The sequence below is a fragment of the Oryx dammah genome, unplaced genomic scaffold, assembly GCF_014754425.2.
Source record: "Oryx dammah isolate SB20612 unplaced genomic scaffold, SCBI_Odam_1.1 HiC_scaffold_12, whole genome shotgun sequence".
NCBI classification, from domain to species: Eukaryota; Metazoa; Chordata; class Mammalia; order Artiodactyla; family Bovidae; genus Oryx; species Oryx dammah.
Window position 1 is genome coordinate 13,549,620 of NW_024070196.1, and position 72,089 is coordinate 13,621,708.

The following is a 72,089-nucleotide window of genomic DNA, read 5'->3' on the forward strand; positions in this document are numbered from 1 at the left end:
GGACAGAGGAGCCTGGCGGGCTATAGTCCATGGTGTCACAAAGAGTTGGACAAAACTGAGCGACTAAGCACTTAAGCACAATAGTGCTAATCCCTTGAAAGTCAACACCATCACACACCCCTGCTCCCCCTCCATCCCTTCCCTCCCCCCTCCCCACCAGAAGTGTGCTGCCATCCTCCTCAAGTCAGCCAGGCTGGATTGGGACACAGTGGATTGGAAGGGAAAGTGCAGAGAAGGGAAGGAAGAGGAATACACCTAGCCCAAGCTGGACCACTTCAATTCTCTATCACAGAAATCTGACTCTAGGTTTCAGACACATTGTGTTAGTCTCTGCAGTGGCTGAAAGTGAGATGATGTAAACCAGGAAGTTCAGGGCAACCATCTTTGCAGACTAAGAAGTAGGGACAGGTTGGGGGCTTGGAGGAAAAAATAATATGGATATGAAGAGAGTTGAGAGAGTGAGATAACACTTCTTGGCTTTTGAAAGCTTTCTAGTTACTGGTTTTAGCCCATTAAGAGGCCTTGTTTCCATAAGATATGTCTGACTCATTTCAATACAATTCTCTTACAGATGAAGCTATTTTGTGTTAATGTCTTGACCAAAAAAGGGGGAGAATTCAAGGCCCTGAAACTAACTCGGCAGATCTAAAGGACAGGGGCCAAATCCTTCCTTATATTTCATGTTTTCTTTTGGTTCTTTATTTCTTTAGCATTTTTATAGTCAATTCAGAGCATGCCACTTTTACATTTATCCTCTCTAAGGCTTCCCTGATGGCTCAGGTGGTGAAGAATCTGCCTGCAAAGCAGGAGACCGGGGTTCAATCCCTGGGGTCAGGAAGATCCCTGGAGAAGGGAATGGCTGCCCACTCCAGTATTCTTGCCTGGAGAATTCTATGGACAGAGGACTCTGGCTGACAAGTGTTTTCAAATTATGTTCTGTTTCAGTAGCATTTTCTAGAGCACTGAATGTCTAGCGCATTACTCAAGTTCTTGGAGTGTTTTACAAGTTCATTAACTACCCCCAGGGGCTGAAGTCTACTTGTGTGTTACTCAGAGGTCCTCTGTTGTCTATAGAAAGCTCAGGCTTGTGAATGGTGAAGCAAAGATGAGTTTGGAATCTTGTCCCAAACCTATCTCTTTCTCTAGAAAGACCAGAAGTTAGGGACAGTCCTTGGCAGGACTAAATTCCAAATTTGTCTGTAAATTGAACAATAAAAAGTAATTGATGATTACTTTTCTATAACAATAAGTGAAAATAATCAGATCCTACAGATTGCTATTGAGATGACTTATTGACATTTTTTTCCTCTTAATGATCTGGAGAAGGAAATGGCAACCCATTCCAGTACTCTTGCCTAGAGAATCCTGTGGACAGAGGAGCCTGGTGGGCTGCTGTCCATAGGGTCGTATAGAGTCAGACACAAGTGAAGCAACTTAGCATGCATGCATGCGTTGGAGAAAGAAATGGCAACCCACTCCAGTGTTATTGCCTGGAGAATCCCAGGGAGCCCAGGAGCCTGGTGGGCTGCCGTCTATGGGGTCACACAGACTCGGACACGACTGAAGCGACTTAGCTGTAGCTGTAGCTGATCTGGAAGAAAAATAAATGACTGATGAGATCTCCAAGTTTGCAGATCACACAAAATCTTCCAGAGAAGTGGTATGTTAGAACATCAAAAAATTCAGGTCTATAGTTGTAGCATGGTAATAGATTTGGGAAAAATATCTTTCACAATTTGAAGGCTCTGAGCTCTCAGTTACAGCTCAGAAGAGAGATCTGGAAATGTCTTGTCCCAAATGGAACTCAGCACTCTTCTAAATTAGGGTTCAGATTTTCTCATTTTTTTAATGTTTGTAGCTAATATGCATTTTTAGTCTATGTCAGACAGTATGCTATATGCCTTCAGTACATAATCCCATTTAATTCATGCAACTATCCAGTAAATCAAGTGCAACTATCCCCATTTTATTCATAAAGGCAATTCACTTGTGTGAGTTCCTCATATGTGTTGAGAGACATGAAGAGTTAAGCTAATGGATGAAACTACATTCACTTCTTCATCTTTTAGTACATTTGTGTGCTCCCTAGGTAGCAGAAATAGCCTAGAGGCTTGAAGTACACTGATGGAGAAAACAAAACAGAAAACATCCATGTCCTTATGTAGCTTATATTGTAATGAGAGGAGACAGAAAGCTAACAATACATACAGTAAAATAATAAAATTATCTTTCACTTTAGGAAGTGACAAATTTCAATGGAAAAAGGAGAAAAATAACATAGCAGGTAAAGAGGAACAATACTGTGAGGCTGGTGGGAAACTGAGTAGCGATTAAGTTGTGTAGTCATAGAGTAGGTCTCAACAAAAAAGAACATTTGCTCAAAGATTTACAGAAGTGGGGGTTGCCTACATAGATGTCTGGGGAACAGCATTTCAGGCAGGAGTGAAAATAGTGCCAAGCCTGTAAGGCAAGAATGTGCCTTGTGTGTTCAAGGAAAAGCAGAAATGTCAGTGGGATGGGGCTGGAATGAAGCCAGAGAGGTAGAGTTTGCATAGACGCAGATCATGGTGCTTCCTGAAGGCTGTTGTAAGATTTTTGAGTTACACAAAGCCTGACAACTATGCTTTTCTGCTTCAGCCATTTTTTTTTCTTCTTCTGATATTCTGGTGATGTTAGCAGGGAGGAAAAAAGTATTAGTTGCTTAGTTGTGTCTGACTCTTTGTGACCCCATGGACTGTACTCCACCAGGCTCCTCTGTCCATGGGATTCTCCAGGCAAGAATACTGGAGTGGGTTTACATGTCCTCCAGGGGATCTCCCTGACCCAGAGATCAAACACTGGAATCCTGCATTGCAGGCAGATTCTTTACCGTCTGAGCCACGAGGGACGCTTCAGGTTACAAGAACGACTGTGACACAGCTTTAGAATTTGCCTTCCCACCTTCACCCACCCCTATGCCTCTACCTTGGAAACATTTTTTTTTTCCCTCACAGTTTTCAACAATTAGAAATTTATTTGGGTTTATAAATTGTCTTGATATGCAAATACTCTCTTGTCATTATTGCTGCTGGTGTCTTTTTTTGAGGGGAAATCACTTCACATACATAATAAAGTTGATACCTTTTCAATATCTGAGATATACTCTTAAAAAAAATCTCATCCTTCACCATCAGTGAATCTATTATAGGGATAATATGTCCCTGAAGAACAATATTTTATTTGTTTTCTGGAAATACAGATGCTCACGATTACAAAAACTCTATTCTTATATAATTAATCTTAACAATATATCCACAATCCTCTGTTTTATGATAGCTGTAACTATTGAGGCTGTAATACGTTTCAAAGGGCACTATAAGAGTCTTCATAGTAGGGAAAATGTAGCAACTCAATAAATATTTGACTACTTCTTTCCCTACTGATTGCTTGGTTGGTTTAGTCGCTAAGTTGTGTCCAACTATGGTGACTTGAAAGGCTGTAGCCCGCCAGGGTCCTCTGTCCACGGGACTCTCCAGGCAAGAATACTGGAGTGGGTTGCCATGCCCTCCACAGGGGATCTTCCCGACCCAAGGATGGAACCCGCGCCTCTGACCTCTCCCGTATTGGCAGGCCGGCTCTTTACCACTAGCGCCACCTACAGGCTCACGGCCCTTTTATAAAAGACTGGGATTCTCTTCTCCCGGGTAACACACCTAGTGTATCTGTTAGTGTCGGTTTACTCTGTGGAAACCGGGGCTTGCGTGCACGCTAAGTCGCTTCGGTCCTGTCGGACTCTTTGCGACCCGATGTACTGTAGCCCACCAGGTTCCTCTGTCCGTGGGACTCTCGAGGCTAGAATACTGGAGTGGGTTGCTGTGATCGGGAACTTAAAAAAAATGCTGATATTCCTATGGCTGTAACACCTGTCCTTGTTTCTGATCCAGGAGGGTTATGTCTGTGCTAGCAGCCATGGCAAGATAATTTGTTAGCTTGTAACTTGAGTAGAATCTCAAATCCTTCACTTTTCTTGATATTGATTTTCCATGCAGATTATAACAGCATAAACCTTACTTCATTTCTAATGCATTATGTTATATTACGTGCTTCCTTTATTATATCCTTAAAAGAAGGTCAAAATATCTCCCTATGAGGGTAGGCAGTTTCTTTTCTAGACCAGTTGCTCCCTTGTATCAGATGAATTAGTTGCAACTTTTGGTTTTAAGTGGCAGAAGCGAACTTTTTTTTTCCTCTTTAAAAAAATTATTATTTAATATTGAAGTATAGTTGATTAAAATCTAACTTAAAAATATTTATTTATGTATGTATCTAGGGAAAGTATTGAGATAACTCCTGTAGGAACCAGCAGTTGAAGGATAAGAACTGAATGTTTAGCATGTGTCTCTCCTTTGTTTTACTCTGGTTCTGGTTCTGTGTCTGTGCATTCTCTCTTCATTTCCATGGCAGAAGGAACATTTTCAATGGCAACCTTAGCTTAGCAACTTGAAAAAAAAGAGAATATGTTTGCCCATATTGATTTCTTGGACACATTGTAATGTACATTCCTGTGAAGCTCCACCACTTTGGCCATCTGAAGCCAAGAGCTGACTCATTGGAAAAGACCCTGATACTGGGAAAGATTGAGGGCAGGAGGAGAGGCGGCAACAGAGGATGAGATGGTTGGATGGCATCACCGGCTCAATGGACTTGAGTTTGAGCAAACTCCAGGAGATAGTGGAGGACAGGGAAGCCTGGCATGCTGCAGCCCATGGGGTCGCAAAGAGTCAGACATGACTGAGTGACTCAACAACAACCAAAAATAGCCATTCAACGTGGAGCAGAGGTTCACTGAAGGAGGAGAGGCTGAGCAGATGAAATAATTTATGTCCAATATAAGAGTGAGGAGTTTACACCAGATGAGTTAATGGCAACTGAACTTTGCCTGGAAAGTTTGTCTATATAGAACCTAACAGCCCTATATAGTAGCAATTGCAAGTCACTTAAGGATGATAAAAGATCTCAGGGCACTGGAATGTTGCATATAGCATTCATATAGTCATTTACTGTGCAAAAAGTCTTATTTTAGCTTTCAAAGTATATAGTGTCTAGCTATTTAGCAGCTTCACAAGGGCAGCAGAAGAATATTACTATGTTTATTTTATTTTGGGATCAATTATCTGCATTATGAAGAATTTAGTAACCTAGAAAAATAACACAAATCAGCAAATCAAAGAAAAGCAAAGGATTAGTGTACATAATTTCCTGTTTCTGATGCTGTACTTGTGCAATTAGGCCAGATAGCTTTGGCTTTAGAATGCTGAAACTTAAGAATAGAGTGTCAGACAAGTGTATACCACTTCTTGTTTCCTGGAATGGTAATTTATTAATGTTATTATTAATGATAGTAGTAGTAAATGATGAACATAATAAAAGCAAGAATCCAATTATTTCATATATCATTTTGCATGCAAAAGAGATGACTACAAAATTCTTTCAATTATATGAAAGTGATGATGAATGAACATTTGAATTTTGTGCCTATATTTACAGAATTTTGTTGTTATTATTCTGTGATGCATTTGCATTTATACATGCTAGTAGTGGCTGAAATACTGTAAATTAATCTTCCCATGTGACTTGAAATGCCAGTATGAGAATTGACACTTAAGACAATTCAGATTGCTATGGCATATTTTTAATTTTCAGCTATGCATTTGACTTGGCTTTTTTTGTGATTTGGATTTGTGCAAATATTGAAATCTCAATGATACTTGAGATTTCATACTTCAGAGTTGAGACAAAAAGAAAAAGCTGATTAAGTTACTATGCAATGTATCTTAAAAATATGGGAACATAGAGAAGAATTCTGGTGTTTTGGAGCCAGTGCTTATTGACTCATGAAACCAACCTTAGCATCTCCTCCAGTACTGACTGAATAATGGATTACCAAGAATGTTCATGTCCTAGTCCCTGGAACCTGTCAATATGTTACCTTATGCAGTAATAAGCAAAAGAAATTTTGCAGATGCCATTAAAGTAAAAGATGTTGAGATGGAAAAATTATCTTGGATTATCCAGTGGGTTCAATCTAATCACATGAATTCTTAAAAGTGGAGACTCTTCCCTTGTTGAGCGCCAGAGTGATGATGGAATGAAGGTCAGAGAGATGTAATGTGAAAAAGACTTGACTCTTCACTGCTGGCTTTGAAGGTAGAGGAAGGGTGCCATGGGCCAAAGAAAGTCAGAAGCCTCTAGAAGCTGGAAAGGGCAAAGGAATGGTTTCTCCCCTAGAAATTCCAAAGAATGAAACCCTACCAACACTCTCATTTTAACCTAGTGAGCCATAGGTCAGACTCTCAACCTACAGAACTCTAAGGCAATAAACTTGTGTTGTTTTGAGCCACTAAGCTTGTGCTCATGTTTTAATGGCAGCAATGAAAAACGAATGACAGCAATTCCCAACTCTATATTCAGAGACATCATGCTGGTATCTTGAAATCAGCCCTGGTGGTATTATTTACATTGCTGAATTACTATAAAATAGGAATTAATTTTTTTCTGAGAGCTAGTTCAACATTTTACAGCACACCATTGGAAAGAATCCTTCTTCATTAAGGTTACTCAAGCCAAGTGGATTGACTAAAACAAAATTCTAACTCAATTACTTTAGAAAATCAACCTGCAGTTTGAAGAGGAAATCACTGTTTATTAATACAACAATACACGATAGTGTGATGCTGGCCCCTTGTAGGCTAGGGAAGGGAGGTGGGTAAGGGAGTGGTGATGGGTCAGAAAAGGGATACTAACTAAAAATTCCACTTCATTTTACTCCTGTTAACATAGCTTGAAAATCTGCACTCATTTTCATGAATTTATTAATAACTTGTACAGAACTGGGAGGAAAAATAGTATTGGAAAGGTCAAGATAATATGGGACTGACCAGTAGGCAGATTTCCCTGGAAGATGCTCTGGTCATTTTACACATTGGATGTTTGGGTTTCTTACCACATGGCTTCCTGTCCTTTACTTGAAAACTTTGAGTGTATAGAAATCAAAGTTGTTTTACAGTCATCTTCTTCATCTTTGAACAGCTGTCATTAGTGTGTAGTTTTGTTTATTTGTTGTTCAGTTGCTAAGTTGTGTCTGACTCTTTGCAACCCTCTGAACTGCAGCACTCCAGACTTCCTGTCCCTCACTATCTCCTGGAGTTTACTCAAATTTATGTCCATTGAGTCAGTAATGCCATCCAACCATATCATCCTTGGTCACCCCCTTCTCTTCTTGCCCTCAATCTTTCCCTGGATCAGGGTCTTTTCTGATGAGTCGGCTTTTCACATCAGGTGGCCAAAATATTAGAGCTTTAGCTTTAGCATCAGTCCTTCCGAAGACTATTTAGGGTTGATTTTCTTTAGGATTGACTGGTTTGATCTCCTTGCTGTCCAAGGGGCTCTCAAGAGTCTTTTTCAGCACCACAAGTCAAAAGCATCAATTCTTTGGTGTTCAGCCTTCTTTCAGTCCAACTCTCACATCCATACAAGACTAACGGAAAAACCATAGCTTTGACTATATGGGCCTCTATTGGCAAAGTGATGTCTCTGCTTTTTAATGCACTGTCTAGATTTGTCATAGCTTTCCTTCCAAGGAGCAAGCGTCTTTTAATTTTATGGCTGCAGTTACCATCTGAAGTGATTTTGGAGCCCAAGCAAATACTAAACTATAATCTGAGTCACTTTTACTTCAGCAATATTCCCTAGTCTTGTTCTCTGAAACTATATATATCCAATCTATTGATAAATCCAGTCCACAGATGCAGAATATAGTAGAATGATGTTGTTCAGTACAACATACTACAGTTAAAGAAGATCCAGTTTCAAAGAGTTTTTCTTGGAATGCTCCATTACACTATCAACCTTAACAAGGCAGCTAGAAAAAGTACAAGATAAGGCATCATGGGGAATCAAAGGAATCCGTCACAATTTTATCTAGTCTCCTAAGATAATTTGATAACCAGTATACACTGAGTGTCAACTATAGGGCAAGTACTAATCCCGGCTCTTAAATAGCTTATTCTGATTGGACAGAGACTGACAGTAAGGAGAAAGCCTAATAAATTATGTGCTTTGAAGGTAATAGAGCCCTGGAACAGAAGGAAAATTAAAAGAAGCTAAAGGGTGATTTAGAGTCCTGAGAGAGAGGGTGCTTTGAGTGGCAATCTGAAATAGGGAAGTCCAAGCAGGTTTCACTGAGATGATGACATCTGAGTGATAATATGAAGAAGGTGAAGCACTCAGTCCTGTGGATAGGTGTGAGAAAGTGCTCCAGGGGGAGGGACCATTCAGTGCCCAGGTGCTAAGGTGGGAGTGTTCCTAGTCCATTAAAACTTCTTCTGTTTTGAATATATAGAGCTTGCCAGTGTATCATTACTCTTGGGGCTTCCTAGGTGGTGCAATGGTAAACAATCTGCCTGCCAGTGTAGGAGCTGCAAGAGATGCTGGTTTGATCTCTGGGTTGGGACGATCCCCTGGAGAAGGAAATGGCAACCCACTTCAGTATTCTTTCCTGAAAAATTCCTTGCAAAGAATTGGACACGACTGAGTGAATGAGCACTCACACAAACATCACTATATTTAAAGGCATTTTTAAAAAAATAGATAGCTTACAGTTGGGTCTCATTTTTGTTATCTAATCTGGCAATCTCTGCATTACATTTTAAATGGAGTTTTAAGATTCTTTATATATAATATAGTTTATATATTTTTTATATTTAATATAATTAAAAGTTAAGATTATTTGTAGTTAATATAATTATCAGTATGATTGCATTTAAATCTAAATATCATCCTTTTATTTGCTCCTCCCATCTTTCTTTTTTTTTTCTTTCATTTGCTGAAATCTTTTGGTATTTGAATATTTTAAAGTATACTATTTTATATTTACTAATAACTTATCTTCACTACCTTCTACTTTTATTATAGTTGCTAGTGTTTACCATATGGATTTTATCTTATCACAGTTTCCATTAAAATTATATCATACCACTTCATGTATAATATAAAAACTTTTCAATATTTTACTTCCACATGTGTTATAAACTGTAGAATACATTATTTTTGTTTTAAGCAGTCAATTTTTAAGTAATTTTAAAATGAGGGGAATTGTTTTGCATTTCCCTGTACTTTTATACATTTGGTATTCTTCATTCCTCTGTGCAGATGCAAGTTTCCATCATAACACAGTTTTGCAAAGTAGCAAACAAAAACTATAACATGTATCCTTCCCCTGTATTTGATCATTCTAAATGATTCTCTATATTAAAAATGTATTAGTGACCTTATAATTTAGAGTATTTTAGTAAATGTGCCCCCAAATCTTGTCTTTGCCATTCTGGAAAAATTCAGATAATGGTGCCATAATTATTATTACAAAAACACTATCTCAAAATTAAGGATTATATATATTTTAGGGCTGTATGTGTGTGCTGAGTCACTTCAGTCATGTCCGAATTTTTGCAACCATATTAACTGTAGCCTACCAGGCTCCTTTGTCCATGGGATTCTCTAGACAAGAATACTGGAGTGGGTCACTATCCCCTCCTCCAGGGGATCTTCCTGACCCAGGGATTGAACCTGTATCTCCTGCATCTCCTGTGTTGCAAGCAGATTCTTTACCACTGAATCAGGAAGCCTTTAGGACTATAAACTACTATAAAAAGTGTATTTAGTGGGAGAGTGAAAGCTGGGCTTCCATAAGGCTTTAACCTGAAAAGCAGTTTCTGTCAAAGGTTGACAGTTCAACTCGGTGAAAAAAATTTATCTGTAAAGATCATTTGTCTGCACTAAGTTTTTAAATTCAATTTAAAAAATATTTCAGGAGACCTTGGTAGCCCTATCAGACTAGATCTAGGGAGAGAGAATATTTTTTTAAAAAGATTTTATGGTCAAAACAATGAATGTTTTGCAAAATAACTTTATTTTTGAAAAAATTTAAAGCAGACAGGTCAAAGAATTGTCTAGGTTTTCACAAGCTTCATCTTTAAACTCTGTGGGTAGAAAAGGAAGGCTATATGACCATAATCAAAAAAGGCCACTGGCTGGTTAACTTTAAGGTTTCAGGCACAATAAAACTGAAGTTCTGCTGTCTTCATGCTGCTTTGCAACTTTCTGGTTTGAGTATTGGGTGCCTGTGAACCTCTGACAGGATAACTTTTTTGCTTCCACCTGCTCACATGAAGTGTTTACTCAACTGCCACTTTTCCACAGGAGGATTTTGATATTTTTTTTCCTGTGAGAAATTGTTTCCAAAGTACCTCAAGAAATACTTCCTTATTTAAGAATGTCAACTTTACAACTGTCAGATGAATCTTCTTATGGTGCATGCACATTTCCTTTTAGAAAATAGTGGACTGCTGATGGACATCTAGGTTGCTTCCATGTCCTGGCTATTATAAACAGTGCTGCGATCAACATTGGTGTACACATCTCTCTTTCAATTCTGGTTTCCTTGGTGTGTATGCCCAGCAGTGGGATTGCTGGGTCATCATGCAGTTCTAGTTCCAGTTTTTTAAGGAATCTCCACACTGTTCTCCATAGTGGCTGTACTAGTTTGCATTCCTACCAACAGTGTAAGAACGTTCCCTTTTCTCCACACCCTCTCCAGCATTTATTGCTTGTAGACTTTTGGGTCACAGCCATTCTAACTGGTGTGAAATGGTACCTCATTGTGGTCTTGATTTGCATTTGTCTGATAATGAGTGATGTTGAGCATCTTTTCATGTGTTTGTTAGCCATCTGTATGTCTTCTTTGGAGAAATGTCTGTTTAGTTCTTTGGCCCATTTTTTTTTCTGGAATTGAGCTTCCGGAGTTGCTTGTATATTTTTTAGATTAATTCTTTGTCAGTTGCTTCATTTGCTATTATTTTCTCCCATTCTGAAGGCTGTCTTTTCACCTTGCTAGAGTTTCCTTTGTTGTTCAGAAGCTTTTAATTTTAATTAGATCCCATTTGTTTATTTTTGCTTTTATTTCCGGTATTCTGGGAGGTGGGTCGTACATAGAGGATCCTGCTGTGATTTATGTCAGAGAGTGTTTTGCCTATGTTCTCCTCTAGGAGTTTTATAGTTTCTGGTCTTACATTTAGATCTTTAATCCATTTTGAGTTTATTTTTGTGTATGGTGTTAGAAAGTGTTCTAGTTTCATTCTTTTATAAGTGGTTGACCAGTTTTCCCAGCACCACTTGTTAAAGAGATTGTCTTTAATCCATTGTATATTCTTGCCTCCTTTGTCAAAGATGTCCATAGGTGTGTGGATTTATCTCTGGGCTTTCTATTTTGTTCCATTGATCTATATTTCTGTCTTTGTGCCAGTACCCTACTGTCTTGATGACTGTGGCTTTGTAGTAGAGCCTGAAGTCAGGCAGGTTAATTCCTCCAGTTCCATTCTTCTTTCTAAAGGTTGCTTTGGCTATTTGAGGTTTTGTATATTTCCATACAAATTGTGAAATTATTTGTTCTAGCTCTGTGAAAAATACCTCTGGTAGCTTGATAGGGATTGCATTGAATCTGTAGATTGCTTTGGGTAGTATACTCATTTTCACTATATTGATTCTTCTGATCCATGAACATGGTATATTTCTTCATCTATTAGTGTCCTCTTTGATTTCTTTCACCAGTGTTTTATAGTTTTCTATATAGAAAACCCCATGGATGGAGGAGCCTGATAGGCTGCAGTCCATGGGGTCACTAGAGTCAGACATGACTGAGCGACTTCACTTTCACTTTTCACTTTCATGCATTGGAGAAGGAAATGGCAACCCACTCCAGTGTTCTTGCCTGGAGAATCCCAGGGATGGGGGAGCCTGGTGGGCTGCTGTCTATGGGGTCGCACAGAGTTGGACATGACTGAAGCAACTTAGCAGCATATATAGGTCTTTAATTTCTTTAGGTAGATATATTCCTAAGTATTTTATTCTTTTCATTGCAGTGGTAAATGGAATTGTTTCCTTAATTTCTTTTTCTACTTTTTCATTGTTAGTGTATAGGAATGCAAGGGATTTCTGTGTGTTGATTTTATATACTGCAACTTTACTATATTCATTGATTAGCTCTAGTAATTTTCTGGTGGAGTCTTTAGGGTTTTCTATGTAGAGGATCATGTCATCTGCAAACAGTGAGAGTTTTACTTCCTCTTTTCCAATTTAGATTCCTTTTATTTCTTTTTCTGCTCTGATTGCTCCATTCTGGATAAGAATGCTGTGGTACATTTACACAATGGATTATTAATCAGCCATTAAAAAGAATACATTTGAATCAGTTCTAATGAGGTGAATGAAACTGGAGCCAATTATACAGAGTGAAGTAAGCCAGAAAGAAAAACACCAAAACAGTATACTAACACATAGTATACTAACACATATATATGGAATTTAGAAAGATGATAACGATAACCCTGTATGCAAGACAGCAAAAGAGACACAGATGTATAGAACAGACTTTTGGACTCTGGGAGAGAGAGAGGGTGGGATGATTTGGGAGAATGGCATTGAAACATGTATAATATCATGTAAGAAACGAATCGCCAGTTTAGGTTCGATGCAGGATACAGGATGCTTGGGGCTGGTGCACTGTGATGATCCAGAGATATGGAATGGGGAGGGAAGTGGGAGGGGGGTTCAGGATTGGGAACTCATGTACACCCGTGGCGGATTCATGTTGATGTATGGCAAAAGCAATACAGTATTGTAAAGTAAAATAAAGTAAAATTAAAAAAAAAAAGTAGTAAGCAATCAAAAAAAAAAAAAAAGTGGGCTGAAGAGCTTGGGAGACTCTTAAACAAATGTAGAGTGATTCCAATGGCTCTCTTCCAGTGTGGCCATCTGTTCTCATCTCCCAACATTTGGTTTTCCGGCAAGGACGTTGTTATGGGGAGTGGTGAGAGTTTTCAAATTAAAGAAAAAGATCATTAAGATAAACATAAAGTGGAAAATAGGTAAGTGAGGCCATCTTGGTCTTAGGAGTGGGGACCAGAATTTAGCAACAAATGAAGAACAGAGTACAGATGACCATGAGATAAAGTTTCCTCAAAAGGCACTAGGTATGTATCATCTTGGAACACGTTTTAGGGCCATTCCTTTCAGATGGTAAAGAATCTGCTGCAGTGCAAGAAACCCAGGTTCAATCCCTGGGTCAGAAAGATCCCCTGGAGAAGAGAATAGCAATCCACTCTAGTATCCTTGCCTGGAGAATTCCATGGACAGAGGAGTCTGGTGGGCTAGTCCCTGGGGTTGCAAAGAATGAGACACGCTAAGTGACTAACACATACTTTCCTACCCCAAAGTTCCAGCCTTTGCCAGGACCCTGCCCTCAATTTTCCACTCTCTCCCCTTACCTCTAGAAGGTAGTGGAGAGGTGAGGGGGGATGTACAATTAGCAAGACACAGTGCAAAGGTCGTTGTTTTGAGTGTCCCAACATGGGGATTCTGATACCAGCTAACTCTGGGCTCATTCTGAAATAAAGCTGAAGCCATTTCAGTTCTCTGAGCCTTGTTTTCACCACTTGTCAAATGAGATCTAGATGGCTTCCATGGTTTCTCTTCGTTTAGGAGTTTGTGACGCTGTGTCTTACTTCCTCACTATGCAGTCAGTTCTGGCAACAATTAGGGCTTAGCTCTGTTCTCTTTTCCCTAGATTATTTCCCTCTGCATGTTCTGTCCAGCCTTGGCATCACCAGTGGCTTCTTCCTGTGTAGATGTCACTATATGGCAGAGACACCATCAATGACGGTAGTTATATTCTGGACCAAGAATCATTGGGAGGGACCTCAAAAAGTTCCCCAATGTATTATCAGAGGAAAGGGAAGACAAACTACCAGGTTTCATCTCCTCTTCTCTCTCTTTTTTAAAAAATATTTATTTTCATTTGTTTATTTATTTGGCAGCTTGAGAACTCTTAGTTGCAGCATGTGGAATCTAATTCCCTGACTAGGGATCAAACCCACTTTCACTGCATTGAGAGCACAGATTCTTAGCCACTGGACCACCAGGGAAGTCCCTATCCTCTCTCTTTTCTCTATTAACTTGAAGATTTAGGAAAAGTCTTGACCCATTTCAGTCTTAATTTTCCCATCCATAAAATGGAATAGTCACTCTCCACATCTTCACAGTATGATTTTACATTGCATAATTAAGACTTATGGGCACTAAGGTTTTGATGAGCGAACCATAAAAGTGTAACATATCATTACAAATAATTACAGAGCATCTGGATGTAAAATATACTCAAAATGACAATATCCTTACCTGGAGACAGAGAAAGAGGAGTGTGGAGACTGATAGAAAATGAATAAGGAAGAAGAAATACAGAGAAAAAGAAACAGTGAATAAGTGTTACAGAGTGGAGTAATGCAAAGGAAAACAATTTTTAAAAGTCAAGTAGAGTACTTCCCTGGTGGTCCTGTGGGTAAGAATCTGCCTTCCAATGCAGGGGATGTGGGTTTGATCCCTTGTTGGTGAACCAAGATCTCACATGCTACAGGGCAACTAAGCCCTTCTGCCACAACTACCCAGCCCATGCACTCTGGAGCCTGCACATTACAATTAGAGAGGAGCCTACGTATTGCAATGAAGAGCCCACATACCATAACAAAAGATCCTGCATGCCACAACTAAGAGTCAATGTAGACCAAAAAAAAAAAAAGTCAAGTAGAAGAAAAAAGATGAGCAGAGTATCTTTGGAGAATAACTAAAGGGGCAATTTGTTCAGAATTTAATAGGATTTATTATAGCTACAATGGTTGTTACAAACAAAAATAAGCATAGCAAATTATAACAGTATGTGCATCATGTATAATTCTATGATGTCCCCCCACTGCCATGATCTTTGCCTCCTAGTGTTATTGCTGTGATTATATTATTGTATGTGGCAAAAGGATTTTGGAGATGTAATTAAGGTTACTGATCAGTTGACATTATGATAGTGAGATTTTCTGAGTGGGGCCTAACCTATTCACTGGAGCTCTTTAAGAAAAAAGGATTTTCTCTGACTGGAAGGAAAAGAGAGAGTCCTAGAGATGTTCACTGGCTGGCCAGGAAGAAAACAAAAGTCATGTGAACTGCCTATAGGGACTACATGGAAAGCTTCCGAAAACGGACTGTGGCCAGTAGCCAGTGAGTAAATGGGGATGTCAGTCCTACAACTGCAAGGACTGAATTCTACCAACTTAAAACATGAGCTCAGAAGTGGATTTTTCTTGGAATTTCCAAATTCAGGTGGCTAACTTGATTGCAGCATTGTGATTCCCTGAGCAGAGAACGCCATCACACCATACTGGATTTCTAACTTACAGATCTGTGAACCAGTAAGTGGGCATTGTTTTAAGCTACTAATAGAATACCAGAATAGCATCCATGGTAATATAAAATAGAAAAAACTATATTATAGCATGGCTCTATCAGCTAGGAGTCTTAGGATTGGCTTCCTGGGTCTCAGGTAAGGTTAAAATTTAAGAGTCACAGTAGTAAAATTGTGGGTGTTCTTACATTGATCACAATATTCAAGTAAACATTAAGATAAATGAAATCTTAACATAAACCCAACTGAGATCTTATTTGGTGCAGTTTTAACATATAAAGTGAGAAAAATGTTGCTATACACATGCAGGTAACATTTTTTGATGTGTATTTGTAAATTAAACCATCAGTCAGTCAGTCAGTTCAGTCGCTCAGTCGTGTCTGACTCTTTGTTGACCCTATGAATCGCAGCAAGAGAAGAGCTTTTGGGCCAACTGTTTTGAAAAGAAGAAGTCTTTTTGCTTAGTTGTATGACCTGTGCAAAGTTATTTTTGTGAATTTCAGTTTTTTTAATTACGTTTCTTTATGGAAAATCCCTCATGTAGTCAAAACTTTTGTTGACAAGTAGCAAAATGGGCTTATTTGAATTATACTGTCCCTGTGTGTTTTATTCTATCTCTAATGGAGCAATTGCCAAACAATGAAGGGATTGAAGAGAGAAAGTCAAAGACAGATTGGAAAGGCAGAAGAGTTAATTAGCGTGTTTCTTCTCTTGCACTGATTTTTCCTGTTTTGTTGTCTCATCTTGTGCTAAATATCAAGATTCTGATGAAGAACAGTTGTAAGAAGTAAGTAGCAAACCCTTGCCTTTCCTCCTGCCAGCTAACCAACTCTGTTGTCCATTCTAATGTGAATAATGCCACCATGTATCCAGTTTCTAAGACTTCAAAGCTCTGAGTCATCTTTCACCCTACCCTCTCCCTGATTCCTCATATCCTACAATTTGTTGTCAAACACCTATAAAATTCTTCTCCTTCTTCTTTCTCTCTCCCTCTGTCCCTCTTCCTTTCCTCCTTCATTTTGTCTTCCTCTTTCTTCTTCATTATTCTCCTCCTCCTTTTTCTTCCCCTTCTTTTATCTTTAGCTCCAATGCCATTAACTTGAAATTCAAATCCTTTCTATGATTTCTCAAATTATTGCCATCACCTGTTAGGTCATTCAGTTGTCAGACTTTGTTATCATATTAGATAATTCATTCTACAAATCACAGACAGGATATTGTGTCTAAAATACACTTCTAATCCTGGCTTCTTTTTTTTTAACTCAAAGATTTTCAGTATCTCCTTTCACCCACAGAATAAAATCCAAATTCCTTATTTGGGTATTAAATTCTTCCACTGCTGCTGCTGCTGCCAAGTCGCTTCAGTCGTGTCCGACTCTGCGCGACCCATAGATGGCAGCCCACCAGGCTCCCCCGTCCCTGGGATTCTCCAGGCAAGAACACTGGAGTGGGTTGCCATTTCCTTCTCCAATGCATCAAAGTGAAAAGTGAAAGTGAAGTCGCTCATCGTGTCTGACTCTTAGCGACCCCATGGACTGCAGCCCACCAGACTCCTCCGTCCATGGGATTTTCCAGGCAAGAGTACTGGAGTGGGGTGCCATCGCCTTCTCTGAATTCTTCCACAATACAGATCCAATTACTTTCTATGTTTTTCAGTGCCCTTTATACATGTGCCCCATTCTTTAGCTACATTAGATTCCTGTGTCCCTTGAAATCTGAATTCTGCAATCACATGGATCTGCAGTTAAATCGATTCCACCACCTACCAGCTAGCTATGTGAACTTGGACAGTCTTTAAATCTCTATCAGCTTCAATTTGGCATCTGAAAAGTGGGGTAAGAATATCCCTTACAAAACAGTCATTGTGAGTATTAAATATGATGATGTATGTAAATTTCCAGGCATAGTATCTGGCACATAGTTCCTAAGAAATGATGCTTTTCATTGTTGTTTTTCTTACTCTTCTTCCCTTCATCCTCTTACTGTATCTTCTGTATCTTATTCACATTCATATTCTTATTCTCATACCAAATATTTTCTGACTCTTTGCTGTTGTTTGTGATATTTTCTCTGCAAGGAATGCCAAGTCCTCCATTTCTGCCTGTTTCATTGCATACTATCCTTTGTGATGACTCCCCCAAGTCTTTTCCACTGCAGAGGATGGGCAGTCTAATCCAACCCTGGGAATTTCCTGACCTTTGCAGGGATTGGTTGAGGACACCTTGAACGGCCAATGTGAGGTAAAGGGAATCTGCTGGTAAAGTCTTTATCTTTCCAATGAAGGAGCCCATTTCTCCTCTTCATTTGAGTATAGATGTATCTCAATGTGATGTTTGAATTAGTATCATCCCACTAGAGATGAAAGTGAAGATGAAGGATGAAAGATAGAGGAGGAGACAGAGAAACCCTGGCTGATATCATGAAGTTACTCATGCTGAGCCCAGAGCCCTCTCTACCTCTGGTCTTCTTGTTAAGAGAAACAAAAATCTTTCTTTATTGAAGTCAGTCTGAGTTGTAGCTTTCTTTCTGCAATCAAAAAGATTTTTAAAAAATTGTAACTATACATGGGGACGGATGTTAGCTAGACTTATTGTGGTTATCATTTCACAATTTATTCAAATATCAAGTCATTATATTGTACAACTGAAACAAATATAATGTCTTAAGTCAATTAGACCTCAATTTAAAAAAAATGTCTTTGGTTGTTGGCATGCTCCACTACATCATTCAGGAATGCATTTTGTCATAAACAGCAGAAAATCTGACTGTTGTGACTTAAATGAAGATTTATTTTTTTAAAAAGTGACACCAAAATATTCATGATCCTTCAGGTTAAGTTCCAATGCCACTTCCTTAGTTAAACTCTCCATGTTTCCTCTGGCGGAAGTAAATATGTTCTCTCTCCTCTGTACTCCTATTTGGTACACTACTGTATCTCTCTCCTGCATCTGTCACATGCTGCCACGTCTGCAAGTATCTTTGTCACACTGGCGAGGTGTTTTGTTGAGGTGGTCACTGTATCTTTATCGTGTTTTCTTCTTCCACGGGGTGTTCCATGATGCTTGTATAGGCCATGGTGATTTGCTCCATCACACTTGCTCAAACAGGCTTTTTGTTCCTTGTTGGACCTTTGTATATTGATTTTTATAGTCTGAATATCATCCAGTGATTAAAAGAAAAGACAGTGGTATTGGTACATGGGTGTGTAGATCCCTTCCAAATTGTCTTGTACAAGAGTATTTTTTAGAAGATTTTTTGATGTGGGTCATTTTTAAAAGTCTTTATTGAATTTGTCACAGTATTATTTCTGTTTCATGGTTTTGGTTTTTTGGCTGTGAGGCATGTGGGATCTTAGCCCCCTGACCAGGGATTGAACCTGCACTTCCTGCATTGGAAGGCACAGTTTTGACCACTGGAGTGCCAGAGAAGTCCCTATGAGGTATATTTTTTAATCATTTCTTTAAAGGAGAAACTCAAAATGTTTACTATAACCAGTAGCTCTTTGATAGAAGAGAACCTGAGAGATTAAGAGTTTAGGAAAAAAAGAGAGATGAAATCTGGTACTCTGCTTAACGGCACCTGTTAGCAAGGTCAGTGGACATCACTGGGCAAACCTCTGGAAGGGATCTCCACACCATCTCTTTAGTTTGTTCTCAGTCTCCAAGAACTGATATGTTGACCTTCACATGCAAGGACACAAAATATTTAGATTTTGACTTTACCACCATTTAGCATTAATTTCTTAATATAAGCTTCTGATAAGTTTTAAACTTTTAATGTTATTGAATAGCGCTAATCAAAGACCATGTCCAGGTCTTCCTTGAGATGAGAAATAAATCCTGTCCCTCCCCTACAGTCAATAACTTGAGTTGTTATGAAAGATCATGGAATTTCTGCCGGCGGGGCTTAAAATAATATAAGTGGTAGATTCTTCTCTTCCAAAGTTTGTTTAAATGTGTCTGAGTCTGAAAATGGGAAAGATGTGATTCAAATTACCTCTTCCTGTATTGTTAGCCTCTGATTTTATGATTGAGGTGTGTGTCATGCCAAGGGTTCCAGAGGAGACTAGATGTGATTGGAGTTTGAGAAAACCTTGCAATGGAGCACAGAGAAGCTCTGGAGTGCCTCTGAGAGGGGGTTTGCTTACGTAGACTCTTCTCTGATGTTGTTGTTCAATTGATCCATTGTGTCCAACTCTTTGCAACCAGGCTTCCCTGTCCTTCACCATCTCCCAAAGTTTGTTTAAACTCATGTCCATTGAGTTGGTGATGCCATCCAACCATCTCATCCTCTGTTGCCCACTTCTCCTGCTTGTAATCTTTCCCAGATCAGAGTCTTTCCCAATGATTCAGCTTTTCACATCAGGTGGCCAAAGTATTGGAACTTCAGCTTCAGCATCAGTCCTTCCAATGAATATTCAGTTTGTCCTGAATCTCCTTTACAATGGATTGTTTTGATCTCCTTGCAGTCCAAGGGACTCTCAAGAGTCTTCTCCAACACCACAGTTCGAAAGTACCAATTCTCTGGTGCTCTCTGAAGTAAGGTTGAGCATATAGGATTATGCTCTGAAGGAGCCATGCAGAGTCTCCCATTGCTCTCGTCAGGCTGGGTGGATTCACGTACCTTGACCCAAAGGGAGAGCCCAACAGGCTGGAAGAGAGAGAGAAAGAGAGAGAGAGAGAGAGAGAGAGAGAAGAGTGTGAACTGGAGCTGGGAGGAAGGCACATTTCTATCTGCACATGACTGTTCCTTATGACTGCCTCTCAGCAGTTGCTTTGCTCTTTAGCAACTACTTCTTATTTCCCTGCTGGCAATCATCCCAGAATGTGGGCTTTCTTCCCTCTGTGTCTTCTGGTAGAGCGATGCTGTTGGTGATCCACGTGACCTACTAATGGCTCCCAAATTTAGTGGACAGAGCAAAATGGTAGAAGCTGGAGAGCTCTGAATGTCAGTGTCACTAGGCTTCTCTGCAGTTTTTAAGCTCTTGATCCTCTTGTGTGCCATACTGGTCTCCCCTGATCTAACCCTTCGATAATTAGCTATTTCCTTTTGTTTTGTTAATGAATCATTTTAATTGTTCCAGTAAATGTTTTTCGAGCATCTTTTCCATGCCAGGCACTTTTGTCCACACACTGGGAACACAGTGCCCTGGTGAACTAGAAAACCATGATCTCCACAGTTAGTGAGTTTATGACCCAAAGTAGGAGGCAGAACGTTGAAGAATGCATTAAAGCATAGCTCCAGCCTTTGGGCCATTGCTTGAGGGGCTCCTCCAGGTTGGGATGCTCTCACCTCAGACTTTTACCTGTCAGGCTTCTATATACTTTTCCCATCTCAGCTCCGACATCACCTCCCAAGAGATGCCTTCTTACATTACCCAATCTTAAGTCCTTTTCTCCTCCCAAGCCTCTATCCTTCCCTTCCTCCTCATCCAGTTTCAGATCCAAACACCTCTGAAAGCTAAAAGAATTTCCCTCCTAACTTGAGTGAAAGTTTATTAATGCTATAAACTTTACTCCATTTATTCTGTTATATATTTTATTGTGGTGACATTCATGTGTTTGATTTATGGGAAGCTGACTCAGACCATGTCGGTTTAACAAATAGTATGAGCATTGTATTACCTTACTAAATTAAAAAATCCTGAATTTTGAAGTACTTTTGGTCCCAGTAGTATTGTTATTTGTTATTGATTTTTATGGGAGTATAGTTGCTTTACAATGTTATATTGGTTTCTACTGTACAGCAAAGTAAATTAGCTGTATGTATAATCCTTTTTGGATTTCCTTCCAGTAGTTTTGGATAAAGAATTATGAACGTGTCCTACCTAAATTTCTCCTGTGTACTAATTAGCTGAGTTTCTTATTTTCTTGTTTCCCTGACTAGAATGATTGCAGAGACCTTGTCTCTCTGGTTTACCCTATTCAAAACATAGAGTGGTAACTGGGTACTTAATAAATATTTGTTAAGTGAGTGAGTGATGGCTTTTACAGGTAAAGTACCTAATGTTCTTGTATAGATTTGGCTGGGGAGGGGAAAGGCAATGTCAGAGAAAGCTTGTTGGAAGAACTGATGTCAAATCTAAGACAAATAATTACCTAAGCAAAGTTCAGGATGGGGAGTGGGGAGAGAATGAGTGTGTGCAAAGGAGAGTGGTAAGTTTAAAGGATGGGAAAGAAGTTCAATGTGACTGATACACAGACTTTAAGGGCGGAGTGGCAAAGGATGAGACTGAAGGGCAACCAAAGGGGTTTTAAACCTTATTAAGGGTTTAGACTTTTATTCTTTGGACAAGCAGGGTGATAATAGCATGAAGGTATCCACTCATTTAATCCTGCCAACAGCCTGGAAAGCAAGTACTATTCTTCCATTTCACACATGAGAAGGTTGAGAGTCAGGGAAGTTTATGGGATCTGCATAATTTGTGGCAGAGCTGTGACTAATTCAGGTTGTCTGGTTCTGGCCTCCATGCTTCCTTTTAGAAACATGGTGAAAACTCTGTGAGAAGTGGAAGATCTTGATGATGAGTCACCACCACCAGCACAGAGTAACAACTCCCAAGTGTCCTAGTGGCTGGAACACCAAGCTGACAATTCCAGCACCATAGGCTTGGTCTCCGAGTGTGCTAGTTAGGCTTGATGGGTGCCACAGTGTGCTTCGCAGTGGGTAATGAGCACAGATGCACTGGTGGCAGAAGGGGTGGCTGGGTGAGGCAGAGCAGATAAACGTAGGTCAGGCATCACTGCATTAGTTGCAAATCAGAACCACAATGAGATGTCACCTCACACCTGTCAGAATGGCAATCATCAAAAAGAACACAAATAACAAATGTTGGTGAGGATGTAGGAAAAAGAGAATTCTCGTACACTGTTGGTGGTAATGTGAATTGGTGTAGCCACTGTGGAAAACAGTATAGAGGTTTCTCAAAAATCTACAAATAGAACTGCCATATGACCCAGCAGTTCTACCTCTGGGTATATGTCACAAAAAAGCAAAAACACTAATTCCAAAAGATACATGCATCCCAGTTTTCATAGCAGCACTGTTCACAATAGCCAAGACACAAAAGCAACCTAAGTGTCTATCAACAGGTGAGTGGATAAAGAAGATGTGGTATGTATGTATGTATGTATGTATATGTCTGTATATATATATGTGTGTGCGTATATATATATATATATGTGTGTATATATATATATAAATATAAATATAATGGAATATGACTCAGCCATAAAAAAGAATGAAAGCTTGCCATTTGGAACACATACATGGACCTGGAGAATATTATGCTAAGTGAAATAGGTCAGACAGAGAAAGATGAATACTGTATGGTATTGCTTATATGTGGAATCTAAAAAATACAACAAACTAGCGAATATAACAAAAAAGAAGCAAACTCATAGAGAACACACTAATGGTTACTAGTGGGGAGGGGGCAGAATGGGGAAGATAGGGGCAGGGGATTATGAGGTGCAAGCTCTTTATGTACAGGATAAGCTACAAGGATATATTGTACAACACAGGGAATATAGTCAATACTTTATGATAAATATGAATGGACTATAGCCTTTAAAAGTTCTAGTTACTTCATTGTACACCTGTATTGAAAAGCAGAGACATTACTTTGCCAACAAAGGTCCATCTAGTCAAGGCTATGGTTTTTCCAGTGGTCATGTATGGATGTGAGAGTTGGACTGTGAAGAAAGCTGAGTGCTGAAGAATTGATGCGTTTGAACTGTGGTGTTGGAGAAGACTCTTGAGAGTCCCTTGGACTGCAAGGAGATCCAACCAGTCCATTCTGAAGGAGATCAGCCCTGGGATTTCTTTGGAAGGAATGATGCTGAAGCTGAAACTCCAGTACTTTGGCCACCTCATGTGAAGAGTTGACTCATTGGAAAAAAAAACTCTGATGCTGGGAAGGATTGGGGGCAGGAGGAGAAGGGGATGACAGAGGATGAGATGGCTGGATGGCATCACCGACTTGATGGACGTGAGTTTGAGTGAACTCCAGGAGTTGGTGATGGATAGGGAGGCCTGGCGTGCTGTGATTCATGGGGTCGCAAAGAGTCGGACACGACTGAGTGACTGAACTGAACTGAACTGAATATTGTACAGCAACTATACTTCAAAAAACAGAAAGGATCACTGTCTTAGAAAAAGCAGCACAGAAGCCTGACCTACTGTGTCAGCAGCGCCATTCAAGTTCATAAAGGACAGTGCATGTTAACTACCATGCTCAGGAACAGTAAAAGATTTATGAACTTGGCCACTCCCTGGAGGTAGTGTGAACTGGAAAACTGTTACAAGGGCTTACATATAATATTCGGACCCTTATATTCCTTCTTCTTTATCAGAATCTATTGGCCTTGACTTTGAAACTTTTCAGACTCCATCCTGAAGGACAACATGTTTAAGATCCACACTGTGGAAGCAGGGAAATGTGTTATTTCAAAATGCCACATGGCTAAGGCATGTATATTTATCACAGTTTATTATGTCTATCGTTGCTAGGAACTTAAAATATTCAGATCAGCTTCTACGAGTAGCATAGTCCATGGACCACATTAGCTCTGACAAAGGCCCAAACTTGGACTTTATAGTTGATTGGTTCAGCAGATTTAGCAACCTCCCAAAAGAAGGAAACCTACCCCGCAAACTGGTAATGGCTCATCTCTGTAATGTTTTCTAAGACATCTGATATGCCTTTAGATTTTCTGTTTCTTTTTGCTCTCCCAGGGAGCCTTTCCTTCAGAGCAAAAAAGAAAGGACATATTTTGACATGGGTTAAAGGTCCTTGTAAAGATCTAGAAAAGAAATATCTGCACCCAGAATGTGGTGTAGTAGAAACACTATTGGTTTTGAAGTCAGAAGACCTTTGCCTGATTACCAATCTTAACAGGTTATCTAATTGCTCTGAGCCTCAGTTTTCCCATCTGTGAAATGAGATAATAACATCCACCCAGTAGGGATGTTGTGAGAATTAAATGAGATTAAACATGTAAAATGTGCATTAAAAATGTGCAAATGTCTACTATTCATATTATTAATACTGAAGGGAATAGAAAAACTGAAAGCCCTTTAAATATCAGAGTAAATTCAGATTTGCTTGGATGGTTTTTTTGTGGAAAATGATTAAATGGTTTCTCTGGAATGAGAGAGAAATTTCATTTGTACAGCTTTTATGAAAGTTGTAAGAAATATGGCTGAATTCATTAGGAATTTGCACAAAAGCTAAAGTGTCTTAGAAGAAAACCCCTAGAGCAACGCTATGGTTAACATTCAGCATGTCAAGTAACATGTTTGAAATAGTTTAGTGATGTATTTCAGTGAGTTTTGTAACTGTCAGGCCTGCTGTAATGCAAGAGGTTATGACACTGCTCCCTGCCAGGTCATAGGAATCAGCAGAGGACCTGATTTCAGCACAGAAATCTTACACAGTTAAGGAGGGGCAGAAGCAAGTTCACTTATCCTGGGGATCGATAGTCCCCATTTTTAAAAAAAAATGTAGGTAGAAGGCTAGCAAAACCAAAACAAAACAAAAAGAATGCTAGCAGCTATGGTGCCTTAAACTCTAAAGGATCATCATGAGAGCTTCGATAATAATGTAAATAAAAAGGTTTGTCCATAAGGGAGGCTCCTGGGCAGAACAGCTACTAATACCAGTTTTGGATTCAGTAAAATCTGTACTCATACTTCTGCTATGTTGTGTTCTCATTTGACACCTTCATCAAATGGAGATAAATAGTGTGTGTGCTAAGTCACTTCAGTTGTGTCTGACACTTTGCAACCCCATGGACTGTAGCCCGCCAGGCTCCTCTGTCCATGGGATTCTCTAGGCAAGAGTACTGGAGTGGGTTGCCATTTCCTTCTCCAGGGGACTTTTCTGACCCAGGGATCAAACCTGCATCTGTTATGTATGCTGAGTTGGCAGGGGGAGTTCTTTACCACTAGTGCCACCTGGGGCCCCCAGAGATAAATAGTAATACCCTCATAACATTATTGAATTCATTAACCAAGGCGGTGGATGTGGGACTTCCCTGATGGTCCAATGGCTGGGACCCTCTGCTCCCAGTGCAGGGAGCCCAGGTTTGATCCCTGGTCAGGGAACTAGATTCCACAGGCTGCAACTAAGACCTGGTGCAGCCAGATAAATAAACATAAAAAAGTGTTTAAAAAGGCAGTGAATGTAAGCCAGTAGCCCACTGCCCAAAGTAAGCACTCAATAAAAGATTACTATATTTATGGATTATTTCAGAAACTTAAAAAAATGATCTTTCAATCTATTTCTGCAACATCCTTTCCCCCTAAAATAGAATGAACCAACCAGGAGCAAAATCAAATGCTGTCATTCTGATTCGATGTTCATTTCTTTCCTAATGAAAGAGTCAATAAAAAGAAAGGACTTAGATATGCCATCTCTGAGTTAACTGGGTCCACAGCCTGGTGAGAACGCAGGCAGGTGACGGGGCTTATGTGCCTGAGGTTTTGCAAGTGCTTGTACTCAAAATGAAATTTAACAAAATACCTTGATGTTGTCTGCCATCCAGTAGCACTTGTGGTCGAGTGCTTTTTGGAGAGAGATCCTAGGTGGGGAAAAGAAATATGAAAGCAATGGAGCTTTACCAAACCTATGAGAGTGTAGAGGAAATCCTTTATTTGTTGAAGAAACGATGCTCTTACTTTGGTAGAAATGGGCCAGGGGCCAGAGGGAAAGAAGAAGAAACAAACCAGGTGAGATAAGGCGTGATAATAAGCAGAGCCTGACGCCAGCCGAGCACAGGAAGCTGCTCACCACCTGCAGCGAGAAGCCAAAGCAACCACCGGAACTTTCCGGTCACAATCAACCTACTTAAGGCCTCGAGGGCCCAGCCGGAGGCAACTGCAGTGTTGACTGAGCAGAGAGACGCCTCAGTGGGGCCTGTGAAAGGGAAGAAATCCAGAAGGATTCCGGGATGGGGGATGTTGGCCTTAGAAGGACAGTAAAACGCTTATGTTCAGAGATGGATCGACTCTAGTTCTAGGCTCTGTTCCCTAGGGAGGCCTGGAGGAGAGACCACAGGCTTAGCTGCTGTGGGAAGGCCACCTTCTCTCCCCACCCCCCACTCCCTCACTTGGCTCTGGACATGAGCAAGGTTTATGGGTGGGCAGAAAGAGAACACCCGTTTTGTGCTTTCTGGCTCGGCTCTGCAATGCCCCTGTGGTCCAAAAGAGACACATGCTCCCTCTAGAGATGAATGGGTGTGAAACTGTGAAGGTAAATAGGACTGGCCTTACCCTTTTCTATTTCCAATACTCAATTGAAAAACAATCTTATAAAAAGAGCTTTATTGTATCACAACATGGAAAAAAAAGTCGAGTGCCTCTGGGGATCAAGTATACACAGACATTATTTGGATGGACCTGTGAGCCATGGTGTTATAAAGCATCTAGAGAATAAACAACTTTTCTCTAAGTGTGGTTAATCGAAGGGCTCAAAGCAGCAGTGGCAATGCAGAGGTGGATAAAAATGATATGGCATTTGGATCTTTAGGAACTCTAGGCTGGTTGAAAAGCAATTTTGAAATGGGTGAAAAAGGTGGCGTGATGTTGGGAGTCCGGGTTTTGAAATTATGGGGGCAACGACCATTGGAGCTAGTGTTGAAAAAGCCACCAGCTGCAAGTGGGGTGTCTGGGAAGTTGGGGGATGGGTGGACAAAGGAGCTGGGGGACAGGTGCAGGAGATATGAAGGAGCCGACTCTCTTCCCGTCCACCATCACCCACACTTTAGCTCGTGTCTCCACTTTTAGGCTTTCCTGGTGGCTCAGTGCTAAAGAACCCACCTACCAATGCGGGAGACTCAGGAGACATGGGTTCAATCTCTGGGGCAGGAAGATGCCCTGGAAGAGGAAATGGCAACCCACTCCAGTGTTCTTGTCCAGGAAATCCCATGGACAAAGGAGCCTGGTGGGCTATAGTCCGTGGGGTTACGAAAGACCTGGACACGATTTAGTGACTAAACAACAACAACTTTACCTTTAGATATGCTACATAGTGTTTCCTAGAGACAGAGTGGCGAGGAGTCCAGAGCAGGAGGAAAATGAAGGTCAGATAGAGGAGAGATAAGAGAAGTCATGGAAATCTTTCCAAATGCAGAGGTGTAGCAACATTCAAGGATCCGCTGCGTTGTTCTTCCTCTCCTCACCCACTTCAAGCTCTGGTACTGCCGTCCTCTGTTGCAACTTCAGGTCGTGTGACAGCTTTGAGAGTGAATGATTGACCACATCGGTTCGTACCCAATTACCGCCCACAGCAGTGGCCACCCTAGTGGGTTTCCAGTTAGTCTTCAAGCACCATTTTCTTTCTTTTTTCTCTTCCCTTCATCTTCCTCTTCTTCCCTCTCCTCTCCCTGTCTCTGCCTCTGTCTTTCTTTTGTTGGTGTTGGTTTTCCATTTAAGTTTACTTTTACCCACCACCCAGGGTGGCAGTTATTTATTTTCAAAATTGTTACATAAGAAGGGGGTTGGTGAAGTGGGCACTCTGGCTTCTAGGGGAATGGAGCAGCAACTCAGGGGCAGAGAACTTACCTGATCTAACCCCTGGACTGCTTGTTCCGTAGCCTCGATGAAAGTGAAGGCATCATTTAACACGCAGTTGTGAGAAACATGAGGCCAAATACTAAACTCTTTGGCAAATGCTGTACTCAGGAACAACACCATTTTTCTTCACTTACCGTCATGACAGCTAAAGAAAGGAATACAGGGTGCTTGAATTGCAGGATGCCGGGGAAAGGAAGACAGTTAAGCAAATATTAGTTCATACGTGGTGATCCTCTTCTTTGTGTACACTTTGAACTAAAACAACAGCCTCTTAGCAGAGTGGTTGAAGTTAAAGTGTTCAGACACACATTAAAAAAAGAAGAAGAAGATTTTAAACAGCAGTCCACCTCTGTGCTATACAAAGCCTCTCAGCAGTTCAGTAGGATGAAATTAATGTGCTCTTAAGATGTCTGCTTCTTCCACTGGTACAGAAGTAAGTAGAATATAATTAGTTATTCCGTGACATTGGAATGCTAAAGGTGATAAAAGAAAAGGAAATATTCTGAAGTTAGAGTGCCCTGTTTGACTACTGCCAGGGAGTTAATACATTAACGAGGAAATTCTGGACCTAAATGGACTAAATTCATTATTTTTTCTGCTGCTAAAATTTTGTTTGGATAACTGCAAAAGATGAAGTGGAAAAAGGAGACATTCACGTCTCATATGGAAGGAAAGGCCTGGTTGTGTCTGATATTGGAGAACCAAATTTTTCTAGGACTATTCATTCTAGTGAAAATATTACCTTTGTGTCCCTGCCAATGGTAGCATTTTAATTTGTGATTCAGGATTATTTATCCTGTTGTGGTTGTTTCATTCTCCTTTAAAATTCTTCCCTTTCTCTTTACTACTTGTTTTGCTTTCAAACTCCAGCTAATGTACATGACTGAGTAGTCTTCCAGAAGGTGAGGCTGAAATCTCCGTTGGCTTTCAGCTATGGGATCATTGAAATTATTTCAAAATTACCTACCACCTCCCATTTGGAAAGAGATTTGTGCATCTCTAACTCAGAAATTAGGCAGTGAGTTAATAAGGTCTCTTTCTTGGAGTGGAGTCACCATCCGAAGTCTTTTGTTGTAATCACACTGAGGCATGAAAATGACATCTAGCAATACAGAAATATTTTGCTCCTGACTAATCAGTGGGGCTGCTCCAGAGTCTGAAAGTCAGAGCCTGGACCACTGGATTCTCTGTGTAGTAGCTCTAAATTGCTCAGCTCCATGTCATTTATGGAATCTCTCTGGAGATTCTAGGAAGCACAGCTACACTGGGGCTTTGTTTTGACCTTGGCCTTCTCCTCTTCCAAATGAACATCTACTCCAGGTGTTTTGAAATGCACAGGGGAAAATACAGTTGGTTGTAGTCATTTAGAGAGTCATTCAGAGGTTCTTTACCATCAGAGCCACTGGGGAAGTTGTAATTTAGTTATATGCAATTCTGGAAAGTACTCACCCTGCTCACATGAGTTCCTATATCTTTAGGAATTCTACCCTCTGTGGTGGTTACAAAGCAGAATGAATTTCTGGAAACTTTTCTGGTCCAAAGTTACATTGTCCAGAGATACTCCAATTTCTCAGTGCCTCAGTTCACCCAAGTACTAAAAAAGCTGAGCATTTATTTGGTTCACACCCATCTGGGTCTGGCTTTTGGCTCATATTCAGGGTTCCTGGATATATTCCCATCATTCCACCTGCTCTAAGATCTTTATTTGGAGGCAACAGTGATTCCAAGAACTAAAGGTGATTTATATCTGGGAAGAAAAGCTGTGTTACCAAAGTAGCTTTTCTGTAAATAATAAACCTTTCACTTTTTATTCTCCTAGAAGGTAACATGACTCAGTGATCTCACTCTTGTAATCAAACCAAATCCTGTGTTTATGGGTCTACACTGCATATGTGCTAAGTCACTTCAGTCGTGTCCGACTCTCTGTGACCCCAGAGACAGCAGCCCACCAGGCTCCCCCATCCCTGGCATTCTCCAGGCAAGAACACCAGAGTGGGTTGCCATTTCCTTCTTCAATGCATGAAAGTGAAAAGTGAAAGTGAAGTCACTCAGTCGTGTCCGACTCTTAGCGACCCCATGGACTGCAACCTACCAGGCTCCTCCGCCCATGGGATTTTCCAGGCAAGAGTACTGGAATGAGGTGCCATCGCCTTCTATTTCCCTTGATAATAACCTGTAAATTCACTCAATTAAGAGTCTTGATACAGATCTGACATCTGAAGTGAGAAATTCCTGTTTCTTTGATTCACATGAAATGTCAAGACCATTACTGCTATTGAAGTGAAGTGAAATGAAAGTCTCTCAGTCATGTCTAACTTTTTGTGACCCCATGGACTATTCAGCCCACGGGATTCTCCAGGCCAGAATACTGGGGTGGATTCCATGTCCTCCTCCAGGGGATCTTCCCAACCCAGGGATTGAACCCAGGTCTCCTGCATTGCAGGCAGATTCTACCAGCTGAGCCACAAGGGAAGCATTACTGCTATTATGCCTCTCTAATATGTGGTTTTGAATTTCTATATTAAATAGCTATGGTATTATAATTTATAAAAAAATATATTTGGTCATTATATGAACAAAATATATTTCTCATATATATTTGCTGTTTGTCCACAATAAGGTGACTTTCAGAAAGTTCCTAGGGATGTTGGCTAGTTGCCTGGAGAATCAACCACAGTGACTAGAGGTTTGGAGATTTTGGACACCCCCCTCCTCCAACCTCCAGCGAGGGCAGAGGGGCTGAAGTTTGAATCCATCACCAATTGATTTAATCAATCAATTGCTAATGATTTGATTAAACATGCCTATGTAGTAGGCTTCCCTGGTGGCTCAGACAGTAAAGAATCTGCCTGCAGTGTGGGAGACCTGGGTTCCATCTCTGGGTCAGGAAGACCCCCTGGAGGAGGGCATGGCAACCCACTCCAGTATTCTTGCTTGGAGAATCCCCATGGATAGAGGAGCCTGGTGGGCTACAGCTCATGGGATCACAAAGAGTCAGACACTGCTGAGCCTATGTAGTGACGCCTCAATAAAAACGCCAAAGGACAGGTTTCTAAGAGCTTCTGGGTTGGTGAGCACATGGAGATTAGGGGAGAGTGATGCACTGCCAGAGAACACAGAAGCCCCACACTTTGCCCGTACTTTGCCCTCTGCATCCCTTCCATTGGCTGTTCCTGAGTTTTATTGCCTTTCATAAGAAACTGGGGTCTAGTAAGTAGAGTGTTTCTCTGAGTTCTGTGAGCTACTCTAGCGAATCAATTGAACTCATGGGTGGTCTTGGGAACTTCCAATCTGTAGTGGGTCAGGGTCACAAGTAACAACCTGGACTTGTGACTGGTATCTGAAGTGGGGGTGAAGGAGTACCCTTGTAGGACGGAGCCCTTAACCTGTGGAATCTGATACTTTCTCTGGGTAGATAGAGTCAGAATAGATTTGAATTATAAGACATGCAACTGGTCTCTAAAGAAGTAGTTACTGGTATGAGGAACACTTCTTACCCTCACACTGGAATTGATACCAGAACCTATCTTATAGACTTCTATATTCCTATAGAATATTTGAATACTGCAGGAGATTTGAAAAACTATGTAAGGTTTGGTTGTGGAAACAGAAATAATTCATGATCAGATTCATGGATGCTTTTTTGCTGGTGAGTTTGAAAATTCAAGGTCAACAGGAGGACAAGTCACATATTTCTGAATTAGATAAGTGTAATAGAACCAGTGTCATTGTGGAGAGGCCTGACAGAATGTGGTCCACTGGAGAAGGGAACGGCAAACCACTTCAGTATTCTTGCCTTGAGAACCCCATGAACAGTATGAAAGGCAAAATGATAGGATACTGAAAGAGGAACTCCCCAGGTCAGTAGGTGCCCAATATGCTACTGGAGATCAGTGGAGAAATAACTCCAGAAAGAATGAACAGATGGAGCCAAAGCAAAAAAAAAAAAACAACCCAGCTGTGGATGTGACTGGTGATAGAAGCAAGGTCCGATGCTGTAAAGAGCAATATTGCATAGGAACCCAGAATGTCAGGTCCATGAATCAAGGCAAATTGGAAGTTGTCAAACAGGAGATGGCAAGAGTGAACATCGACATTCTAGGAATCAGGGAACTAAAATGGACTGGAATGGGTGAATTTAACTCAGATGACCATTATATCTACTACTGTGGGCAGGAATCCCTTAGAAGAAATGGAGCAGCCATCATGGTCAACAAAAGAGTCCGAAATGCAGTACTTGGATGCAATCTCAAAAATGACAGAATGATCTCTGTTCGTTTCCAAGGCAAACCATTCACTATCACAGTAATCCAAGCCTATGCCCCAACCAGTAATGCTGAAGAAGCTGAAGTTGAACGGTTCTATGAAGACATACAAGACCTTCTAGAACTAACACCAAAAAAAAGATGTCCTTTTCATTCTAGGGGACTGGAATGCAAAAGTAGGAAGTCAAGAAACCCCTGGAGTAACAGGCAAATTTGGCCTTGGAATGCGGAATGAAGCAGGGTAAAGGCTAATAGAGTTTTGCCAGGAAAGTACACTGGTCATAGCAAACACCCTCTTCTAACAACACAAGAGAAGACTCTACACATGGACATCACCAGATGATCAACACCGAAATCAGATTGATTATATTCTATGCAGCAAAAGATGGAGAAACTCTATACAGTCAACAAAAACAAGACCAGGAGCTGACTGTGGCTCAGATCATGAACTCCTTATTGCCAAATTTAGACTTAAATTGAAGAAAGTAGGGAAAACCACTAGACCATTCAGGTATGACCTAAATCAAATCCCTTATGATTATACAGTGGAAGTGAGAAATAGATTTAAGGGCCTAGATCTGATAGATAGAGTGCCTGATGAACTATGGAATGAGGTTCGTGACATTGTACAGGAGACAGGGATCAAGACCATCCCCATGGAAAAGAAATGCAAAAAAGCAAAATGGCTGTCTGGAGAGGCCTTACAAATAGCTGTGAAAAGAAGAGAAGCGAAAAGCAAAGGAGAAAAGGAAAGATACAAGCATCTGAATGCAGTTCCAAAGAATAGCAAGAAGAGATAACAAAGCCTTCCTCAGCGATCAATGCAAAAAAATAGAGGCAAACAACAGAATGGGAAAGACTAGAGATCTCTTCCAAGAAAATCAGAGATACCAAGGGAACATTTCATGCAAAGATGGGCTCGATAAAGGACAGAAATAGTATGGACCTAACAGAAGCAGAAGATATTAAGAAGAGGTGGCAGAAATACACAGAAGAACTGCACAAAAAAGATCTTCATGACCAAGATGATCATGATGGTGTGATCACTCACCTAGAGCCAGACAACCTGGAATGTGAAGTCAAGTGGGCCTTAGAAATCATCACTACAGACAAAGCTAGTGGAGGTGATGGAATTCCAGTTGAGCTGTTTCAAATCCTGAAAGATGATGCTGTGAAAGTGCTGCACTCAATATGCCAGCAAATTTGGAAAACTCAGCAGTGGCCACAGGACTGGAAAAGGTCAGTTTTCATTCCAATCCCAAAGAAAGGCAATGCCAAAGAATGCTCAAACTACCGCACAATCGCACTCATCTCACATGCTAATAAAGTTATGTTCAAAATTCTCCAAGCCAGGCTTCAGCTTTGCTTTTGACTTCTTTTCTTTTCACAACTATTTGTAAGGCCTCCTCAGACAGCCATTTTCCTTTTTTGCCTTTCTTTTCCTTGGGGATGGTCTTGATCCCTGTCTCCTGTACAATGTCATGAACCTCTGTCCATAGTTCTTCAGGCACTCTGTGTATCAGTTCTAGTCCCTTATATCTATTTCTCATTTTCATGGTATAATCATAAGGGATTTGAATTAGGTCATACCTTTGGTTGGTTGTCTATTTGACATCCATTTTCCCAACCATCTCTCTTCCTGAAAGGTGCACAAGCAGAGTCATTTGCAAATATTTGGTGATTCTGTCTTAGAACTATTTCTCCAACTGGCCTCCTGGGCTGGTTCTTAATTTAGTGCTCCAGGACTGTTCCAAAAGTCTATTAGTCTCTGAATCACTGTCCTCTCCCATCTCCAGTCTACCCCCTACACTGTTTACATGTATCCAGTGAGTAACACAAAGGCCTTTGATGTGCCAAACACTGGACTGAAGCTAAGTAGTGAATTTGTCTTTGGAAGTGCCAGAGGCTGGAGCCGATAACTGAGGTGTGTCAGGCTAACCTCCCTCTCCCCAAGTCTCCATCTGCCACTTGATATGGATGAAGGCATAGGGCAGGGATTTGTTGCTGGAGGCACAGGGCAGGGATTTTTGAGGATAGTCAGGGAGAAGTCATAGTGTTTGGATCCCGCCATATCCCCTGAAATAAATTTGAGCACCTGTCATTAAATGGGAAGCAATTAAAAGAATTGTTTTTATAAAATCTGACTTTGGCACTGTTGGGCACAAGCAATTGTTTTAGAGCCCAGGAAACAAGAGTTAGTTGTGAGTCCTTCTAAGTCCCTCTACAAAGTATCTTGGAGCTCTCTAGAGTTTTGCAGACCAGTGGCTCCTTTTCTGCATAGGAGGGTCAGCATTATTGTTAACGAGCTTTCTATAAGGAGCTCCTTGGACGGTGGACAAGGACTAGGAGAAGGCGGAGCAGAGGAGAACATGGCGGATGCCACTTGATAGCGACTATAGTTGACAATATGGTTTTCAGTGTGGGGACTCTAGAAACAGCTGGAGAGGCTTTGAGGTGTGTACACATGTGGAGAACAGAAGCATCGAAATAGTGAAGTAGGGGCTTTGGGGTCATAGTAATTTGGCTATGCACATGTATATATATTTACACATGAGTATGTATATCTACAGAGAAGGCAATGGCAACCCACTCCAGTACTCTTGCCTGGAAAATCTCATGGACGGAGGAGCCTGGAAGGCTGCAGTCCATGGGATCGCTGAGGGTAGGACACGACTGAGCGACTTCACTTTCACTTTTCACTTTCATGCATTGGAGAAGGAAATGGCAACCCACTCCAGTGTTCTTGCCTGGAGAATCCCAGGGACAGGGGATCCTGGTGGGCTGCCGTCTATGGGATCGCACAGAGTCGGTCACGACTGAAGTGACTTAGCGGCATATATATCTATTTAAATATTTAGTAAATATATTTAAATAAATATAAATAGTATTAAATATTAAAATACTTACATATTTATACCACCTTATGGGGTCTGATTGATGTGCAAAATCAGTACTTATTTAATGTATACTATTAGATGAGTTTGGAGTTAAGTATACACCTGTGAAGGGTTTCCCTGGTGGCTCAGTGGTAAAGAAACTGCCAGCAAATGCAGGAGACATGGGTTTGATCCCTCGGTCAGGAAGATCCCCTGGAGAAGGAAATGGCAACCCACACCAGTCTTCTTGCCTGGAGAATCCCATAGACAGAGGAGCCTAGCGGGATCCAGTCCATGGGGTCGCAGAGTTGAACAAGACTTAGCAACTAAACAACAATCATAATATAACTTGAAATCAGGAAGTATGATGCTTCCAGCTTTGTTCTTGCTCAAAATTGCTTTGGCTTCCTGGGATCTTTTATAGTTCCATATGAATTTTAGGACTGTTGTTCTATTTCTGCAAAAAATGCCATTAAGATTTTGATTGGAGTTGCATTGAATCTGTACATAACTTTAGAGAAAATATTTACAAACAATACATTTATATAAATTTAAATAATTGTTTGGCCATCTCATCTGCATACTCAAACTTATTATTAAGTAGCAAACACATGAACTGAGAGACTTTTCGAATGATCACGTCTCTGATTAGAAGTGAAAGTGGCAGCATCGAAAGTATAGGATAGAGTATGACTTATCAAAAAGAGGTTTAGACTAGGTGTACAGAGACCTGGATTCTAGTCTCTAATTAGTCACAACTGTTCCATGTGATCAGGCCTTAGATTCCTATTCTCAGATGATTATAGGAGAGAAAGATTCATAACGTCCTGTTTTCGTTAGAATCATTTGTGTTGGAAGGACCAAAAAACCCAACTCAACTTAGCTTAAAGCAGAAGGGATTCTCTGATTTATATAGATGAGCCTTATGATGATAATATGTAAATATGTGCAATATGATTTTCAAAGGAGGCATTTGAGATTCATCCCTTTTTTTCCTTTAAAGCAGGACTATAATATTAGCCTCTCTGGGCTTATTCCGCCCCTCCCACGAAAATTACTGAGACTAATTATAGGAATATTGTAGTAAGATTACAATTCTGGGTAGAAAATGTTTAGTTCTATAATATCTGATGCGGACAAAGTATTATCTGTTATATCGATAATAATGTGTTTAAGATGAAACACGTCTTTAAGAATTTATATAAAGTGCTTCAGAATTTACTATGTAGTCAACTTTAATCAAATGTTGACAGGCATGCAGGGGCTTAGACATATAAATATATATATATTTATAATAAACGTGTGTATTTATAATATATAATTATATATGATACATGTTTGACTATAAAACATAACATAGCAATTTTGCATTTTCTCTAGGGTTGATGCATTTCATTTATATTACAGTATTTAGCAATATTACTGTACACTGGCCAGTGATCTCCTGATGAAGTCTGCATGGTAAGCCATGCTTCCCATAATTAGCTCTGTTAAGTGTCTCAGAGTCTAAATAAACTCCCCACAATGGTTTGGGAGCCAGTATGAGGCAAAGTTTATCATTCTGGGTTCCTTGTGAAGAAGCAGTGAGAACATTCTGTTTACTTGTGCAAAGAAGTGCTTTTCATGGGTCTGGGTTCCTGAAGGCAGTGGGGAGATCCAACTGCTTAATATTAAGAGATTGTGAATGTCCTCCTCTTCCTTATGCTTTCTTTCTAAGAATCTAGTCCTTCCTGTTCTTCACCTCTCCCTGAACAACAGCTGCACACACATCCCTAACCCTGACACTTGGAGATCAGACAAGTAGCCTTTTCTTACGGTCATAAATGCCACGCAGTGAACCCGCCACTAGGTCATGCTCACGTGCAGTGCAATCTGTTTCCTCCTCCTGGGCTCCAGCCTCACCTCCCTTACAACTGGAGCCCGAGTGTCCCTCGGGGAGTCTGTTGTTCTACACTTGGGCTTTTGGCGGCTGGTAATCATAAAGCCATTATTTTCCAAGTTAGCAGGTTATGTAAACACGACATTTCCAAGTTGGAAAATATTCTCAGCTAGGATCAGATTCAATCGAAATTAACTTCTCTAATCTTTATAAGAGAATATTTAATGATGGAAAATATCTTGATGGGTTTTTTATTTTGCTCATATAGAATACAATCCTTTTAAGAACACCTCCACCACATACAATCCTTCTCTTCCACGTGTTCTTAAGGAAAACCCATGCTCTCTTTCCAGGCTCTTTTGAGAGCATATTACGATAATCCCAAAGTCATGAGAGAGAAGATGGAGAAACTTGAAGATAAAGATTAGGAAGCATTGCTGATATAAAATAAATCATAGTAGAAAATGAACCAGCTCTAAAATTATTTTTGTTAAGTTACTGAGAATATAGTAAGAAATATATACCGAATCTTAGCAGATTTCACATTTGAAAAGTAGGCTGTATCTTGCTGTGCTGTGCTTAGTCACTCAGTCATTTCCGACTCTTTGCAACCCCATGGACTGTAGCCTGCCGGGCTCCTCTGTCCATGAGGATTCTCCAGGCAAGAGTACCGGAGTGGGTTAGGTTGCATCTTACCACTCCAAAAAATTATAATCTGGTGTTATTTCTTCAAGTGTCCCAGAACCCATATCCATAGTCCAAATGTTCCACCTCTCAAAATGTACATGGGTTAAATTTAGACAGGACACAGGTCAGATTTCTGGTTTATCCTGTTTACTATGCCACTGCAGGTAAAGGCTTCTCTTCTTAAAGCATGCTTGTCTCCCATAAATTCAACTGAAATAAAAGCTGAAAGTACCTAACCCAAGCATTTCTTTCTGCCCTTAGATGTCAATCATGAATTTACTTTTCAGTGCCTCGCACAGTGCCTGGGACTTAGTGGGGCCTCAGTAACTCTATGTTGCAAAGATGAAGAAATGGATGAACGGCTCCCTCTTTGAATGTGCTGTATTTCATCCTGCTCTGCCTCTGGAGGAAGGAGATTTCACTGGTGCTACTATGGATCAGACTGCTTGACCTTGGGTTTTCCTTATTAAAATTTCAAGGAGCGTCTCCTAGGTTTAATATGTGTAGACAAGTCCATGTTGCCAGAAGATGCTGACAACTGAGAATGTATGTTCTGGAGTCATACAGGCCCACCTTAGGGTCCCAGCTGTGTGATCTTTAAGTTCAGAGACCCATTTGATCCTTGGAGCATGGTTGGGACAATACTTCCCTCATAGGCTGGTTTGGAGGACCGAATGGAATAACATATTGAAAGAATTTAACATACTGCCTGGCTCACAGTAAACACATAGGACATTTATTATTACTGTTTTAATTTTGCATCTGTGAGAAAGAATCTTGCTTTCTAAAGTTTATTTTCACAAGCTTCTCAATCCCCAAGATCTTCCTTTTTCCCTTTCTTCCTAGAGGGTCAGTGATCATTAGTACTGCATATAGTATTCCAGGAATTGTTCTATCTTGTTTGAATGACATTTTCACCTTTGATATCTTTGGTATTTTATTGCTCCTTTTGTCCACAGCAATATATTGGGATCTTATATTCAGGAAGCAGCATATAGTGATTTCCAGAACACTTTCTTAATTTCAATTGATGGCTCAGAGTCCTTCGCTTATAAATATTACTCAGATATTTATTCCCCAATGCAGTGCTTCCCATATGTCTAAGCTACAGCTCACCCAACAACAGAATGTTCTGTGAGCTCAATATTTAGTTAACCATTCCAGCTTTACATTTCAAAACTGCCTTCTATCTGGAAACGTTGAGTGGCATTTTCAATGCTGAAGATTGTAAGAAAATATTAACTCTGACCAGCACCAGTACTGGCTATAGGAAGAAACATTAGTAGCATGGCCCTAGTGAGCTCCCTTTTCTGTTTGTGGTCTTTAAATTAGCTCCCTATCACAGTGGTTAGGGTTCACTTTATTGGTTTTTTGAATAAATTTGTATATGATTAAAAAAAAAAAACATTGACTCTGTTATCATATTTATGGCCAGATTTTAAAAGCTTGTTTGATTTTGTTTATACATTTTTGAGGGCTTCTCAGGGAAACCACCTTCAACGCAGGAGATAGAAGAGATGCGGATTTGATCCCTGGGCTGGGAATGTCCCCAGGAGGAGGGTATGGGAACTCACTCTAGTGTTCTTGCCTGGAGAATCCCATGGATGGAGGAGCCTGCTGGGCTACAGTCCATAGAGTCACAAAGAATCGGACATGACTGAAGGCGACTTAGCAGGCACGTATAAGTTCTGTGTTTTTATTTAACTCTAGTATTTTTTCCTTCTTGGTTTCTTCTGCGGCTGTTAAACTTAGAAGTTCTGAGTACTGAATTCAGATAAAAATTCACCAAAGTTTCTTCTGGATATTAATGATTGCCTTTAAAAATTTTGTCACATCAAATTTATCATTCCATCTACCATTTCTTTGGCATGTGTGTTAGTCAGGAACTTGACTTAAAAAAAGGTAACAAATTTTCTTAGCTCCATTTATTGAATAAATCTTCTCTACGGATTTGATTTGTAAAGGCAAGCTTATCGTCTACTCAATTTAAAAAGTACATTCTAGTATCCGTTAACAAGTTGGTAATAGGGAAAGAATGAAACTTTTTAAAGACAGTGCTTTGTGTGTGTGTGAGGAGGGAGAGGGGTATGTTCCCAGTGTCTAGAGTAGTTGCTGGCATATAAGTGCTCAATTTCTCTGAATGAAAGAATCTAGGAATTTGAGTTAATTCTTTGATAAAATAAAATATTCTTTTCCCACCACTCCTCCAAGAATTGCTGCTCTTTTCAGGCCTCTTTCTTAAGATAAATGATATTTTTCTACACCATTTACTGTGGAAATAGCACTGAATACTAAGATTTAAATTTTTATTGCTATAGTGTTTTCCACAATCTAAAAATATTTTAAAGATTAAAATAATTCAACCCCGTATGTTCCTATATCTCCTTTTTCACATAAAATTTATTATTCCATTTAATTTTTCCTTGATTAAACTTTTATAGTTTTTTCTATTTATTTTTTCTTTTTTGCTTCTTAGTTTTCTTTCTATTTTTAAGTAATCAGAAATGGAAATGATACATAGTTCTAAAAATTTGCTCTTTTAAAATAGTATTACATTTTTCTAATATTTTGTGTGATTTTTGAATTAATTGCTTTATTTTTTAATTGAAGAATAATTGATTTACAATGTTGTTTGTTTGTTGGACCTACAACGCGATATTAGTTCCTGGTGTACAACATAGTGATACAGTATTTCTATACATGTTAAAATGATCTCCACAATAAGTCTAATTATGATCTGTCACTATACAAAGTGTTACATTATTATTGACTATATTCTCCATATTGTACATTTCATCCCTGTGTCTTATTTTGTAACTGTTGTACCTCTTAATTTCCCTCAGCTCTTTCATGCTTCTTCTTTTAATAATATTGTAATTATTCTGTAACTTTCTATCCAGTTAGATCCAACATTTATTCAGACTGTCTTAGCAGTAGCAGGAGTATAGTATACATGTTGATTCAAATGTATTCATTATATTATTTCAATATTTTATGAAATCTATTTCTTGAAAACCTAAGATGACAAAGGCTGAGAAAGTGAAAGTCACTCAGTCTTGTCCAACTCTTTGTGACCCCATGGACCTTAGCCCAGCAGGCTCCTCTGTCCATGGAATTCTCCAGGCAAGAATATTGAAATGGGTTGCCATTCCCTTCTCCAGGGGATCTTCTAGATCCAGGGATCAAACCCAAGTCTCTTGCACTGCAGGCAGATTCTTTACTATCTGAGCCACCAAGAAGGGGCATACTAAATTCAAGATAAGGAGAGAGAAGTAGGCAGGGGCCAGAACATACATGCAGGTCTCCTTAAGACACAAAGCATTCAGAGTTCTGTTCCAAGAGCAGTGGGTGGCAACTGGAGAATTTTTAAATGGTACCATGTTTTATGGTTGTTGGATGAAGAATCTATCAAAGGGGGCTAAGACAAAAGTTAGGGAGGCCAATCAAGAATTATAGAAGCCGTCAGAGGTGGAAAGAATGATAGATACTTGGACTAAGGATGTAACACTGGAAATAATTGGATGAACAAGGAACATGTTGAAAGTAAAGTAGATGGAACTTCTGTTAGACTAAATATGGATTGTGAAGGAAAGGAAATGATGAACATAATTTCTAGTTTTTTGGCTTGAGTATTGGATGAACAATGAGGCCACTTAGGGAAAAGGTGAGAGCTGGGAAGATAAGGTTTTGGGGAGAAAGAAAGAGTGAGATTTTAGCCACATTCATTTGAACTGTGTATCACACATATAAGGGATTTTACTACCCACTCCTCCTAGTTTTTAAGTTTAAAAGATCTTATAATTGTAAATTCAGGCTTTTGTAACCAGTTTCTAGTTACGTAACCTAGGGCAATTCACTGAACTTCTCAATGCTTCAATTTTCTCATCTCGAAAATAAGGGTAATGTGCCCCCCTTGTAAGTTTTGGAGAAGGAAATGGCAACCCACTGCAGTATTCTTGCCTGGAAAATTCCATGGACAGAGGAGCCTGGTGGGCTACAATCCATGAGGTCGCAAAGGGCCGGACACAACTGTGTGACTAAATTTCGCTCCGTTTGTAAGTTTTATTGTTGAGATTAAATGAGTTTTCACAGTTAGAGTGTCTAGCACATACTAACAATCAACAGAAGCTATTATTATTACCGTTAGCGCATATGTTTGATCTTTGAAATTTGCTTGAGAAATTTAATTTCATTTTTCTACTTATTTGTACTACTACTTAGACAACTGTGTTTGATAGGTTTCAGGATGTTCTACCATAACTCTTTGAAAGCATTTTTTCTTGAAGAATGATTTATGTGTAGCATTCCAATAGTTTCAGGTGTACAACATATGATTTAACATTTGTCTGCCTTGTGAAATGATCACCAGAATAAGTCTAGCTTATATGGGGACCATCTGTCACCATACAAAGCTTTTTTAAGTTACAAATTTTTTTTTTCTTGTGATGAGAGCAGCTTCCTAACTTGCAATATGACGTTACTGACTATAGTACCTTAACGTACATTACAGCTCCATGACTTACTTTTTTACAAATGAAAGTTTGTACTTCTTGATCCCCTTTATCCATTTCATCTACCCTTCTACCATCCTCCTCGCTGGTAATCACCAATCTGTTCTCTATGAGTTTTGTTTTGTAGTTGCTTTTATATTTCCATGTGTAAATGAGATCATATGGTATTTGCCTTTCTTTGTCTGACTTATTTCACTTAGCATAACACTCTCAGTTCACACAACTCAACTCAAAATATATACATATACTAATATTTCACTGTATATATATTTGCACCTCAGTTCAGTTCAGTCACTTAGTCATGTCCAACTCTTCGTGACCCCATGGACTGCAGCATGCCAGGCTTCCCTGTCCGTCACCAGCTCCAGGAGCTTACTCAAACTCATGTCCATAGAGATGGTGATACCGTCCAACCATCTCATCTTCTGTCATCCCCTTCTCCTCCCACCTTCAATCTTTCCCAGCATCAGAGTCTTTTCAAATGAGTTAGTTCTTTCCATCATGTGGCCAAAGTATTGGAGTTTCAGCTTCAGCATCAGTCCTTCCAATGAATATTCAGGACTGATTTCCTTTAGAATGAACTGCTTGGATTTCCTTGCAGGCCAAGGGACTCTCAAGAGTCTTCTCCAACACCACAAGTCAAAAGCATCAATTCTTTGGTGCTCAGCTTTCTTTATAGTCCAACTCATATCCATACATGACTTCTGGAAAAACCATAGCTTTGACTAGAAGAACCTTTGTCTCTGCTTTTTAATATGCTATCTATGTTGGTCATAGCTTTTCTTCCAAGGAGCAAGCGTCTTTCAATTTCATGGCTGCAGTCACCATCTGCAGTGATTTTGGAGCCCCCCCAAAATAAAGTCTCACACTGTTTCCACTGTTTCCCCATCTATTTGCCATGAAGCGATGGGACCAGATGCCATGATCTTAGTTTTCTGAATGTTGAGCTTTAAGGCAACTTTTTCACTCTCCTCTTTCACTTTCATCAAGAGGCTCTTTAGTTCCTCTTCACTTTCTGCCATAAGGGTGGTGTCATCTGCATATCTGAGGTTATTGATATTTCTCGCAGCAATCTCGATTCCAGCTTGTGCTTCATCCAGCCCAGAATTTCACATGATGTGCTCTGCATATAAGATAAATAAGCAGGGTGACGATATACAGCCTTGACACACTCCTTTCCCGATTTGGAACCAGTCTGTTGTTCCATGTCCAGTTTTAACTGTTGCTTCTTGACCTTCAGTTGCCTCACTCATGTCTAATTCTGTGAGACCCTATGGACTGTAGCCCACCAGGCTCCTCTGTCCATGGGATTCTCTAGGCAACAATAGTGGAGTGAGTTGCCATGCCTTCCTCCAAGGGATCTTTCCGACCCAGGGATTGAACCCACATCTCCTGCATCTTCTGTGTTGCAGGCAGATTCTTCACTGCTGAGCCACATACATACATATATAAATACTAGTGTTGCATTATATATGTATACATATATATCACATTTTCTGTATCCATTCATCTGTCGATGGACGCTTAGGTTGTTTCCATATGTTGGTTATCGTGAATAATGCTGCACTGATTATTGTTGTTCAGTTGCTCAGTCGTGTCCAACTCTTTGCAACCCCATAGACTGTAGCACACCAGGCTTCCCTGTCCTTCATCTTCTCCCAGAGTTTACTCAGACTCATGTCCATTGAGTCAGTGATGCCATCCAAGCATCTTATCCTCCCTCTGTCATCTTCTTTTCCTTCCTTCAGTCTTTCCCAGCATCAGGGTCTTTTCCAACTTGCCAACTGGCTCTTCACATCAGGTGGCCAAAGTATTGGAGCTTTAGCCTCACCATCAGTCCCTCCAATGAATATTCAGGATTGATTTCCTTTAGGATTGACTGGCTTGATCTCCTTGCTGTCCAAGAGACTCTCAAGAGTCTTATTCAACAGTTTGAAGGCATCTGTTCTTCAGTGCTCAGCCTTCTTTATGGTCCAAATCTGACATCCATACATGACTACTGGAAAAAACTATAGCTTTGACTATACAGACCTTTGTCAGCAAATAAGTCTCTGCTTTTTAATACACTGTCTAGGTTTGTCAAAGTTTTTCTTCCAAGGAACAAGTATCTCTTAATGTCATGGCTGCAGTTACCATCTGCAGTGATTTTGGAGACCAAGAAAATAAAGTCTGTGGACAGAACAGATTTCCACAAACAGTGGAAATATACAGCCTTGAAATACACCTTTCCCAATCTGGAACCAGTCTGTTGTTCCATGTCCAGTTCTAACTGTTACTTCCTGACATGCATACCGGTTTCTTAGGAAGCAGGAAAGAAGGTCTGATATTCCTATCTCTTTAAGAATTTTCCACAGGTTTTTGTGATCCACGCAGTCAGAGGCTTTAGCATTGTCAACGAAGCAGAAATATATGTTTTTCTGGAACTCTCTTTGCTTTTTCTATGATCCAGCAGATGTTGGCTATTTGATCTCTGGTTCCTCTCCCTTTTCTAAATCTAGTTTGAGCATCTGGAAGTTCTCAGTTCACATACTGTTGAAGCCTAGCTTGGAGAATTTTGAGCATTACTTTGCTAACATGTGAAATGAGTGTAATTGTGTGGTAGTTTGAACATTCTTTGGCATTGCCTTTCTTTGGGATTGGAATAGACCTGATGTATGAAGAGATATTCTGTTGCCTTCTCACACCGGAAGCATCTTAGCTGGGATATCAAACTTTTAGTTCACAGACTCTTTCCTGAAAAACTGTGTGTTGCTATGGTTCTGTTATCTTCTGACCTTTCTTGTTTTGAAAAAAAAAAAAAAAGCCAGCTGGATTTTAGCCTTCTTATATTGATTAGAGGGGTGCATATATCCCTCCAAATTAGTGTTTTATCTTCTTTGTATAAGTACCCAGAAGCGGAATTGTTGGATCACATGGTGGTTGCACTTGTAGTTTTTGAGGCCCCTCCATCTGGTTTCCATAGTGACTGCAGCAGTTTACATCCCACCGACAGAGGGTTCCCTTTTCTCCACATCCTCACCAACACTTGCTTTTGCTTCTCCTTTTGATAATAGCCATTCTGACAGATTGAGGTGATATCTCATTGTGGTTCTACTTAGTATTCTTTTAGAGACTACTTTCAAACACTTAGCGTTTTACTTCTGAAATAAATCTTGGCCACTATGCCTTCTAATGTTTTCTAGAAGGACATGTGACTTTTATTTGTTTGTTTGTTTTTTTGACCTTACACATGAAGAAATATTCTGTTGCCTTCTCTCACTGGATGTGTCTTAGCTGGGATATCAAAGTTTTAGTTCACGAACTCTTTCCTGAAAAACTGTGTGTGGCTATGGTTCTATTATCTTCTCAACTTTCTTGTTTTGAAAAAAAAGCCAACTGGATTTCAGCTTTCTTGTAGCTAACCAATATTTTCTATCTAGATATTAAAGGACGTTTTCTCTTTGTCCTTTTATTTCAACACTTTATTAGCACATGTCTGTGTAGATCTTCTTTCTTTAATTTTCTCTCAGCAGCAAGAGTCCTTGAAGGGCAGCTAAGCTAGTGAAAACTTTCACATTCTTACACCCTGATACAGTTTATTTATACAATAAACTTATGGCATTCAGGAAACCATACCTTCTGCCATTGGCTTTTCCCTACCTCTGTTTACCCAGGAAGCAATGTACAATCACCAGCACATCTTTATTGCTCCTTTATTTTCTGGAATATACAGCCTCAAAATGAATATGAAAAATGTACTTGTGTACTGGTCTCAGAAGACACGATTTGTCCAGGAGAAAGGGAATGGCTTCTTTTCTAATTAATCTGAATCACTGACCTGCATGTCCATAGAAGGGTCTTCTACCCTGTCTTGGCTTGAGAACCCCATGGACAGTATGAAAAGGCAAAAGATGTGACAAAAGAAAGATGAACTCCCCATGTTGGTAGGTGCCCAATATACTACTGGAGAAGAGCAGAGAAATAGCTCCAGAAAGAATGAAGAGGCTGAGCCAAAGTGAAAACAACACCCAGTTGTGGATGTGACTGGTGATGGAAGTAATCCAATGTTGTAAAGAACAGTATTGCACAGGAACCTGGAATGTTAGGTGCATGAATCAAGATGAATTGAAAGTGATCAAACAGGAGATGGCAAGAGTGAACAGTTTAAGAATCAGTGAACTAAAATGGACTGGAATGGGCAAATTTAATCAGGTACCATTATATTTACTACTGTGGGCAAGAATCCCTTAGAAGAAATGGAGTAGCCCTTATAGTCAACAAGAGTCCAAAATGCAGTACTTGGATGCAGTCTCAGAAACAAAGGAATGATCTCTGTTTGTTTTGAAGGTAAACAATTCATTATCACAGTAATTCAAGTCTATGCTCCAACCACTAATGCTTAAGGTTCTATGAAGACCTACAAGACCTTCTAGAACTAACACCCCAAAAAGGTGTCCTTTTTATCAGAGGGAACTGGAATGCAAAAGTAGGAAGTCAAGAGATACCTGGAGTAACGGGTATGGCCAAACTCAAACAAGTTTGGCCGTGGAGTACAAAATGAAGCAGGGCAAAGGCTAACAGAGTTTTGCCAAGAGAATGCACTGATCATAGCAAACACCCTCTTCCAATGACACAAGAGACAACTCTATAAGTGGACATCACTAGGTTGTCAATACTGAAATCAAACTGACTATATTCTGGCAGTCAAAGATGGACAAGCTCTATATAGTCAGCAGAAACAATACTGGGAGCTGACTGTGGCTCAGACTGTGAATTCCTTATTGCAAAATTCAGACTTAAATTGAAGAAAGCAGAGAATACCACTAAATCATTCAAGTATGACCTAAATAAAATCCCTTATGATTAAACAGTGGAAGTGACAAATAGATTCAAGGGATTAGATCTGATAGACAAGAGTATCTGAAGAACTATGGATGGAGGTTTGTAACATTGTACAGGAGGCAGGGATCAAAATTGTCCCCAAGGAAAAGAAATGCAAAAAGGCAAAATTGTTGTCTGAGGAGGCTTTACACATAGCTGAGGAAAGAAGAGAAGCAAAAGGCAAAGGAGAAAAGGAAAGCTATATCATCTGAATGCAGAGTTCCTAAGAATAGCAAAGAGAAATAGAAGACCTTCCTAAGTGATCAATGCAAAGAAATAGAGGAAAACAATAGACGGGCAAAGACTAAAGATCTCTTCAAGAAAATGAGAGATACCAAGGAAACATTTCATGCAAAGATGGGCACAATAAAGGACAGAAATTGTATGGACTTAACAGAAGCAGAAGATATTAAGAAGAGGTGGCAAGAATACCCAGAACTATACAAAAAATATCTTAATTATCCAGATAACCACAATGGTGTGATCACTCACTTAGAGACAGATATCCTGGAGTGTGAAGTCAAGTGGGCCTTAGGAAACATCACAATGAAAAAAACTAGTGGAGGTAATGGAATTCCAGCTGAGCTACTTCAAATCCTAAAAGATGATGCTGTTACAAAGTGCTGCACTCAATATGACAGCAAATTTGGAAAACTCAGCAGTGGCCACAGGACTGGAAAAAGGTCAGTTTTCATTCAAACTCCAAAGAATGTTCAAAGTGAAAGTGAAAGTCTCTCAGTTGTATGTGTCTCTTTGGGACCCCATGGACTGTATAGTCCATGAAATTCTCTAGGCCAGAATACTGGGGTGGGTATCCTTGCCCTTCTCCAGAGGATCTTCCCAACCCAGGCATTGAACCCAGGTCTCCTGCATTTCAGGCAGATTCTTTACCAGCTGAGCCACAAGAGAAACCAAGAATACTGGAGTGAGTAGTCTTTCCCTTCTCCAGGGGATCTTCCCAACCCAGGGATTGAATCCAGGTCTCCCGCATTGTAGACGGACTCTTTACCAGCTGAGCCAGAAAGGGAAGCGCAAACTACTGCACAATTGCACTCATCTCACACACTAGTAAAGTAATGCTCAAAATTCTCCAAGCCAGGCTTCAATAGTACATGAACCATGAACTTCCAGATGTTCAAGCTGGATTTAGAAAAGGCAGAGGAACCAGAGGTCAAATTGCCAATATCCTTTGGATCATCAAGAAAGTAAGAGAATTCCAGAAAAACATCTATTTCTGCTTTATTGACTATGCTAAAGCCTTTGAGTGGATCACAACAAACTGTGAAAAATTCTTAAAGAGATGGGAATACCAGACCACCTTTCCTTCCTCCTGAGAAATCTGCATGCAGGTCAGGAAGCAACAATTAGAACTGCACATGGAACAACAGACTGGTTCCGAATCGGGAAAGGAGTACATCAAGGCTGTATATCGTTACCCTGCTTATTTAACTTATATGCAGAGTACATCATGTGAAAATCTGGGCTGGATGAAGCACAGGCTGGAATCAAGATTGCCAGGAGAAATATCAATAACCTCAGATATGCAGATGACACCACCCTTATGGAAGAGAGTAAAGAGGAACTAAAGAGCCTCTTGATGAAAGTGAGAGAGGAGAGTGAAAAAGCTGGCTTAAAACTCAGCATCTGAAAAACTAAGATCATGGCATCTGGCTCCATCATTTCATGGCAAATAGTTGGGGAAGCAATGGAAACAGTGACAGCCTTTATTTTTGGGGGCTCCAAAATCACTGCAGATGGTGACTGCAGCCATGAAATTAAAAGAAGCTTCCTCCTTGGAAGAAAAGCTATGACCAACCTAGACAGCATATTAAAAAGCATATAGTCAAAGCTGTGGTTTTTCCAGTTGTCATGTATGGATATCAGAGTTGGACCATAAAGAAAGCTGAGTACTGAAGAACTGATGCTTTTGAACTCTGGTGTTAGAGAAGACTCTTGAGAGTCCCTTGGGCTGCAAGGAGGTCCAACCATCCTAAAAAAACCAGTCCTGAATATTTATTGGAAGGACTGATCCTGAAGGTGATCCTCCAGCACTTTACCACCTGATACAACAAGCTGACTCATTAGAAAAGACTCTGATGCTGGGGAAGATTTAAGGCAAAAGGAAAAGGGGATGATAGAGGATGAGATGGTTGGATGGCATCACTGACTGGATGGACATGAGTTTTGTCTAGCTCTGGGAGTTGGTGATGGACAGGGAAGCCTGGCATGCTATAGACCATGGGGTTGTAAAGAGTCGGACACGATTGAGAAACTGAACTGAACTGATGGGAATTGAGTGGGAGCTTGGGACAAGCCATTAGGAGTGGTTTACTTGACACACCACTTTAAACTACAAAGTCTCTTTGATATGAATTTATAGGTCAGTGTTTCCATATTGTCCAGTCTCAGAAAAACACTTCTCAGAATTTGCATGCCATTTTAGGTCTCTATGTTTTTTAGACTAAACATGTTTCCTGTATTTTTTTAGGCCTGAAACTGCAATTTACATTATCTGAATTGTTTGCCTACTTAGATCACATTCTCTAGACAGTGCTCAAGTCTTTACTAGGCTGCAGATAAATAGGCTTATACACAAAAATCTTCTATTTATAAAATCTCTCTTTGGGATAATGGTATGCTTTTTGCAATTCATATATCTCTTCTAGCTTTGACCGCCTAACTTTGAATATTTTAAATTACAAATTAGGTGAATATTCCCCTAAAGGTTGTATATTCCCCTAATATACAACCTATGCATTGGACACAATGTATATCTGTATATATATTACAGAAAGTGCTTCCCAGGAGGTGCTAGTGGCAAAGAACCCACCTGCCAATGCAGGAGACATAAGAGATACAGGTTTGATCCCTGGGTTGGGAAGATCCCCTGGAGAAGGAAATGGCAACCCATTCTAGTATTCTTGCCTGGAGAATTCCATGGACTGAGGAGCCTGGCTGGTTCCAGTTGAGGTTGCAAAGAGTGGGACATGACTGAAGCTACTTAGCACAGCACATTAGAGAGTAATTTTTATTTTTATTTGTCTTGTGTAAAAGAAATTTGCTCTCATAAGTCTGTAAATTTAATGTCAGGTCTGTGAATCCTTCTGATTGTTCATTTCACCTCCGTGTCCATTTCTCTAGCTGTGTTAAAAAGAGCGAAGGGAAATGTTTTCTTTCGACCCATAGAATTCAAAGTAGGCAAATGTGGTGCACTCAGGTTTTTAATCTTTTACAAAAAACTAAGGTTTTCCATTAGCAAAAGGCTGATAAAATAAGAGAAAGCCCAGGGCAGAAGGTCTAAAGTGAAGAAGGAGCACCCTAGTGAGGAATTTCTGTTAAATTTGAGCATAGAGTCTATGGTAGCACAGACTCAGCTGTCTTTTCCCTGTTACCACCACACTTCAGGTCTCCATCTGATTAAAAACATGTGCAGCCATACTGTTTGATGGACAGGACACTTCCATTCAGACTGGGTCCAACCAGAGAAGCCTCGTTACCTAATACTGATTGGGTGCTGCTGTCAGAACAAGGGGGACTGGAGCTCGGTAGATGACCTCCACATTTCCTCTTCTGGGCTCCCATCAGGCTTCACATAGCATTTATCACTTCATGTTGTGAACAACTGAGTGTACGTGTGTGTTTCCAGCATCTTCAATTCCCACTTATGAATTTCCCTGCCACTTAGTATGTATGCAATACATATTTATTAAATGAATGAATATTGTGATGAAAAAATATGCATTGCTTGCTTCTCAAAAAGGGAGCTTATTTAGAAAGCATACATATAAGGTCAAGAGATTATTTTTCTTCTCTTTTCAAAATTCTGTCCCCAAAGTACCTTTATTTATTTTTTTGATGCCTTTTAAAGCATATATATGTAATTTATTTTCAAAGTATAATGTATATAATTTTTTAATTGTCAATATTTTGGCATTGTTATGTCAGTTTCGGCTTCCTATCATTCATTTATTCTTTCTTGCAATGAACGCGTGTCAATTATCTGTAAGTTCTAAATTTGACCTTGACCCTGAAAGTTCTGCAGCAACTGAGGTATCAATATGGAGCTTAAGAGGGCTTTACATTTTTAAATGGAAGATAAACACATACTGAATCAGTATAATGATCTATACAACAAAATGTAATAAGAAATATAACTGAACTGTAGACATAGATACTGGGTACTGTGGAACACAGGGAAAAATGGTCAACCATATTAGAATGAGGGCAGAAGGCATTTTTGAAATGTTGTAAGAGAACCCAGACCCCAGAAGGAGTTTTTACATCACAGTGCTTTTATGAATGGGTGTGAGTGTTAAATTTTAGCGATTCCATATTTAGGAAAAATAGCCTGAACGCTTCTCATACTGATTACTGAAGAAGAAGGTATACTCAGCTTATAATACTCCCGGTGCAAATGCTGAGATTCACACCTCCCCCCTCAGCGTGTTTTTAGTGCTTCAGGGGAACACACTAAATAGTTGAGATTCTCAAAAAGCTGAGCTATCAAGTTGATCCATATTTTTCTATAAATATTACAAAACACAAAAGACAGTGTCTATTTTAAAGACCCAGGAAAGCATATGATCATCTTGCGCAGCTCCAGGGATACAAATAGGAGCTTCCCTCATGGCTTAGTGGGTAAAGAACCTGCTTGCAATGCAGAGACACAGGAGATGCAGGTTCGATCCCTGGATGGGGAAGATCTTCTGGAGGAAGAAAATGGCAACCCACTCCAGTATTCTTGCCTGAAAAATCCCATGGACAGAGGAGCCCGGCAGGCTACAATTCCAAAGGGTTGCAGAGAGTCAAGACACGACTACGTGACTATGTATGCACACCTGCAAGAGGATTTAGATAGCTCTGAGCTGCATAGCATATATTTCCCTTTCCTCACCGAAAAAGACAATCTAACATATTGAGAAGCCCTGAAAAGTAAAAATTTCTCTTTTGGATACTTTTTTATTAGGTTAAAAAAACAACACCACCCATCCTTTCAACTTTGTTGAAAATTTCCCCTGAATATATACCCTTGAACACCGATTACATTCTTGTCACACTGGAAAATAACATGATTTCACTCCCTCTGCCCCATGGGCTGCCAGTGCAGAAGCAAAATTAGTCTGTGGCCCACCACCGCGGGGAGAAAATGGCTTCTCTAGCATGGCACGATGCAGACCTTAGTCACTGCAGCTAACCCTTGCTTGCTAAAGTATAGCTCAGGAGCTAGGCGGAGTTGCTGCTAAATGGGAAACACTATTTTCCACAGAGAGCTTGTGGGACACCCAAGTAGGCCACCAGGGTGTTGGGGAGAACCAGAAAAACAAAGGTATGAGGCCTCTTCTCCCACTCCACCCTCCAATTGCAGGGTAATCAAACCAGCTCCCTGAACAGGCCAGTGGCTGAAGGCTTTGGGGTTTGGATTAGAGAAAGAACAGGAGGGAGGGAAGTAACATTACAGAAAACGGAGCCAATTAAATACCCAAAGCAAGTTCAAGACGTTTCAAAAATCTCCCGGTTGGGGTGGGGGGGCGGTACCGGGCGGGAAATCCTGTTTTGCTTTCCATGAAAAATTCATGAGACAAAACCTAGGAATTTCTCACAGTACACGCAGGGGGATGGGTGTTTCCACTTCAGAGCCAGCTTAATGAGAGACAAGTGATGTGGAATACTGTTGCTGTGAAGAGGAATAGAGGATATGTATGCCTAGATGCTCAGGAATGCTTTGTGTCAAGACCTTTCTGTAACATGTAGCAAGCTCTCCTGAGGCGAGGACAATTCTCAGAAACTCAACCTGGAAATGAAAGAGAGTCTATCAAGGACTAGATTAAAATTTTGCCTTATCTGTAAGCAGAGCATCTGGCTGGTGATCTCACTGCTCAGAAAAAGAAAAATCATTTTTGTTTAATAAACATGTTTGGCTGGAGAATTTGCTTGAAGGAGTTCCCTGAGCATTCCCCGGTATCCATCTCCATGAGATGGAGCTGCTTCCTTAGTTCGCAGGAGCCTGCATCCTCTTGTGGTGGCCAGTCTGTCCACCAGGATCCCTGCAGGAGACTAAGTCTATCATTTCAAACACACCAGAAAGAACCCCCAGTAGAGCGTGTTGTAGTTGTTGGTTGCCTGGGGGCTGATGGGAAGTGTGCAGATGGGAAATCAGTAATTGCACAAAAAGGATGATTCCAAAACCTCCAGACTGGCTCCAAGCCCTTTCATTCCTTGCCCAGGCTTCCCTCTAAGTGTAAGTGAGCACAGGCAACTTCCCAGAGCTTTTCAGATAATCAAGACATCACTGGTAGGAACAAAAAGTTATGAAAACAGTTTCTGCCTTTCACGTTCCGGCCTGTCTGATTCTTCTCATTCTTAAGTTAAGGGTCATTCTGCACTTTTTTTCCCTTCCCTTTTGTGCTTCTCTGCCCAACCACTCTTCACCCATTCAACTTCCTGTTCCTCTCTTGAATCCAGTTCTTTGTATGACTTGGCACCTTGGGCCTTCACATGTCCGGAGTACTTCCTGAGCAAATATTTTATTGAACTTCCTAAAAATACACAGGTAGAATGAAAAATAGGACCATGTAAATAAAGACAGTGGAGTGTTTATATTTACTAGAAAATGTGCAGAAATATGCTGGTGTAAGATTCTCTGATTCTGTCTCCACTGTGGCTCTTTCCTGTGTTAAAAATGCCATTAGACAGAAATAAACTCACAGCCATTACTGCTTGACTTTATGAACACCAACTTCCATAGTAATATATTCTGTGAGGTTCAGAACAGTCTGTTCCTCCATAAAGTGATGGTCGCGTTCCTCAAAAATTCCCTGTTATCAACGCGTGTACACCTGTGGTGGATTCATGTCAATCTATGCCAAAACCAATACAGAATTATAAAGTAAAAATTAAAAATTAATAAATAAATTAATTAATTAAAAAAAAAAACAAAAAAGAAAGAAATCACATGAAAGAATTGCTTCAGTGGAAAAGATATGGTTCAGTTTATATAGTTCATTTTTCTAGTGGTAATGTATTGAATAAATAAATGGGTGCATGCTTTAAAATACCTATATGATGCTTAGATATGCAATCTAAAATTTATTTGGCAAGTCAGCATTCTATTACATCTAATTTTTCCTGTTCCCACCAATACTGTCCTTAACCCAGCATCTTTATGCATGTAATCATTATTACTTTTGTCATTTATCAGTAGGATAAATCAAGTGAAAAGCCACGAGCTAAAGTATCTGTGTCCTTAGGGCAATGGCTTTCTTCTTACCCAGGTGCTAATTCATGTTCACAAGTGTCTATTACTTAAAGCAGTCTAGTACAAGCAAATCATTAGTCATTTGAGTCAATTTCATTATATCGCCTTGATTTTATGGAAAGGTGAACTCCATTTGTGGATGCAAAATGCAAGTCATGAGTTAAAATTAAATATAAGTTGATTTTGGATTACACCAAGCAGGCTTTTTGAAGTTGAAATATTATCTAACTGTTGATACTCACTGAGGATCTTTTATTCCTTTGCATGCTATAAACCATTGAGACAAGAGCCAAAAATGGTCTTTTCTAAAGAACACTCCATCTTTCTCCTGGGACATTTATTTCTGCTTTATTTTCATCTTTTATTTTTAATGAGATTCAAAGGCTAACTTTGTATATGCTTATTTATAATTGTTTAGAACAGCACATTAAAAAATACTGGCACTTAATAACTATGTCTCAAATTCTGTTTTTAATTGTATCGAAGTATAGTTGATTTACAACATTTTGTTAATTTCTACTGTACTGCAAAGTGATTCAGCTGTACATCTATATAATTGTAAATAGATGGAAATAATTATATGGAAATAATTTTCCATATTCTTTCCTGTTATGGCTTATCCCACATCTCAGATTCTGGATGGTTATACTTTTTAAGTCTATTTGCAAGTAAGTTTGTAGTGCCATGAAGAAGCTGCACAAATTTAATGACCGTGAACCAGGTATTACTAAACAACTTTTCTAAAGAAAGGAACTCTAACTTAAAAGCAAGCAAGCAAAATTCCTTTTTCCCCCTCCTAACTAAAGAGACAAGTTAACTTGCCAACTGAAAACTCTTAAGTCCCGAGAAATACCCTAAACACAGAAAAAAAAGCACTAGATGAATACCTCCCCTTTTTCCTCGTTGGTCTGAGGCCGACTGACAGCACCAGGTGGCAGCCCTCGGGAGCCGCCCGCTGCAGATGCCATACCTGACAGCCAAAGCTGGCAGGAATTAAGCAGAAGCACGTGCTTCCTGTGCAGGGCAACGATCAGCAGGTGGGATCGGCAGGCAGACGGTGATCCGAGCCGGTCCTCCTGTGTGGTCACTGGGGCCGCCGGCCTCGTGGGCACCGAGGGCCCGGAACAGGACGTTTGCTCAGTGCTCTGTTGGAAGCTGTTCAAATGCAATTATGCTGTATGTCGTGGCGGAATAGATGACTTAGAGGTTCCACACAAATTGAATTTGAGGCCAGCTTGAAATTACATTAGATCTGGGGGCTTTGACCAAAGCCTGTCCGAATCCCCCTGCGTTCCCCTTAAGGTCATCTTTCTTTAATCATTCACTAATGTTTTTCCTGTTAGGGCACTGATGAATGGGTGACGTAAATCTCCTTCCCCACCCCCACCTCCTCTTTTGAATATTACACTGTAATATTTTATTAATTTGTCCTTTGGGGCTGCTATCAAAACAGCAAATATGAAACTAATTACCAAATCTCAAGAAACTGACTTTTCTCATTCCACCTTGTACTGTAAGTCTCAAAGGCAAAGATCAACGACCAGGATGTGATACAAGCCAAGGTGCTTTGATGCTCTGCTGTTGTCTGTAAGGACACTTTTTTACCACCTGAGAGACACCAAGGGAATGAAACAGATTCAACTCGTGAGAAAAATAAGGACTTGCCCCTCAGGGTGAGAAGCACGAATGCCCATTCTCAGATTAATAGCATCCCGTGTCTCTGATAATTACTTCATTTTTCTCAATATCCTTTTCAAGCAATAAACCATGAATCTCAGGAAATTATTAAAGGTATACCAAAGCTAGAACTCTTCCTTCATCTTTACTCTGTCTCTGCAAACTTTAGCAGGTTGGGTAAGTATGCAACCAATGTGTTTGTTAAGTGGTAAAATTTCTCTGATAAATTTAGAATTAGCTAAACTATGCACAGTAACTTTTTTTCTTCAATCAATCAAGAATCTGTTAGGAGACTTTCATAAGGAATACACAGCTTATGATGTCTTCTAGGTTCTCTCATCAGCAGAGCTAAAGCCAGGAAAGGTGATGAATGGTTTGGGAGAAATTTGGGGGGAAGAACTCAGAAGATGCTTGACAAAAATTCTGGGTAGACCACTTGACAAAATGGATATTTCAGCAAATTTGGCATCAGAATATATTTCTACAAAATACAAAGTAAAATGTATGTCACTCCCCATTAGTTCATTTATTAGCTTCTTTTTTTATTTAAAAAATTGTTAAATTAGAGTTGATTTACAGGATTTCAGGTGTACAACAAAGTGATTCAGTTACACACATACATACACACATATATAAATACACACACATATCTATATACATATATATTCTTTTCCATAGTTTTTGTTATAAGTTATTAACCCATTAGTTGTATATTGTATTCATTCAAGAAACATTTATTAAAAGCCTAGCATGTGCCAGGCTCTGTGTTGAACACTGAAGAGAGACTGATAAATAAGACACAGTCTCTGGCCTTAGGCCAATCTATGGCTAAGTAGTGGAGACAGAAAGAAGGAGCAGAGGGTGGCAGAGGATGAGATGTTTGGATGGCATCACTGACTCAATGGACATGAGTTTGAGCAAACTCCAGGAGATGGTGATGGACAGGTAAACCTGGTGTGCTCTGGTTCATGGGGTCACAAAGAGTCAGATATAACTTAGCGACTGAACAACAACAAAGGAAAGACAGACACATACACGAGTGATTTCAATGCATCATGTGAGGCACCACAGTATAGGGTTAACTGGTAGCATAAAGAAGGGCATTCTCAGCAATGCCTGGGAGGTAGCTCTTTCAAAGATCCTGATTCCATGGCAACAGTGAAAATGATCAAGACTCATACTGGAATTGAAGTATTTTTGAAGTTTAACATACACACATTATGTGCATATGTATAAACGAATGTGTACTTATTGGCAAATTTTCACTCAGTGAACACTTATGTAATCTGTCTCCAACTACACAAGCAGAGCGTGAGAAGATTCTGGAAGTCCCCTTGTTTCCTCCCCCATTGCCGCTCCACCTAAAGACGATGACTCTTCTAACACCGCTATTTACTCTTGCCTGCTTTTGCATTTTATGTAAATAGAATCATTCCGTAGGCTTCTTTTACATTTGGCTACTTTTCTCAGTTTTATATTAGTGAGGTTCATTTCTGTAGTGAAACAGCCTTCTCTGTGATACATTGCATTCTACTTTATGAATATGGCACAATTTATTTACCCACGCGTGTGTGATGGAATTTGGGTTGTTTCCTGTTTGGGTTGTTATAAATATTGTCTCTGGGAACACTTCTGCACATGTCTTGGTGAACATATGTATTCATTTCTCTTGAGTGAGTATATATCTAGGAGTGGAATTTCTGGATCATAAGGAATGCATATGTTCAACTCTTGTAGATACTGCCAGCAAGTATTCCAAAGTGGTTTTCAGCAGTTTACATGACCACCGTCTGTATCCTCCAGTTCCGTTCGCTCCACACCCTCCTCAGGGCTTGGCATTGTCTGTTTTTTCCACTTTAGCCATTCTTTTGGATATAGAGTAGTCTTTCATTGTGGTTTTATTTATGAAACCTAGGAGTTTTAAAATGATAAAAATCAGAGATGTGTTCCCACGGATAACTGCTCTGAATAGGGAGCTGGAAAACTTTTGGAAATGCAGAGGTTCAGTGATTTAATCTGCTGTCTGTGGGATTTGGAGCACTGTGGTGTTGTTGCAATACTCAGAATTACAAAGCATCTCCTCAACTCATGCCTCTTCCATAGTTTCTTTCACTCCAGCCTTCTGCTTTTTACCTCCCCACTGGCTTCCTCAAGCTCTAAAGTTAAGAGTGATGGTAGTAGCTGATACATGTCTGTGGGCTACTGTCTGCAAGGTCTTATTCCCAAGCAGTTTCGAGGTATATATTCTGTTAACCCTCACGACGATTCCATGAGTTAGATGGTGTTATTCACTCTATTTTACAGGTGAGAGGAATAAGGCACAGAGAGGGTGAGTAACTCATCCAGGTTTCGCAGGGAATCTTGGAGCCTGGCATTGAACCCAGGTGGAGAGTCTCTGAATCTAAGCTCTTGATCCTTATATTACTTTATGCTGGTGGAAAATGAAGCTTGCCTCTTTTCTTTCCAGTGTATATTTGTATTTTTCAAAGAGAATCATAATTTCTTGACATTCTCACCTAAAACACATATTCCATCAGTTACAAGGGACTTATTGACTGTGTGTCCTGAGCTATTGATAGACATGATGATGCATATAAGGTGAGGGGGTTAATAAGATTCTGCTCTTGTATAGATCCATAAACTTCCAAGTTCTTTTCCATCTGTCATTTCACTTGATCTTCATGAAAGTCAACTGAGGAGAGAATTTAGGACTGAGAAGTTAAGCGAGTGCCGAAGGTCAAATGGTGCATGAATACCAGAAGCAGGCTCTGAACCTCGATTTATATCTTGGGTTTTCCTGATGAACCTTAGATTGTGATGTGCAGAGACCTATTTGAATACAAATTCTGTGTAATCCACACCGAAATCCCTCCAGATTCTACATGTGAATCAGTTAACTCTTCAGTGAAAATCATCTATGTTGATTTTAATTTGCATATTTTAATTCTTTTTCCTCCCTCATTTCTTGTCTGTTTTTTGGAGGGTAGGGATTGTATTTTTAGTCATGCTGTCCTTAGTCACTCAGTTGTGTCCAACTCTTTGTGACCACATGAACTGTAGCCTGCCAGGCTCCTCTGTCCTTGGGGATTCTTCAGGCAAGAATACTGGAATGGGTTGCCATGCCCTCCTCCAGGGGAATCTTGTGAACTCAGGGATCGAACCCAGGTCTCCTGCACTGCAGGCAGATTCTTTACCATCTGAGCCACCAGGGAAGCCCTTTTTTTTTTTTTTTAGTAGTAGTAGTGATATCTAAATGGCTTCATAATGACCAAATTCAGTGCTTGCACTACTAATGAAAAGTTTGACTCAGTACTGGCTAATAACCAATAGGGCTTCCCTGATGGGTCAGTGGTAAAGAATACTTCTCTCAGTGCAGGAGACATGGGTTCCATCCCTGGGTAGGTAAGATCCCCCAAAGAAGGAAATGGCAACCTACTTCAGTATTCTTGCCTGGGAAATCCCATGGACAGAGGAGCCTCGTGGGCTACAGTCTATGGGGTGGCAAAAGAGTCAGATCCAACATAGTGACTAAACACCACCAATGACCAAAAATAGTACAATCCTTTTGTGTTTTTTGCTCATAAATGTCTACTCTTTTAGATTAATTGCCACAGAAATCTAAAGAAGAATCTGTTATTAGTGACTTTTATGCCATCCAGTGGACAACACTGTAATTTTCCTAACACTTATTCACTAAAGAAAACAAACTTAATTTCCTTGTGCCACCATGTTAATAAATGTTGACTCTAAAAAGGACATTAAATATTTCAGTGCCACCCAGCATGTAAACACCTATGTCATATGTTACTTCTAAACTTACATCTGTAATGTTGACGGAGAAGGCAGGGTCAAAATGAAAATGTGAAACTTGTGGACTCTGCCACAATGATATTCCCTGTTTCTTTGCAAGGACTTCTCTGAAACCAGAAAAACAAGTCTTCCCATCCTTTCCCCACATTTTCCAAATACGGAATTTTGTTGGAATTCGATAGGAGTCCTTCTTCTCAACTGCATATTCTTTGCTTCCATGGAACCCCAGGAATCACCCACTTCTTTTTCATATTGAGACACTTCTAGGACATTAATGAAATCATTTAGGGATGGTGTAACTAGCACTTAAAACTAAAATGGAGTAGAATAGAATAGAAAGGAAATATAGTGCATCCCATTGCTACATGAAGCTTGTTTCAGTTGGATGTGCATGAAAGTGATGTAATACTGAGTCCTGATGTGAATATATTTCTTACCATGGTTTTGTCTGCGCTAGTTATTTATCTTTTGTCTTTCAACTCCACATCCACCCTCTCTACACTGCTTTCTGATGTTGACATTGAATTCTTTTGTGCAGGGTGGTTCTATCAAGTTCTGCAACTAGGAAGTGCTGGAGGGTGAGGAGAATGTGGGAGGATGGAAGAAGAGGCTTCCTTTCTGTTTTTCTGTTTCCATCAGCATTGATCCAGCAACAGCATCAGCTCCAGCTTCAGGCTTTTCTCAGCTTCTTTCAGATCTCCAGCAGCAGAGGTACCAGGCAAAATCAGATGGTGTAACTCCTCAAATGTATGAATGTCAGCTCCTCGGAATCTTCCCTTCAAGCTCCTGGTTCTAACTAGTCCTTCTCTTATTCTCTGTTCCCCTTCCCAAGACTAGGGCTAATTGCTGCAGTTATTACCTCTAGATATGGTTTGCAATCCTAAAGGAAATCAACCCTGAATATTCTGGAAGGACTAATGCTGAAGCTAAAGCTCCAATACTTTGGCCACCTGATGCAAAGAGACAACTCATTAGAATAGACTGGGAAAGATTGAGGGCAGAAGAAGGGGATGACAGAGGATGAGATGGTTGATTGACATCACCGACTTGATGGACATGAGTCTGAGCAAACTCCAGGAGACAGTGAAGGATAGGGAAGCCTGGCATGCTGCAGTCCATGGGGTTGCAAAGAGTTGGATAGGACTGAGCGACTGAACAATAACAATTATTTTAGTGTTCCCTTTCTGTAGAGGCAGTTTGATTGTGGGTTGGAAAAGAATTTGCAGATGAGGCAGAATGAGAGGAGAATAGAGTTTATCAGAGTAGGTGATGCTGTTAGAACAGTGGGCCAACTCAAGGGAGAGCCAACCCCTTTCATGTGCTTGTGGCCAATTTTTATAGTCTCAATGCAAAGAAAATTCCTATGGGAATGGGTGATGTTAAGTCATTGGTCGGGGGTCTTTTGGTGCCTGATATAGAGATGGGTGCTGTGACAACTGGATGGCATAGCTCATGACAAAAAGGGTGGCTCATGACAATAGTTGCCATGGAGCTTGGCTAATCCTGGAAATATGGCCCTATGATCCCAACATGGGGCTCCACTCTTTCTGACTTTCAACATGGCAAACCAATTCTTTGTTCTAAATCCCTCTCTTTGAAATCCCTACAGTGATCTTCATTTTTTTGACTAAACCTTGAATGATACAGAGTCAAGAAAAGGAGTCGAAAAGACGTTGCCTTGGGCATTGACTCTCCAGTCGATGTCACTCATGTAATGTGTATCGCAGCATCTTGAACACCTTGGTGACTACTATACAACATCAATCACTGATGCTAGAAGGATGATTGGCTTACTCTGCTTTTTTCCGAAAGGAAAAAATAAGAAACAAGGCATGAAAAGTGTGTTCAATGTAGTTCCTGTAATTTTAGAGTTGAAAGCATCACAGCATTTATCCTGTATTATGATGTGGGATATAATACTATACCTTGTTGCTTAGTCACTCGGTTGTGTCCAACTCTTTGTGACTCTGCGGACTGTGGCCAACCAGGCTCCTCCGTCCATGGGATTCTCCAGGCAAGAATACTGGAGTGGGTTGCCATGCCCTCCTCCAGGGGATCTTCCTGACCCAGGGATTGAATCCAGGTCTCCTGCATTGGCAGGTGGGTTCTTTACCAGTAAGTCACCAGGGAAGCAAGATTATCTCTAGGAAGGGGCTAAAGAGGAACTGGTACCAGCTTTCCTGACACTTAGGTTATGCTAGCTGCAAGATGTGGTGCTGTGTTGGAAAGTGTTGGTGTCTATAAGTGTATAACTTCCCACCTCTACACACAAATTAAGTGATGAATCATTTACATCTACCCTGGGCAGTGACTAGTATTTGGTTTTATAAATTGAGAACACCAAGAGAAGGCTACCATCTTTCAGTTAGGAAGAGGAACTGAGAGATCCAGAGAACCAGTCACAAACTGGTAGCCCATGGGTTTCATCTGGATAGCAAATACCTTTTTTTTTTTTTTTTTGGCCCACAAAGTATTTTTTTTAATGTGAGTTAGTTGTCAAGATGTGAAAAAGATCCTATTTCCACAATCTCCAGGAGCTGAAGGAATACTGGGTCCTTGTTCCCACGGGCTACCAAGTATTTCCTGGGGCACTTTTTGTCTGGTTTCCCATAATCCCTGCTAGTCCTTTATACTTGGACTTTATTTTTTCCTTTATGTTGTCTGGCTGGCTCCTATGGATGTATGTGGGTTTTTTAATTTTTTTATTTTTAATTGGAGGATAATTGCTTTACAATATTGTGTTGGTTTCTCTCGTACAACAATGTGAATCAGCCATAAATAGACATGCATTCTCTCCTTCTTGATTCTCTGTCCTAGCCTCCTCCTGGAGAAGGCAATGGCACCCCACTCCAGCACTCTTGCCTGGAAAATCCCATGGACGGAGGAGCCTGGTGGGCCGCAGTCCATGGGGTCGCTAAGAGTCAGACACGACTGAGCGACTTCACTTGCAATTTCACTTTCATGCATTGGAGAAGGAAATGGCAACCCACTCCAAAGTTCTTGCCTGGAGAATCCCAGGGACAGGGGAGCCTCATGGGTGGCCATCTGTGGGGTCGCACAGAGTCGGACACGACTGAAGTGACTTAGCAGCAGCAGCAGCAGCTGCCTCCTCCTACCCACCACCCTCCCTGATCTTCTCACTGCTCTAGGTTATCACAGAGCACTGGGCTGAGCTCCCTGTGCTGTACAGCAGCTTCCCACTAGATATCTGTTCCACACGAGGGAGTGTACATGTCAATGCTACTCTCTCAATTTGTCCCCCCTTCTCCTTTCCCTCTCTGTCCACAAACCCATTCTCTACACCTGCGTCTCTATTCCTGCCTGGCAAATAGATTCGTCAGTACCATTTTTCTAGTACTATGTATATAAACATACATCTATGATATTTGTTTTGACTCTTGACCTAGAAGAAGAAGGGGCTTTCCAGGTTGTCCTAGTGGTTAAAAAACTCGCCTGCCAATGCAGGAGACATAAAAGACGTGGGTTTGATCCCTGGGTCAGGAAGATCCCCTGGAGGAGGGGATGGCAACACACTCCAGTATTCTTATCTGGAGAAACCCTTGGATAGAGAAGCCTGGCAGGCTTCAGTCCATGGGTTTGCAGAGTCGAACATGACTGAAGCAACTTAAGCACATACACACTAGAAGAAGCAAGCTAGACTGATACAGGCTGGTGGCAATGTGGCTCCAGGAGGGAAGGATAAAATAAATGCAGACTTCTTGGACAAGTGAGTTAGTAGGTATCAGACATCTGTCAAGGGTACTTGGGAATGTGTGAAGGAGAGCAAATGTGTTGTTTATGAAGCTGTGGTGTGTGACCTATCCCTACTTCCATCTTCCCATGAGAATATCAGTACAACCACCTTATTGGAGTTTGTGTGTGTGTGTTTTTTTTTTGTGTGTGTGTCTGTGTTGCTTTCTTTTGTGGCCAGATCATAGCCAGTGGACTAAGACTGATATAGACACAGGTGGAACTAGAGAAGAAATGGCTCAGGAAAGCTCAGACATAGGCCAGTTACATATTTTCTGAGTGATTAAAAAAAAGGACGTTTGGAAGTCTATAGATATGGCTATCTAAACGTTTGGTAATAGCCAGTTTTTTGTTGTTGTTGAAATATAATTGCTTTACAATGTTGTGTTCACTTTTGCTGTACAATGAAGTGAAATAGCTACATGTATACATCTATCCCCTACCTCCTGAGGCTCCCTCCCTCCCACTTCCCCCATCCTATCCCTCTGGGTCATCACAGAGCACCGAGCTGAGCTTCCTGTGCTTTCCAGCAGTTCTCACTGGCTATCTGTCTTACACAAGACAGTGTATATATGCCAGTCATATAATTGGTCCCACCCTCCCTGTCCCCTCCCCTGTGTCCACTTATCCATTCTCTATGTCTGCATCTCTATTCCTGCCCCACAAACAGGTTTATCTGTATCATTTTTCTAGGTTCCACATATATGCATTAATAGACGGTATTTGTTTTTCTTTCTGACTTACTTCACTCTGTATGACAGACTCTATGTCATCTACAAATGATCCTATTTCTTTCCTTTTAGTGGCTGAGCAATATCCCATTGTATATATGGACAATTAATCTTAATAGATGAGCCCCATTAACTTTAATCAGTCAAAAATACTTCTGCAAAAATAGTACTTCTTAACTTTTGCTTGATGATGTCATTTCTTTTTCACTTAACTCTCCTATGGTTTTATGTATTTATTTATTTTTTATGGTTTTTTTTTTTTTTTTGGCTGCTCTAGGTCTTTGTTGCTTAGTGGAGACTTTCTCTAGCTGCAGCAGAGGCTACTCTTGTTGCAATGTGTTGGCTTCTTATTGTGGTGGATTCTTTTGTTGCAGAACACAGGCTGTAAAGTATGCTAGCTTTAACTGTTGTGGCACAGGCTCTAAAGCATGGGCTTAGTAGTTCTGGCATATAGTATTAGTTGCTCAGTGGTATGTGGAATCCTCCAGGACCAAGGATCAAACCCACATCCCCTGCATTGCAAGGTGGATTCCTATCCACTGTGCCAGAAGGGAGGTCCTCTCCCATGGTTTAAAATACTTATTAGAACCATTCACCACTAGGTGTCAAACCTTTAAATGTATATTAATTTATGAATAAATTAACTGTATGTATAAACTACTTATCTACATATAAATATAAAACTTAGCAGTGTAGCTTTGAAATGCATGTATCCACTTACATGAGATACTTTTCCATAGTAAATACTATAGTACCACACAATCCATAGTTAGTTGAATTTGCAGCTATGGAGAAACTGCAGATATAGGAGTCTGACTATCAATTACATTAACCCTGAATTGTTCAAGGGTCAACTGTATATAGGAAGTTATGAAACTATATGCATAAAACAATATAGAGCTTTATATAATTATATAAGAGAACGTCCAGATGTACCAGCTGGATTTAGAAAAAGCAGAGGAACCAGAGATCAAATTGCCAACATCCATTGGATCATAGAAAAAGCAAGAGAATTCCAGAAAAACATCTACTTCTGCTTCGTTGACTATGCTAAAACCTTTGACTGTGTGAATTACAACAAGCTTAAAAATTCTTAAAAAGATGGGAATACCTACCTGCCTCCTGAGAAACCTGTATGCAGGTCAAGAAGAAACAGTTAAAACCAGACATGGAAAAACAGACTGGTTCAAAACTGGGAAAAGAATACATAAAAGCTGTATATTGTCACCCGGCTTATTTAACTAATATACAGAGTACATTATGCAAAATGCTGGACTGGATGAAGCACAAGCTGGAATCAAGATTGCCAGGAGAAATATCAAGAACCTCAGATATGCAGGTGATACTACCCTAATGGCAGAAAGCAAAGAGGAACTAAAGAACCTCTTGATGAAGGTAAAAGAGGAGAGTGAAAAAGCTGGCTTAAAACTCAACATTCAAAAAGCAAAGACCATGGCATCCAGTCCCATCATTTCATAGCAAATGAAAAAATTGGGGAAAAAATGAAAATAGTGACAGACTTCATTTTCTTAGGCTGCAAAATCACTGCAGATGGTGACTGCAACCATGAAATTAAAAGAAGCTTCCTCCTTGGAAGAAAAGCTATGATAAACCTATACAGTGTATTAAAAAGCAGAGACAATGCTTTGCCAACAAAGGTCCATATAGTCAAAGCTATGGTTTTTCCAGTAGTCATATACAGTTGTAAGATTTGGACCATAAAGAAGGCTGAGCACTGAAGAATTGATGCTTTTGAACCGTGGTATTGGAGAAGACTCTTGAGAGTCCATTGGACTGCAAGGAGATCAAACCAATCAATCCTAAAGGAAATCAACCCTGAATATTCATTGGAAGGACTGATGCTGAAGCTGAAACTGTGATATTTTGGCCACCTGCTGCGAAGAACCAGCTCATTTGAAAAGACTCTGATGCTGGGAAAGATTGAGGGCAGGAGGAGGAGGGGATGACAGAGGATGAGATGGTTGAATGGCATCACCAACTCAATGGACATGAGTTTGAGCAAGCTCTGGGAGATGGTGAAGGACAGAGAAGCCTGGCATGCTGCAGTCCATGGGGTCACAAAGAGTTGGACATGACTGAGCAACTGAACAACAAATATGCTTTGTAATAAACCAGTAATCTGGTGAATAAGTTGGTTTCCTGAGATCTGTGAGCTGTTCTAACAAGTTATTATAACAGAACCCAAGGAGGAGCTCATGGGAACCTCCAAAATGTAACTAGTGGTCAGAAACACAGGTAACTAGTATCTCGACTTGTAACTGGCAAATGGGGCCAGTCTTGGGATACTGAGCCCTTAACTGTGGGACCTAATGCTATCTCTGGAGAGTATTGGAACTGAGTTGAATTGTGAGGCATCCAGCTGCTGTCAGAGAATTACTTTTTGTGGGAAAAAAAAGCCCACGTATTGGAGTTGATGTCAGAATCACATATCCAAAGGAAATGACATCAGTATCTGGAAGAGATATCTGCACTCATGTTCACTATAGCATTATTCACAATAGCCAAGCTATGGAAGCAGTCTAAATATTTGTTCAATTTCTTATTATAAAGAAATTGTGGAGGGTTGAGGGGATAAGAGATGTTTTATTTATTTTTTTTGGTTACAGAAATTGGTTCAGGGTTGGGAAACAGGAAACAAGTTGATCCCTAGGTTGGGAAGAACCTCTGGAGGAGGGCATGACAACCCACTCCAGTGTTCTTGCCTGGAGAATCCCATGGACAGAAGAGCCTGGTGGGCTACAGTCCATAGGGTCACAAAGAGTTGGAGATGACTGAAGTGACTTAGCAAGAGTGCACAGAGAAAGAAGCTAGGTCATGGCACAGTGTTGGAACACGGGGTCAAGCCTTGTCTGAAGCAACTTCTATCCTTGAATTGTCAGTTGTGTGATCCGTCATCCCCATCCTACTCAAGGCAGATGGCTTTAATTTTTCATTTCTATATTTATAACTTGAGTCCTTTGACACAATATCTCAGGTAATATTACATCAGGAATAATTTCTGATGCCATTAAATAATCCTTCAGTTCAGTTCAGTTCAGTTCAATTGCTCAGTTGTGTCCAGTTCTTTGCGACCCCGTGAATTGCAGCACGCCAGGCCTCCCTGTCTATCACCAACTCCCGGAGTTCACTCAAACTCATGTCCATCGAGTCAGTAAAGCATGACTTTAAAAGTGTATGATATTGCACAGAAGGGATGTACCATCTTTTATTGAAACAGTTTCTACTGTTGAATATTTAGGTGGCCTCATAAGCTTTCAAGTATTTATATCAATTTCCTCAATCTCTGTCTACAATTCTACTTCATTCTGTTGTTCAAAATGGCCTTCTTGTTTCTGTCTTCTTTTATGAGCCTTATAGTTTTTCATAGGCAACACGATAAATCTATCATGTTCTATCCATCAAGAAATCCTTCCTTGTTTGCTTAAAATTTTATGTGTCACTTTTTGCAAGAAGCCTAACCTTAAAAACAGGGCTCAAACCCACTCATTACAATATAACTGACAAATGGTCAGTCTGCCAAATTATCCAGAGAAAAATATTTCTTGCTTAAAAGGAAGAAAATATAAGTGTCTGGTGAAAACATTCTGCTGTTTCCTCATTTCCTCACAGTGCTAGTACCTAGTAGGTATTCCATCAATACATTGAAAAAGTGAAAGTGAAAATCATTCAGTCGTGTCCCCTGGCTGTGTTTCACTGAGAGGTAAGATTTGTGAAGGCAGAGCCCTTGCTAATTGCTTCCTGTGGGATCCCAGTACTTAGTGCAGTACCAGTAAATATTCTGAAAGATTGAATGAATGATCACAATAGTAATAATAGCAGCAGCATCAACGGGTGTATGAGTTTTAGTTTTCTATCAGTTCAGTTCAGTTCAGTCACTTAGCCATGTCCGACTCTTTGCAACCTCATGAATTGCAGCACACCAGGCCTCCCTGTCCATCACCAACTCCCCGAGTTCACTCAAACTCATGTCCATCGAGTCAGTGATACCATCCAGCCATCCTATCCTCTGTCGTCCCCTTCTCCTCCTGCCCCCAATCCCTCTCAGCATCAGAGTCTTTTCCAATGAGTTAACTCTTCGCGTGAGATGGCCAAAGTACTGGAGTTTCAGCTTCAGCATCATTCCTTCCAAAGAACACCCAAGACTGATCTCCTTTAGAATGGACTGGTTGGATCTCCTTGCAGTCCAAGGGACTCTCAAGAGTCTTCTCCAACACCACAGTTCAAAAGCATCAATTCTTCGGCGCTCAGCTTTCTTCACAGTCCAACTCTCACATCCATACATGACCACTGGAAAAATTGTAGCCTTGACTAGATGGACCTTTGTTGGCAAAGTAATGTCTCTGCTTTTGAATATGCTGTCTAGGTTGGTCATAACTTTTCTTCCAAGGAGTAAGCGTCTTTTAATTTCATGGCTGCAATCACCATCTGCAGTGATTTTGGAGCCCCCCCAAAATAAAGTCTGCCACTGTTTCCCCATCTATTTCTCATGAAGTGATGGGACCAGATGCCATGATCTTTGTTTTCTGAATGTTGAGCTTTAAGCCAACTTTTTCACTCTCCTCTTTCACTTTCATCAAGAGGCTTTTTAGTTCCTCTTCACTTTCTGCCATAAGGGTGGTGTCATCTGCATATCTGAGGTTATTGATATTTCTCCTGGCAATCTTGACTCTAGCTTGTGCTTCTTCCAGCCCAGCATTTCTCAAGATGTACTCTGCATAGAAGTTAAATAAGCAGGGTGACAATATACAGCCTTGAAGCACTCCTTTTCCTATTTGGAACCAGTCTGTTGTTGCATGTCCAGTTCTAACTGTTGCTTCCTGACCTGCATAGAGGTTTCTCAAGAGGCAGGTCCGGTGGTCTGGTTTTCCCATCTCTTTCAGAATTTTCCACAGTCTACTGTGATCCACACAGTCAAAAGCTTTGGCATAGTCAATAAAGCAGAAATAGATGTTTAGTTTTCTATAGGAAAAGGAAACAGCAACCCACTCCAGTACTCTTGCCTGGAAAATCCCATGGATGGAGGAGCCTGGTGGGCTGCCATTTTTCGGGTCTCACAGAGTTGGACACGATTGAAGTGACTTAGCAGCAGCAGCAATATAGGTGCTGTAACAAATTACTCCAACTCAACCATTTAAAACTGTATACATTTATTACCTTATAGTTCTTTAGATCAGAAATCCAAAGGGGGATCAGGTCCTGGGAAAGAGTCTGTTTCCTTGCTCAACCAAATTGTCAGTAGAATTCTATCTCTTGCATCTATAGCAGCGATCCCTAACCTTGTTGGCACCAGGGACCAGTTTTGTGAAAGAGTATTTTTCCTAGGACTGGGCAGGGATGGTTTCAGGATGATTCAAGCGCATTACATTTATGCTGCTGCTGACCTGACATTAGGTGGAACTCATGTGGTAATGCGAGTGATGGGGAGTGGCTTTAAATACAGATGAAGCTTTGCTCACTTGTCCACCCACCACTCAGCTCCTGCTGTGCAGCCCAGTTCTTAATGGGCCACATACTTGTACCATGGGAGCCCCTGATTTATAGGGCTGAGGTCAGTGCGTCTTTGCTGGCTTTTGGCTGAGGAAAGTTCTCAGCTTCTAGAGGCTGTCTGCAATTTTTGGCTCGTGGTCCCTTTCTCCCTTTTCAGCCAGTATGGGATCTTTGAGTCTATCTCAGGTTGCATATCTCTTTCTCTGTTTCTTTTATTCCTTTCCCATCACTGTATTTCTCCTTCTGACCTCCTGCCTTCCTCTTCTATTCAGGGCTCATGTGGTTACACTGGGCCCATCCAGATAACCCAAGACAATATTCTTGCCCTAAAGTCAGCCATTTAGTCACATTGATTCCCTCTGCAACTTTAACTGCTTTTTGTCTTGTGACACGATGTATTCACATATTCTGGGGCTGTCTTTGGGGATCATTATTCTTCCTACCACGGTGGATTAGAAACTTTTTCTAGTATCCATTTAATATTCATAACTAAATTTTGATGAAAACTATTATTATTTTTACTGTTAGATGATAAAATAGAGGCCTGTGCATGGATGCACAGTTGTGTCCCACTCTTTGCGATCCCATGGACTATAGCTCTTCAGGCTCCTCTGTCCATGGGATTTTCCAGGCAAGAATACTGGAGTGGGTTGCCATTTCTTCTTCCAAGGGATCTTTCTGACCCAGGGATCCAACCTGCATCACTTGCATCTCCTGCATTGGCAGGTGGATTTTTATTTTTTACTACCCTGCCATCTATCTGGGAAGTCTAAAACTCTCTTACTATTAGTTATAAATATATAGAGAAATAAAAAATATAGTAGAACTAATATTTCTTTAGTACACTATAATTTAAAGCATTAGAATTAAAGTTATACCTTTGCAAAAAAATTTTTTAAAAGCTCAGAGTCTTGAGTCAGAAACACTGCTCTTCTTGTCCTGACAGCCATTTACTAGTTTAGTGACATTATGTCTCAATTAAACACCTTTAACTTCTGTTTTAAGATCAGAATGAGAAATTTAGAATAGCAGTTCAGTTTAAAAGCAAGAAGAAGCAGTGCTGCTTACTTCTTGAAACACTTTTGTGTAAGACCATAGGAGTCTTTAAAAAATATATTTTTTAATGTATTTATTTTTTGGCTGTGCTAGATCTTCATTGCTGTGCATGAGCTTTCTCTGGTTAGCGTGAGCAGAGGCTACTGTCTAGTTACAATGCACAGGCTTCTCATTGTAGTGGCTTCTCCTGTTGCAGAGCACAGGCTCTGGAACATGTGGGCTTCAGTACTTGTGGCACACGGGCTTAGTTGCCCATGGCTTGTGAATCTTCCTGTACCAAGGATCAAGCCTGTGTCCCCTGCCTTGGCAGGCAGACTCTCAAACACTGGACCATCAGCGAAGTCCAAGACTGTAAGATTAAGACAAGAGGCATTTTTCTGTTCAGCACTTCTAAGTTGCTAAATATATATGTGTTCATTCCTTCTTTTAACTCTGTCCACTTTTGTGTCTGTATCTAGAAGTTATGTAGCAAGATCTATGCAAATTTAAGATTGTTTTAATCTCTTGTTCAGTTGACCTCTTAATAATTATGAAATGCCCCTCTTTTTCCCTAGTAATACATCTTGTCTCAAAGCCTATTGGGTCATATAATAGCATAGCTACCCCAGTTTTATTTGTGCTGGATTTTGCATGGCATATCTTTTTCCATATCTTTCTACCTGCAGACTTTCTGTATCCTTAGAGTAAAAGTGTGCCTTCTGTTATTAATCATGTATGACTGGGGCTTATCCTCTTTATACAGTCTTCTATGTTTAGTTCATTACCCAGTTAATATGATTATTAACAAAATAGAGTACAAGTTCTCACTTTACTATTCATTTTGTTGGTCCCTTCTCTTCTTTATTCCTTCATCCCTCCTTTCTTCCCCACTTTTGACTTAATGAAATTTTTCTTTATTCCACTTTTAGTTTTCTACTGGCCATTTAGTTAGATTCTTTTAAAGTTTTTTCTATGGTCAGCCTAAATATTAAAATGCACATTCTTGACTTATTACAGTCTGCGTTAAATGAGTAACTCCATCACTTTCTGAAAGACGTAAGTTTATTTCCATACTTTGACTGCATTTACTCCCTTCTTGTCCACTTTGTTTTCACATATTTTTCTTTTATCATATGTTTCAGCCTGTATGGGACATTATTATTACTTTTATTTTAAACTGTTATTGTTTATTTGTATACACACACACACACATATATATATATTAGAAATACTCATATATTCTTTCCAGGGTTCTTTATTCTTTCCTGATATCCTGTGTTTCAGCGGAAATAATTTCCCTCCAATTGGGAAAACTTCCTTTAGTATTTCTTCTAGTGAAGGTTTGCTGGA